Here is a 72,089-nt window from a genome sequence, read left to right on the forward strand (position 1 = left end):
ATACTGCTATGCCTGGAGTACTCTGCCAATAAGATGCCTAAAAAGAGGGAGAGAAACTCAGGGTGGGAGTGAAAGGAAGGGGAATTAGACCAAAAAGGAATGAAAGGGAATCCCACGGGGAGCTGGCAGAAAAGCTCCAGACATTCTGGCAGTTCTAACAGCTTGTTCCAGGTGGCAAAATAGACACTCACTCGAGGGGGACTTTTGATGAAAAAGGGCTGGGGCCTTCAGGGCACAGACCTTAGGAGACTCTCTGAATCTCTGCTGTATTGTCTGCCACGGCATATGATTAGCTTCCTGTGCTGTAGCGCATTGTAAAGCACTTTATAAAGCAATGAATTACACAGCTGAAGTGGAGTAACCACATGCAAGCAAATACAACCATTATGCTCTCAGCAACATCCCCCACACAGCCACGAACATTTGCATTAGTGCCAATTAATCTGAGGAGGTACAAACTCAGCGAGGCATAGGATTTGTTCTTCGGTGTGAAGGAGGAAGGGAGGGGAGAAAAATACCCTTTTGTCTTCAGAGAGGAAACATCTGTAGGAGTTTTCAAGGGCTTCGGTGACTTTGTTTAGGATGGCGCGGGGGAGCGTGCTATTGAGTACTTTGATCTCACCAGCAGGTGACACTGCAGCAAGTGGGAGCAGCTATAAAAAGTTTGCAGCGTTCGAGGGATAAGTCGCACAACCGGCACGCAAATGTGTTGTACGCGTGTGAGTCACAGTTGCCGAGAAGTGGGAACATGCAGCACAGGCTAGTCTTTTAGTTTCAGCCTCTCCTTGTGTACTAATGCCTCCCTCGTCCCCTCGCTGCCCACCACCACTGCTTTCAAACAGCAGAGTCAGGAAGGGCGCCGAGTCTTTTAACCCTGCCTCACGTGGAGATGCATATGACTAAAGCAACGCCAGGGGAAACTGTCTGAACAGCCCTACCTCTCGCTGAAGTCAGCAAGAAAGCCATATCCTTTCACGTCAGTGCTGAACACCAAGAGGAGCCTACCAAGCACTAAATGGGGGGGGGAGGGAGGGTTGTTTTTCCAGCTCCACTCCACGTTTCAAACAGACATTCTCCACAAGAAAATTATGATGGCATTTGTGAAGCATGAGTTCTCCTGTGATGTGTTTATTTAACTCTATGTTAATGCAAAAGAAAGCAGATTAAATACTTGAGGATTAATAACTAATTTAACTCTCTTACCTCCCTGTTGCGTCTGGAACTACCAAGAGGACTGACCCTACATAACCCTGAGCTCTAGGATATGTGTCACTGGGGACTCAGGAAGATCAACCTACTCCTACATGAAGCTCCAGTACCACTAAAGAAAAGTCTTCCTGCAGGTGAAGCACAAAAATTGTGCACACTATGCACAAAAATCCATATGTGCTTACTGACCGAGGCTTGCTCTGCACGTGCTGGTGAGGTCCACGGCTACTGTGTACTGCTATGGGCAGAGTGAAGGGGCTCTTATTTTTTTCACTCTGTAGTCCCTCAGGTGCAAAGAGGATATAGGCAGAGCTGCCAAGTTTTGTTCAGCTCCCTGTGTGACATATTGATTTTGTAAATGGGTTAATGGACCGATTTACCACTTTCTAGAAAATTTGCATGAAGCCTTCAGTTTTATTTCCCAGTCAAGACATCCTGCTCCAAACAGCAGCAAGGATTTGTTCCCAAATCCTTGCTGCTGCACATAAGAAAAAGGGAAGGCAGGAGTCCTTCTGAGAGAATCTCAGGAGAGTCTAAACACTGTTTGCAAGAGATGATGGGAGGCTGCAGGGCACTGGCAGGCACAGGCGGGTACCCATGTAGGGTTTAATGCCAGAAGCATTTGTAGCAGCTTGCACTGTCAGCCCTGCCGATGCATGGTGCTGTAATCCAGGTGTGTTTAGTACAGAGAGAGTGAGTACCTAGTGCTGGTACCTGGCACGGTGTGGCCAAAGTCAATACCTGTAATCTTCTTGAAGCTCATGTGAATGTGTTAAAAAACAGTTGGAACATGTCAGCTCGTGACAGAGGTGCCAAAAGCAGAGTGCTGGGCAAGAAGCATGGTCACAGGCAGGTCCAAATGGCTCCAACGGGCTGAAAGAAGCAGAAGAATTCAAGGCTCAAAAAGCGTTTATAAAATGTTTCAACTCTAAGCCAGCAAACCAAAGGATATGCATAGCCCTCCCATAATATTTTACACACATCTTTGTATGTATATTTTTTTTTTTCACTATTATCTGAACTAGAATACCGTAGAGCATCAAAACAATGCTCTCTTTGGAGAGCCAGAAACAGTTTTAAATCTCATCATATGAACAGAATAACAGAATATAGTTGCAGCACTACACTCCTTCCCATGTCCACTTCCCATGGTTTTACTTTCATGCCTTCCCATCTTTTCACTGACAGAGCAAAATGACAAGGATGAAGAAACTCAAAACTGAATTTGCAGTGAAAGCAGACACCTAAACATAAACTATTTGAGAAGCCACATTTTTTCATCTTTTTTTTTTTTGACTGGGAGCTCTTGGAGACATTATTTTTGAGGACCACATGTAAAAAGATGCATCTTGCCTAAAGTGTGACACTCCTGCTGAAGGTGTTCCCTCATCCACTATGAGATACAGTGATGGTTGATCTACTATGATCCCAGGTTGGACAGGGCCTTGGGAACATGATCTAGTGGGAGGTGTCCCTGCCCATGGTGGGGGGGTTGGAACCAGCTGATCTTAAGGTCCTTTCCAACACTAACCATTCTATGATTCTATGATACTATGGTGGACTGCAAACTGTTCAGCTTCCACAATGCAGATGTATCTTGCAATTCCTCATACGTACATGAAGTAGACAGGTGAGTTTATATATGCCTTATATGTTACTTAACATACATTAAACTACCAGCATTTCAAAACTGCAGTGGAGATTGTCTGCCTTTAAAGACCTAGAAAGAGAAAGAAAGCAGCAAACAGCAAAAGGGCCAAGCAGTTTTTCTCTTCATCATTCCCACTTCCTACGTGAAAGGCTCACTGGTAAAATTTGTTCCTAAATTGTGGGTTTTTTGGAACAACACTCTCTAGTCACACAAGCAACACTTTCTTTTTCCAAGTGTAGTTATTTAGTTTCTTCACATTTGAATTTTCGTGTCACTTCTCTTCCTCTCTGTATTTTTTTAAACAGTGTGAACACATTCTGTAATTATTGCTGACAGCCCAATGTTTAATGGTGCTGAGTGTCTTTTATGGCACAATCAGACATTCGTTTGGGAGACAGCTGTCTCTGCTTGAAGTCGCTGCCCCTTAACTATTTATCTCCGCCTCCACAACTCAGAAGTGGCAACTGTCCGTACCTGCAAATAGTTGAAGCAAAGCCTGTTTCCCTCCACGCTGCAACAGCCTTGGAAAGCCTGTGGATTTGGTTACTGTACCTCGGCTGAGGGGCACAGGGACAAATAGCTGATCAAGCAGTAACTTGTTAAACAACCACAGCTGTTTCTCAAGCAAACATCCGACCATGCCCTCAGAGGCAGCACAGCGCATGCGGTGCTGAAGTGAAGAGGTTTCTGAAGCCAGGAGATGCTGTGGGAACCATCCCACATTCCTCCCCTGCCCCAGCTGAAAGCCAACCACTGCACTGTGACCGCAGCTGCTCTGCACACTCCATCTCCTAGCCTCCTCCTGGCCTTCAGTCTTTTTTCCCTGGAAGCGCCAGAAGTACCATCATGTGCTTAAAGCACGGCTGAACTTTTCTAGCTGCCGTTTCACAGGAACGCAGTCAATATGGCACACTTCCCAGCTGTTTTCACAGAAGACTGGCCCAGGCAAGCACAGCTTTAGATAGCCTGGGTGTGACTGATTACCTGCTACACAAGTCAGGAGGTGATTTGATTGGCGCCAGTCCCAAGTAATGTGAAGTAACACAAAACTCATCTATCACCATGCGGTACTTACCAGGTGAACCTTCATGAAGAAAACTTGCCTGACCTGATAATACAGCATTACCCCCAATAATTACGTGATTTAATACAAGTGCCGATTTCCCACTGGTGAATGGGAGGGAGGAGGGCAATTGCATCCGTGTGTGTTTGCCTGCATGTTCCCACGAAAATGTTCTCAGCTACGTGTCCATAAGCAGCAGCCTTAAAAGGGTATCAGGAAACTATTTTGTGGGGCAGTGCTGTGCCAATCTGTGTGTTGTCCAACTATGGTGCTGACACTGCCAAATTGTTGTATCTTGAGATTCTTGAACTATAGCAAAAAAGATGTGGAGTGTGCGGGCAACACAGTCCCTTCCTTTGGTGAACAGAAAAAACTAATCCCTTGCCGCTCTTTTATATTGCAGCAAAAGGAACTAATACATTTCTGTGTTACCTGTTCCCTTGCTCTGCACTTCACTGAAGTTAGTTTAGAGCAATTAGTGACTTTCCTGCACTGTCTGAAAGAGGAGGCACTTTCTAGCCCTCATTCAGCTTACTTACCAGAATTATTTTTTTAATTAATTCCCCCATTGTATCAGCACAGCAGAAGACAGGCCTAATACTCTCACCATTTGTAAGTCAGCATATGGTTTTATACAATTTATACAATGCCCTGAGAAATGAAAGCATACCTGCCAAGAGTATCCTATGCAAATGCTTTGCAGGATTTTCCTTTATGACTAAGGCCAAAAAGGACCATTGTGATCATCTTACCAGTCTCACCTACCATACAGATGTGGATTGAGTAAAGCAAGTGTTGAGCTAACAGCTCTAATGATAGAATATCCACCACCTCCACTGCACTCTCTTAACATTTAAAAGGCATTTCTACCCCCAGCCTGCAAAAATGGAGAGAGTTCAGGAGCTATGTTTTATACCCTGGAAATGCTTTGTGCAAGATCATCTTTGTGCGTGATAGATACAACAGAGGAACACATCTTTGTAACGGATTCCCCACTTTCCCCCACCTCCCATCACACTTGCCTCCAACCTTGATCTGGGAAGTGTTAAATTCAAAAGTATTGTAATGGGTTTCCTTGACTCAAAACTGATAAAAGGTTCACAGTGAAGACAATATTCAGCTTTTAAGAAATTGCTCCTAAAATACAGAGATGTAAAATTATGCTGGTCTCTTTTCATCTGGCTTTGAATCATTCCAGAGGCTTGTGTAGTAGAGATGACATTTTGCTTTTCAATCTTGCGGGATTTTTCCATTATGTTCTATTTAAGTTTTTCATCAGTTTGCTATAGCTAGAACCAAACTGCAGACCTTTTCCCCTTCTGAAGCAGGAAATTAATACTTTCGTTTCATAAAGTTGCCAAAGGAGATGCTAGGAAGTCCTCTCAAATATGATGAAATGCCCTAATAATATATACATTTATAGCTGATGTTCCATTGTGAAAATTAACATTTGGAAACAAGACCATTTTAGAAATAAAATCCAGCAAGTAGAACTCTGCAACAAATCATCTTGAAAACCCTGACACCGTGAAGTGCTCAGGGCAGGGACCCCATGCTTCTGCTGTAGCAACTCTGTAGGTAGCATGTGGTGTATATTAGTACCACTCTCAGCTGTGCCTGGCCATTTAGGAGTATTATCACAATAAAAATCACCAGCACCATCACAAACCTTTTTAAAAGCCATAGGCTTCACAAAGGAAGGACTAAAAAGCTCCATGGGTATTCAGTTTATTCAGCAGAACAGCTGATAACTGATCCCGCAGTCCTTATTCAGGAAAGAATCTAAATCCTAAGGGGAATTCAAGTGAGCTCCATTAGCTCAAATGCTCTTCACCAAATAACCAGTAACCCCAGAAGACTGGAGACAGATAAAAATGTTCCTTCCTAAACCTAGTTGCCAAATGGAGCCAGCAGAAAATTTTCAAATGGAATTTCTATGAGGGCTTACAATCAAAGGTGTTTTCATCTGCATGGGACAACAAAATCAGATCTCCAACAAGGCAAAGAGGCACAGCAACTTTAAAAGCATTATTATTATCTTTGTCTAAAAATCTCAGTATTGTTCAAGCCATTCTGCTTCCAGAGTGTGGGAATGCATTTTCAGAACTTGTGTTTTGCCAGGCTTGGTGCCTGGTCCAGAAACTAAATACCACACCAGAAGCAAATAAGTTATAGACATTTCTTACTGTGTTATACACAATATATTTCTGCAATATATGGAAAGATGACAGCAACAGCACTGCAGAGCATTTAGATTCATCAGTTATGGTCAGCAAGGAGGCAAAAGAGGCTATAGTTCAAACACAAAGATACTGTGGTTAAAGTAGCATGCCTTCTGCTTTACTGCTGTACCCACTCCTGTAATTCCCAGTCATGCAAGCAAGCTGCTGATTTCACCAGCTCCGACTGAACAAGCGAAGCGCAGTCTTTCCCCAAAAGTTGCAGGATTTAGCTAGAAAGATGTTCTTCAGAGACTAAATGAACTTTTTTTTTTTTTTCCCAGTGCATCATCTTCAAAGTACAAATTAGTAGCAAATAGTCATGTAGGCCAGTTAGAGATGGGAGAATTTCTCCAGACCTTACAAGGGTGTCAAGTGCAGTTCACAGAGAGCAAAATTAATGCCACTAGAGACGGCCAGAGTTCACCTATGAGCAATTCTCTGATGGGTGATTGCTTCTTCCATTTTGCTTTTATAGGCTTTAAGGTGCACAGGTAAAATAAGATCACAGAGTGACTGAGATGTTTTTATAAGTGTGGACAAAGAAGGCAATTTTAAACCTTTTCTGAGGTGTGTATAATTACAAGTGCATTTCAGATGTTGTTAATATGCTTAGGTGCTTAAGGAAAGCAATCTTATATGAAAGATAACCTTTTAATAGATTGCTTTATTACAGCAGCACTCAGCTTCACCACTCTATTCAGGGTTGAGTTAGCTTCCCATGTTTTGTACACGTTTATAACTTAGCTGTAAAAAAGTCATTCAATTGAATATTCATGCCAGCTCATAAAATTTCTATGCTAATTGGCAAGAATACAAAACTGGTTAATCTTTTACAGATATGAACACCTACTGGCTAAGGAATTAAAGATTTTTTATATTTCTTTTTTTTCTTTCTTTTTTTTGGCACTCGCCTAACTCCATAACCATTCCTCTGTAAGAAATACATTTTGCAAATGATTAGCATGTATTGATTAGTTATTACACAGGAGAACTGTTATTGCAGAGATTTTTTTAAAACTTAATCAAAGCTTGCATTAGACAACAGATTGCAACAGCTCCAAAGGAACCATTAATAAAAGCTTTTTTAAAAGAATAAGTTAATTTAGTGCTTATGAAAACAAGAGATCTGTGGAGTTGGCCAGGGTCAGTGATGCACAGACTTCCTATGACATTTTGCCAATACATTGCCGTCCTGTACTAAGACTTTCTTACTATTTCAGTCATGAATCCTCTCTGAGCAGGCACTGCTGCTCACCACAAACTGCATGGCACACTAGTGACACAGGACAAACAGTTTCTAGAATTACATTTCTAGTATGGGAACCAACCCTCCTTACCTTAACTGTGCAGTTAGTCCTGCATGATGGCAGAAGACCAGCACATGTGACCACAACTTGGCTCTTAACTTTTAGCTATGACTTCAGCTGTAGCTTGGAGCCAGCTTCCCAGGACGGCTTGGCAAGCATGCATGCAGTACATCATGCAGATTTTCAGTGGTGCAGCTACAATACTTGATAATTCAGTTCTGCAGAAACACCCTGCTCACCTCCCTCTCCAAAGCAGTCTGTTTAAAATCAGTCAGGCTGCTGTCACAGGTAAAGTAAGCGGGATTTCTTTCTCAAGTTCTCTGCTTTCTGATGACACTGTCTTCTGCACTGTGTCAGGGAAACAAAGCTCACAGGACTTTTTTGTGAGCTCTTAAAAGCATTTTAGGTTTTTGCTTTCTCTTTTCTATTCACATTGTGCATCAACTATTTAAGAAAACATGTCCCTGCTGATGATCTCAATTTCTGCCCCTGTGTTTTGAAGAGTTCAGTGAAGACCACCAAAATGCTACTACTTAAACACTGGCTCCTGAACATACACATGCTTCCCCTGAGATAATATCTTAAATGTCCATAAAAACAGCAGCATTACCTGCCTACACTTAAGTAAATTACAGATGGTGATCTGCTTAATGGCAATAGTGCAGGATGGGATAGATCTTGATCCCTCTGTTGTATGCGTATGCCCTGAGAGTTCTGTATGGTCTGTCTCTTTTTTAATCCCCACTTCTGAGGTAAGGATGAGAGTAATGTTTCTCTGTCTTCCCGAGCCATTGCCATGACTGATGCTGTAAAACACTATGGTCTGATGCTCAGATACAATTACAAATACCAGATAAACATATAAGAACTTTACACAGACCTTTTTTCCCCCTACCTTTTCAGAAAGAAGTAATAAGGCAGGTACAGCCCCTTGGAGCTTATCCTTTAAACTCCTTGCAAATATCTAAAAGGATCACTACTTGGTAACTTCTTGGCTTCTTTACCTCAAGAAATGGATCACATGTGTCAATATACATACCTACCTTAGAACTTCCCACTAAGGCTTTTAACATATATCATTAGCGGCATCGTAAAGTTTTCATATGAGTAATGCAATATGTTAAATGGTACTCCAAAGGATCCATTACGTTTCACCAGTACAAATTCACTTTCTACACAAAGGGTTGGCATGATTAATGATCTGTTATGGTCTATTGATTAAATATTACCTATTATAAAATTGCTTAAATACATATTTACAAGATAAACTGGAACAGCTAACAGGCATTACAGTCTTTGTGGTAATTAATAGGAATGTTATGTAAATACACATTTAAGTGATTTATATAATAGGGATCCAAATAAACTGTTATCATCTATCATGCTGTAATGAATTAGCTCCTTTACTGTAGGTAGGTATCTGACCTCTACTGGAGTATGCAAGACATGCTTATAGTCTCATTGTTCTTGCCTAGCTTCAGTAGAAAACTATGCCTAAAACAATGTTTTGGAGAACAAAAAGAGGAAAAAAAAAGTGCATTAGATATGATGGTAGTAGTTAAACAGGCCCCAAAAGCTCTGTAGTCAGCTTGACTAGGGAATGAATGAACATCACATAGTGCCTCAACTGCACTAGCAATTATCACATGAAGGCTGCAAGAAAGATGCACAGCAGGTATATGGGACCACAGACAGAAGAATGAACTTGACCTACATCTTCTGAGGAGTGTGAAGACCATGAAGCTGGGCTGGACATGGGAACTGACCTGAGCCTGGAAACTCAAGTTGATCATACTTCGTGGGGCATGGCTACACTGCAGTCCTGATGCTTATAATGCCAAACATGGGGTAGTCTGCACTGTTCTCCCTCAGCTATACCAGATACAGGTAACTCACACAGTACTTCTCAGGAAGGGTAGGGGAGAAACTATCTTTGGACAGGGACTAAATACTGGGATTTTCAGTCCCCCTAAGAAAAAGGAAATTTGAGGAAACCATTAGACAGAATAGATGCAGGAGTTTGTTTTTAACTCTAGGACTTGCCTTCAACTTGTAACTGTTATAGCTAATTGTCGTTCTCCAGATTCTCAATCTGCAAATAAAATACTATGTTACTTCTGCTAGTTTTGGAGTGTCTTCTTCACTTTAGTTTGGGAAAAGTCTAACACGCAATGAGATAACTAAACCAGGCTCTCAGTTACAACTACAGCTCATTAGGACCACCTTTTTCATTGCTTTGTTCACAAAACGTATAAAGTCAGTTGCTTATTCTAAAATTTAATATTATGGCTTTTAAAGCTTTCCCCTTCAAAATGTTCTCTCAACACATACTCCAGGCAAAGCAGTCAAGCTTCCTCTGACCTCACAGAGTGTAGACAAAGACTCAATTCAGCTATTTAGCTTGATGAGACTACCTTTCATATGTTACTCAACATACTGAGCTGTGACTGCGCAAAATCATGAACATTATTTCCTAATGGAAATTGGACTTGGAGGGTCATTAGATATTCTTCGCAGCTACAGGTGTCACAGGCACAGGGGATGAAGCATAAGCATGTTTTGGCATAGCAGAGACACTCCTTCAGCCCCAAGAGAGTGAACCAAGGGCGTTTACCTGCATGATAATCTGGAAGAAGACACTGAGAAGGCCCACATGTCTTTGGGTGTGTGATGGAGCCCTGTTGCCATTTCTGCCTAATGAGAAGAAAGGAAAGATGAGTGGACATATGACTACGTGCATCCACTATCCGCTGCCCTCACTGAGTTGTGGATGCGGGAGAACAGAAGCCGCCTGCTTATTCTTAAGGCTCCAGATGCAGCTCTTGGAGCAGCTGTGACATAGATGAGGGTGGTCCTCCACACAGCCACATCTGAGCTCATCTGAGCTAACCCTGGTGGGGGCAGGTTTGAGCCCTCAGCCAGTAGGCAGGCACTAATGAAATCCATTAAACTGTCAACATTTAGGGAACACTGTTTTACAAAACCACTTAAACATACCATGCAACAGACAGCTGAATTAGGCCTGTCTGCCTGCGTGGAGTCAGAAAGAGCCATGTTACTCTTCAGGGGATTGAAAACTACTTTGCAAAGCAGAACCGTGTTTTTTTCATTTTATTTTTAGCAATTATCCAAATGTACTTAAAATGGACAAGTGAGTTTTTACTTCCTTCATAGTAGAAAATAAAAAAAAATCCTGCTATGAAAGACAACCATCACCTTCCAAAAAGAAACAAAAAACCCAAGCCACTGGTACCAAATGGACTTTGAAGAGGTGATTTGAAAGCAGGGGGAGAGACACCAGCGAACAAGGTGGAATGTCTGCATGCCATTGGAGCTACATGGCAGGGTGTTCTGAGATGTACAGAAAGATGTCAGAGCTGATCACAGGTGAAAAGACTGCAATGTAGGCAGCCAGTGTGCAGAAAAAGTGAGCTCAGAAAAGAAATGAGGATCCCAGGCCCTCCAGGCCACTGGCAGCCGCTGTGAATGTGTGTGTATGTGCCACAGACTGGCAGAAATGACAAACTGAGTCGTCAGAGAGAGGCCAGAGCAGCCTGAGTCACTCTTCAAGAAGATCTGCGGGGCGAGCAGTGGTGTGCTACCAGCATGGGCTGCTGAAGGAGCGATCCAGTCACCTCCTGCTTTGCTGGAGGTGAGGGGCTGCGACTTGACCAGTAGGTCACTTTCAGCAGGAGATATTCAAGGTGTGTGAAATGAGTTTGAGCATAAAGGAGAAAAAAGGGTGAAAAGAGTGCTCAATGACTTTACAGTTCCTGCCCAGCAACTGCTTATATGAGATCCACTGTCTGAGTATGTTAAAGGAAGTTGGTTTCCCAAAGGCTGTCTCTCTTGCAGTCCATCTTCTACTGGAGAACATATGGGGTGCTTTCAAGGAGCTTCCAACAGCTCCAGGAACATTTTGAAGCATTTGCTGTATTTAGATAGATCTTTTCTTCTTGTGCTGTGCTGTTTCTGTCACTTCTCATTCATACAGAACTATATACCAAAGGAAGATGTTTGTTTTCTTCCTGTTTGGTTAATCTCATTTTTGCTTATTCCTTGACCTGGAGCCATAGTTTCCCACCCTCTCCAAACTGGACTAGGGAAGTCTCATTTTCCTGAAAGGCTTCAAATTTGAATTGATAGAGACAGAGGTGACTATTTAGACAAAGAATAGATAAAATACAGAAAACACAAACAACAGTGGACTCCTCATCTCCAAATTAATCTGTGTCCTGAACAAGGACGACAAGGAAACATATTCTCCCATGATCAGGAACACTTAGTTTTCTGCAGTGAAGTTTTCAGAAGAGTGGCCATTTTGTGGCACATACACAAAGGTGCTGACCATTATACATTGGCTTTAGGCTCCACATGAGAATGACAGCCATCAACTAGCAACAGCTGATGGCCCAAGAGAAAGAAAGGTTTTATAGTCATTCCCAGTCACAAAAAGCATTCAGTCTTACAAACCCTAACTTCTGTGACATCACTGTCATCTCCCCAGCAGCGAGCAGTGATGTCACAAGTGCAGATATAAAATAAGCAGTCAAATCAGGTAAACATTGGGAAAAAACACACAACCAATTTTCATGCAAATTTCCTTGGTTATAAGAAATGAAGGAAGGGGGAAAGCAGAAAAATAAATGATACATCTGCACAATTGTTTCTAAATGGAATGCTTTTCAAAGCTCACCAACAGTCATCACCAACTCTTTAACGTTTTCCTTCCCACTAATTTGTATCCTGTCAATTTACAAGCTATTTCAAACACCACTTTCATTTAATAAAAATGCTTGGCACAATGGGGAATTTATGTAAACAAGGTTGGCAAAATATCTTTGTAGCACATGCTAACAGGAGTCAGGTAAAGAATGAATTAATGAATGAACACGTTAGTAGTTTGGTGTAACTGGGATATAGCCTAACTGAAACATTAGACCTGACGCTTTACCATATACATATCCATAGAAGTGGACTTTGACAGACTGAAACAGGCTAACATCAATTCTCTGGTGGGAAGCCACACACCTCCTAGACTTTTAAAAAATAGCTAGTTGTTATTATTATTCAACAGCAGCATCATAAAAGACTTTTCACTCAATAATCATTAACCGTTTAAAAAAAAAAAGAATGGATCATTATTCTTAGGATAAGAGTGGAAGATTACAGTCTGGGTTTTGAAAAGCATCTACTAATTCAAAATGTCTTAGCCAAGTTAACATTTAAAGCTAAAATGACCTAACTGGTCACAAGGCTTCTTGGAGTACAATAGAGAAAGAAATAAAATTGGATTTTCTCCATGATGGATGAGACTAGGAATATCCCATGGGAGACATTGCCTAGAGTTTTTCAAAAGATTTGCTTTTTGATTTCATGATGGTGGACAAAGGAAGGCTATTCAAAGAACCTGTTTCCGTTCTCTGCCTGGTTAAGCTGTCCACAAAACTACAGTGCCCCATTATTTGTGTCCCCAAACTGAGATTCTTGTGCTGGATTGAAGTCAGCCCCAGATGACTTCAGTTAGCAGCCATTTCAACCAAAGAATCCCTTCTATAAATGTATCACAGGCACTCATGATGTTCTGGAGATAAAAACTAACAAAGAAACTATACTTTTATATTACAGAGGTCAAAGGGCATTAAAAGTGCATGAAAGGGTATACTCCAGGCTATTTAAATGGTATTTAAAAACATAAAACTTGCGGGGCATTGTAGCAACTGATCAGTCATTTATAGAAATAGTTACTAGTAATTTACTAGCCCTTTCGTAACATTGTATGCATAGAGTCCTAATATAAGCTGTAGTGTACGCAGCTCCAAATTTAAAAAAATGAACATCATAAATTATGCTCCCAGCTCCATCTTTAATAAGCAAAAGGTCTTGTTTTCCAAACTGCTGAGTAGTCTGTAATTCTCTTCACTTCACTGGGAGCCATTGTAGACTCAGCATTTTCCAAAGCAGGCTAAGTATTTAGTTGCCCAAACATGATATAAGAAAACCAACTCACAGCTAACTACTCCAAAAGTGGCCAAATCCTGGTTCTTCACAGGAGAAGGGAAACAAAAAACCAAGGTCTCTGAGGGCAATAGGTATGTACTAGGGTATTATCAAGACACAGGAGCTGGCTCAGCAAATAAATTAGCTATTTTTATTGAGCTCTGTATTGCCACAGCCAGACTACTCCTTGTACCCGAACTGCTTACAAGTCATTTCAGGTGACTACATTCCGTTGCTGCCTGCCAGCATAGCACACTCAGTAAGGGAGTGCTAGCACGCTGAAGGGTTGCTCTTCTCAAAGAGAACTGAAACAGGAGATGACTTTTCTCCCTCCCACATCAGCTAGTGCTGTGCAAGGAGTACATGGCAGAACTTTTTAAAGACCAGAGGGGATATTAGTGGTTTGTTCATCCCATCACACCTGTAAGCTGCCTTTCTCCTTCAAAGACAAAATACCTTCATATATAACCTGTATTACACATTTGTCTGTAAATGTATTTGTCTCTGAATTGGAGAGACATTAATTTGATAAGTGGACCACTCGGTGGATAAAAAAGAACTGCCTGGATGGCCGCATGCAAAGAGTTGTGGTCAATGGCTCAATGTCAAGTTGGAGACCAGTAACGAGTGGTGTCCCTCAGGGATCGGTGTTGGGACCGGTCATGTTCAGCATCTCTGTCAGTGACATGGACAGTGGGAACGCAAGCGACCAGGAGCATGGCTAACAGAGCGGGTCGAGGCAGTTTGCATGGCAGTTTGAGCAGGATGGTGAGCACTCATTGTATGACCAGGGCCCCATCTGGGAGCTCTGCTCTGGCTGCCCCAGCGGTAGCTGGCGTAGGCACCTAGACAGATCCAATGAGAACGGAGGCTGCAGTGCAAAGCTCGGGGTGTAGAGAGTGCCTGCACTGGTCTGGTGAGGGGAGGGTGCACAATGGGCAGGGCTGCACTCGGTGCTCCCTGGTGGAGGTCCTCCTGCAGCAGGGGCTGAGCTGCGGGATGCTGTTAATAGACTGCGAGATGTCAGGGAAGCTGAGAGGAAGCAGGAATGCTTGCTCCTGGCCCAAACTGTGCAGGGGCCTCGAGCTTCACCTCTACCTCATGGAGGAAAGAAGGAGGCCGTTAGCCCAGGAAGCTGGGAATTAGTGACAAATAAAACCAACAAAAAAAGGAGGAAAAGGACAATAAAAAGCAAGGGGCTTCCTCATAAATCTGTTGTCCCCACGCAGAACCACTTTGCGTCCTGCAGGACGCCAATGAGGAAACTCACTCGCACCATAAACAGCCGGCTGATGCCCTGGTAAAGAAGATCTCTACTGGTGCCGCTAGGAAAAAGCGGCAGGTCATAGTAGTAGGGGACTCTACACTGAAAGGGACAGAAGCACTTGTCTGCCGGCCAGACCCCGTCTCAAGGGAGGTGTGTTGCCTACCAGGGGCACAGATCAGGGATGTTGCAGAGAGGCTGCCTGCTCTGGTAAGTCCCAAGGACTATTACCCACTCCTGGTGATACATGTGGGTGCTAGGGATATAGATAGTAGTAGACTGGGGAACATAAAGAAGGACTACAGAGCCCTGGGGCAGGTGGTTAGGGGGTCTGGAGCCCAGATAGTCTTTTCATCAATTCTCCAGGGTACAGGGGAGGACCTGAAAAAGGTTAGGAGGATTAGCCAGGTTAAAAAATGGTTAAAAGGGTGGTGTCATAGTCAGGGGTTTGGGTGCCTTGAACACAGTACCCAAGTTAGCAGGCCAGGTCTACTGGGTGCTGGTGGAGCTGGTCTGATAAAGAAGGGAAAGAGCAGTTTTGGTAGGAGGCTTGCCAGACTGGTCAAGGAGGCTTTAAACAAGATTTGTTGGGGGAGGGGGGCAACATTCCATCCCAACACACCCAGTCAGTTGCCAGAACCTATAAGAAATGCTCGGAGCAATGTAGACATATCCCAGCCACTCCAGCCAATAAGCTGGCTTCATTTGGAGCTCGGCTCAGATGCCTCTATACCAATGCCCGTAGCATGGGGAACAAACAAGAGGAATTAGAGATGTGTGCACGTCTACGGGGGTATGATATAATAGGCATCACAGAAACATGGTGGGGTGGCTCCTATGACTGGAGTGTTGGAATGGAAGGTTACAGGCTCAGGCCTGGCAGGCGGGGAGGGGGGATTGCCCTTTGTGTTAGGGATAGGCTGGAAAGTATGGAACTGTGTCTGGGGACAGGTGAGCAGTCCACAGAGAGTTTGTGGGTCAGGGTTAAAGGGAATATAGCTATGGGAGACATTGCAGTGGGGATCTGTTACAGACCGCCTGATCAAAGAGAACCTGCGGGTGAAGCACTCCATAGATAGATAGGAAAAGCCTCACGCTCACAGGCCCTTGTTCTCATGGGTGACTTCAAGCACCCTGACATCTGTTGGAAGGACGGTATGGCCCTGCACAAGCAATCCAGGAGGTTCCTCGATTGTGTGGAAGACAACTTCCTTCTGGGGAAGGGAAATATAACCCCCATTTTCAAGAAGGGGAGAATGGATGACCCGGGGAATTACAGATCAGTCAGTCTCACCTCTGTGCCTGGCAAAATCTTGGAGCAGATTCTCCTGGAAGGCATGCTAAGGCACATGAAAAACAACAAGGTGCTTGGTGACAGCCAGCATGGCTTCACTAAGGGGAAATCCTGCCTGACCAATTTGGTGGCCTTCTATGATGGGGCTACAGAACTGATGGACAGGGGTAGAGCAGTTGATGTCATCTACCTGGACTTGTGTAAAGCGTTTGACACTGTCCCACACAACATCCTTGTTTCTAAATTGGAGAGACATCAATTTGATGGATGGACCACTCGGTGGATAAAGAACTGGATGGATGGCTGCACACAAAGAGTTGTGGTCAATGGCTCAATGTCCGGCTGGAGACCAGTAACGAGTGGTGTCCCTCAGGGATCGGTGTTGGGATCAGTCTTGTTCAACATCTTCATCGCTGACATGGACAGTGGGATTGAGTGCGCCCTCAGTAAGTTTGCCGATGACACCAAGCTGTGTGGTTCGGTTGATACACTGGAGGGAAGGAATGCCATCCAGAGGGACCTTGACACACTTGTGAGGTGGGCTGATGCCAACCTCATGAAGTTTAACCATGCCAAGTGCAAGGTCCTACACCTGGGTTGGAGCAATCCCAGGCACAGCTACAGGTTGGGCAGAGAAGAGATTCAGAGCAGCCCTGCAGAGAAGGACTTGGGGGTGTTGGTCAATGAGAAACTTAACATGAGCCGGCTTCAGTGTGCACTCACAGCCCAGAAAGGCAACTGTATTCTGGGCTGCATCAAGAGGAGTGTGACCAGCAGATTGAAGGAGGTGATCCTGCCCCTCTACTCTGCTCTCATGAGACCTCACCTGGAGTATTGTGTACAGTTCTGGTGTCCTCAACATAAAAGGACATGGAACTGTTGGAACAAGTCCAGAGGAGGGCCACAAGGATGATCAGGGGACTGGAGCACCTCCCGTATGAAGACAGGCTGAGGAAGTTGGGGCTGTTCAGCCTGGAGAAGAGAAGGCTGCGTGGAGACCTCATAGCAGCCTTCCAGTATCTGAAGGGGTCCTATAGGGAGGCTGGGGAGAGACTCTTCATTAGGGACTGTAGTGATAGGACAAGGGGTAACGGGTTAAAACTTCAACAGGGGAAGTTTAGATTGGATATATGGAAGAAGTTCTTTCCTGTTAGGGTGGTGAGGCAGTGGAACAGGTTGTCCAAGGAAGTTGTGAATGCTCCATCCCTGGCAGTGTTCAAGGCCAGGTTGGACAGAGCCTTGGGTGCCATGGTTTAGTGTGAGATGTCCCTGCCCATGGCAGGGGGGTTGGAACCAAATGATCTTAAGGTCCTTTCCAATCCTAACTATTCTATGATTCTATGATTTGTATATGTCTGATATTAGGAGGCAGAATTTGGCTCCTAAGCAGGAAAGAAGGCGTCTCCAAGGGAAAGTTTTCATAGCAAAATTCTTTAAAGCGTCATGAAAGGACTGAAGAAGCCAAGTCTTAGTGGTCTTCAGATTAGTCTGAAACAGTCTCCAAAGAGCTCAAATCTCAGACAACAAAATAAGGGACAGGTTTCCAATAATGCTCAGTATGCTGAGCTAATTTTAAAAGTTCCTCATGTAATTTAGTGCCTGGATCAGAGTCCAGCTCCTACTGAGAGACAATACCTATCAACCAAATAATTCAGCTTGCTAACTGCTTTGCAAGATCTTCCACAAATCTAGTTCCCTTCCCTTGTGCTACAGTTACTTGTGGATATAATGACAGGCAGTTAATTTCTGGAGGAGGGAAATTCCTCAAAAGAATGGAAAGAGGTTTTTTTTCCATTAAAATTTAGTCCCATTCATAAAGGCAGAAGATATCCCAGCCTGTGTCACAAATTTACCATCTGCTCACACAGCACTGAAAAATATCCAGGACATGTTTAGTGGATGTGGGACATCCACTCTGCATTTGGGGGAAGGGAAGCAAGGAGAGCTGAGACTGAATTAAATAAATGATCACATTATATTGCTTGATATTACACCTAAAGTGTCTGCTGCCTAAGAAAATCCTGATAATTCTTACTGAAGCATACACAGGGTCAGCTTTAAAGCACCCTTTAAATTGGAAGCCATCCTTAATGGTCATAAGGAAAGCTCAGCACAGCAAAGCTCCAGATCTTTTTCAGAGACACAGATATTTTGTTTCCTCATTTAGTGTCTATTTTAACACTGAGAGGGCTGATTAAAGTGAGAAACAGTATACTTCCAGAAACAACTTCCATGATATCCAGTTTACTTTCAATATCTGAAACAGTGTGGAGTACTTAGTCTCCACTGTTACTCTCTCCCATGCTATCTCAGAAGACACAAAAGCAATGCATAGAATACAGCAGCTCAGATTACTGAGATTTTTAGATACCTGTCAAAGTGGAGTATGTCTGACAGACTGCTCAGGAGCATGGACAGCTGGCAAACAGCATGCCAGGCTTTTAATATAGATGCCCAGAAGAAGAGGGAGCCAGCACCACACAAGCCAAGTTCCACATTCATTTACCTGTTTGCCTGTAAATGCATGAGCCCTGGCACTACCACTGAATCAGGCCTCAGTGCCATCCTCGATTATAGTCAAGATCAACCTATAATCAACATCACCTACAACACAGGCATGCATTCTTCTATAGGCATTGGTTCCCAAGCAAATATTAATTTATTCTGCATTCTGTCTGGCTTTGTCTGACTTTTATTTTTATTAAAGCTAACTGCAGTAGCTCCACCACAGTTTAAGGTAATGGTTAACCAGACAGATGAAATCTCACTGAATGTTGTTGTTGAACTGGCTCACTGAGACATGAGCAACTTCAGTGAAAGTACTGAGCCTTGATAAAGACAGGGAAATGCCCTTCTACCTAACTCTGATGATGGGGAGCCTGCCTTCCACGCTTTCCTGCCGGTAGACTTATGCTTGCTTTGTGAAGTTGACAAGTGATGACCAACTATTAATAGAAAATCTCAGGAATCACTTTATGTGTTTCCAAAGCCATGATGTAAACTTAGCTCTTCATACAGGAAAAAACTAGCAAGCTCTGTATTCAGACCCAGACAAATGGTTAGCTAGGTGCATTAAGCAAACAAGTACTAACCTAGTCTTAGTATAATTATACCTTCACCTGTTTTCTCCTTGTTTAACTATTTGAAGTTATTTTTTTTCTTTCTCTTTGTGAGAGGGAACTACTCCAAGGAGGTCTTAAGCCTGATTGGTCACTGCTTTCCTGGCTTCAGTGGGGCCACTCCAGTATAAAACTGGAATAAATAAACAGGAAGTCAGATTTTGGGATACTTGCGTGTTTCTGAAAACGTTGTCTATTTGGAGAAGACTGCCCACGGATGACCTGGAGGAGGATTGCCATAATAAAGCCTTTTTCTTGACTATAACTTCACATATAGTATGAGCCCCTTCCATATTACATTTCATACCTGGCACAACCCATAAAATCAAACTTTGTAAAGAACCTTTCTGGAATCTGATCCACAATTAAAAGTGTGGCTACCATGTAGACACAACATCCCTGATTCTAAACTGGAGAGGCATGGATTTGACAGATGAATCACTCAGCGGATAAGTAATTGGCTGGATGGTCACACTGTAGGAGTTGCAGTCAATGGCTCAAAGTCTAGGTGGAGACCAGTGATGAGTGGTGTCCCTCAGGGGTCAGTACTGGGACCAGTGCTGTTTAACATCTTTGCTGGCAACATGGACAGTGGGATTGAGTGCACCCTCAACAAGTTTGCTGATGACACCAAGCTGTGTGGTTCAGTTGATACGCTGGAGGGAAGGAATGCCATCCAGAGGGACCTGGACACACTTGAGAGGTGGGCCAATGCCAACCTCAAGAATTTCAACCAAGCCAAGTGCAAGGTCCTACACCTGGGTCAGGGCAATCCTAAGCACAAATACTTGTCTGGGCAGAGACTCAAAGGAGAGAAGCCCTGAGAAGAAGGTATTGGGGTGCTGGCTAACAAGCTCAACATGAGCCAGCAGTGTGTGCTTGCAGCCCACAAAGCCAAATCTATCCTGGGCTGCATATAAAGAAGTGTGACCAGGAGGGTGAGGGAGGTGATTCTACCCCTCTACTTCACTCTTGTGAGACGCCACCAGCAGTACTGTGTTCAGCTCTGTGGCCCCCAGCATAAGTACGTGGAGATTTTGGAGTGAGTCTAGAAGAGGGCCACAAAGATGATCAAAGGCTGGAGCACCTCTTCTGTGAAAACAGGCTGAAAGTTGGGCTTGTTCAGCGTGGACAAGAGAAGGCTCTGGAGAGACCTTAGAGCAACTTCCAGTACCTAAAGAGGGCTTTCCAGAAAGCTAGAGAGGGACTTTTTACAAGGGCATACAGTGACAGGACAAGGAGGAATGGCTTTAAACTCAAAGAGTAAAGAATTTAGGTTACATACAAGGAAAAAATGCTTCCCTGTGAGGGTGGTGAAACACTGGCACAGGTTGTCCAGAGAAGTTGTGGCTGCTCCATCCCTGGCAGTGTTCAAGGCCAGGATGGATGGGGCTTTGAGCAACCTGATCTAATGGCAGGGGATTTGGAACAAGATGATCTTTAAGGTCTCTTCTAACCCAAAGCATTTTATGATTCTACAATTCTATGTGAAGATAAAATAAGCCTTAATCCCAATTAAAAATAAATTTCAGAAATATATCTGAGTACTTCAAAAAGTTCTTGGGTTAGTCAGGTATGTGGAAGAGAAGGGAAAAACAAGAAAGCCTCAATGGCAGACTAGTTCTGTAACAATGAATAAAAGAGGATGGAGGTCAGCTCATCCTCAGTCACTAACGCAGGGCTTGAATAAATGAGGAAGATGCCACACGGGAAAACAGGATGTCAACTGACTTCTGTTCTAGCTCCGCTGGCCTAACTGTATGTTCTGCTGTGGTTACTTTCTACCCACACACTTCACTTGGAGCTACATCATACAACATCATGCAACAGAGTAGGTTGGGCTTTGAAAGTTCACACCTTTTAGCACATGCCAGTCATTCTCCAGGAGAAGTGCACACTATGACGTTAGGTCACTTGGTCCATAAGACTTAGCTTTCCACCATAGAATTGGGATGAGGGTATCATTTTCTTCATCTGAAGAGTACGTTTTTATCTGCAAGCACTTTGGGGCAGAACCTGTTGCTTTCGCAATAGTTTAACATCTTCCCAAATTGGGGGCTCTACCAGCTACTGCCATACAAATGTCCACAAGACATGAGTTTGAAGGAACTCATTTATGTTGGCAATGACAGAACTGTCAGAATAGATACCTTGAGATGAATGTCCTTTGTGTCCATAACCATCAATTTGCAAAAACAATTCTAAATGATCCTACCTGTTGACAAACTCATTACTGTTGTTAACCTGAGTTTTTTGTATCTTCACTGTCTTACAAGGTTCCAAAAAAATTTTACGTTTTACTTAATTTTGCTGTCTTTTTTTTTTTCCCCTTAACAAACTTCACCGCTTTTCCATTGCTGCTGCTGCCACGCAACCATTTGCAACAAACTTGGGTGTCAAGAGAGCTGTGGGGCTGTTGGGTTCCAGTGTCCCTTGGGCTTTCACAGGCCAAAACATGCATACAGCCCTCAGACTGGTATCAAATGCAGACCTTGGCACGAAGGTTTTGGCAAGTTATCTGCCCTTACTCAAGCTCCATTACCTCTGTAAGTATGGAGTGCTGGAACTATGGAGGCTGTCACTTTCTTCCCATGGGCAATCACCTGTACAATCAGAAGGCACATTTGCCATTACTGCTACTGTACCTTCCAGAGTGCTGACACCCACCATGTAACTCTGGAGGAAAAGAGAAAGAAAGAAAGAAAGAAAAAAGAAAAGAAAAAATCCCACTCTACAGACAACACAAAGGCTCGAAAAGCTTGAAGCTGGAACCTCAGAACCCAGGAACTGCTGAGCTATTAATTTCTCTGAAATGTGTCTGCCTTACAAAAAAACCCATACTTCACACATATAGAAGCAAAATATTCTTTGCAAGCTTCCCAAAGGAAGGATTCTTTTTTACTCTACTTCAACATGGCTGCTTTTGTAAATCCCACATTACAGCCTGAATTAAAGAAAATTAAAAAGACAGAACAGCTTCTTTAGTTCAAAAAATACACAAGTTGTTGTTAGCAGGAGAAAAAAAAAAAGTTTGCATTCTTGACCTTTACAGAGGTAAGACAAAAAAACAACTACTTCTTTATACTAATAGAATTCTGTGCCTGTCCCTTGTATATTTTCTCTTAAACTTGCCATTTTGCTGTTGCAGCTGGGCTTGTCAGTTTTCAGCACTAATGGGTTTTGATATGGTGTCAGGGGAAGTCAACAATCAATGCTGGAAAAAAGGGCTATCACTGCTGACACAGCTAAGGATGGAAGCACAATGGCCTTCGTTTGGAGAGAAACAGAAGAAAAATCCTGAGTTATATCTTGCTTTGAAGATTAGGAGAGATTTAGCCCTCTCTGACCAAGCTATCACTTTCACCCCTTCCTGCCTCACCCTATCCTCCCACTGGCCTCTAACATTATTTTACATCTCACCCAAAAGATAGGTTTTCATTTTAATGAAAAAAGCAAAACATTTTATAACAAAGATTTTAAAGGACCATGGTTCACATTTTTGTTTTTAGCTGTTACAGTTATTAGCTTTCAAAAAGAGGAGTTAAAAAAAGGCTGGGCTGTGCAGTGAATGCTTGTGGAGCAGCATGGCAGAAAAACCCTTTTGGATGCCTTTACTACCGCCTAGGTGTGAATCAGACCAGTGCTGAGCCTGTCAGCTTCAGATGAACTCAACGCATGCAATGGACACTTGGTAGGTGTTAAATCAGGTGCCACAGACAGTTATGAAAGATAAACAGTGTTCAAAGGCATTAAAAAAAAAACAATGGCAATATTATTTATTTCCATAGCTTTGTGTCAGAAAATCTGACTAGCTCTAAGTCCCTCAGAGTCCTAGAGAGACAGGGAGAGGTTATGACTATTAAAGTTTCCAGATGGGGAAACTGTGACAAGTACATTCTTTAAGATCATACCAGGATCTTTCTTACACTCACAGGCAAGAATGGAAATCAGCAGACATCAGCACAAATGTTACCTTGCTCAAAACTTTAACTGTCCAGTATTACTACAGATCTTTTCATATCAGTGGATAAAAGGTCTATCATGGATTTTCCTCTCCCTCTAATGAAAGAGACTGAGATTGATGTCAGAAAATTCAACACCTCCAAAGTAAACAGGAATCTTTCTTCTTCCCAGCCAAGAAATCAGCTTCTCAGAGATATTTAGATATGCCTGATTCTACAGAAAGTCCCAGAATATCCTTTCCAAATATAATTTGTTCTTCTAGCAAGTCATGGCCCTAAATATGGACACACATTTACTCTTCTATTAATTAAAAAGATAATTCTGGTATCACAGTCTATCTTCACCAAAAGCCAGTTGCACGTAAGGGGTTCTTCAGGCAGGAGGACACTGCAGGGCCATGGCAATAAAAGCAAAGTGAGGGGAAAGAGTGGCTAAGAACAGAAAAGGAGGAAAGCCAGCAGCAATGAGACAGTGGAAGGAATGAGGTGAAACCTCATGAGACGCTGAGGTTTTTAAGGTGACTTGTCCCTGTGGGAGGCATTTTTTCTGCAGCTACTTTCTTTGTCACTCATCAGATAAAAAGTAGAGCCAGGGGAAAAAAACATGAATGAAAACATTTTTCACAGTGTTTCTCCTCATCCTTATGGGTCCCTTCCAACCCGAGATACTCTGTGATTCTGATTCCTACCTCTTGCACTTCTCTCTGAAAGCCTTGCTGCCAAAACCTGTCCAACCATTAAATGTTGTTTGCAGGCAATCACTAGGTGCTAAATTCACGATGGCATTAGTAAGCCATAAAGCTCTTAGAACATTCCTACTATAGCACAGTTTTGACACCAGTCTTTAAATAACAGCAAGAAGCTGCTTCTCCAAGCCACTTGTTGGCAACACGCATTTGTTTTGGCCAGCTGCTACAGTGAAATACGGAGCAGCACCTAGGAACATGGCTGCCATCGGAGATCCTACAGGATACAGCAGACATTAAAGCACCTCAGAAGTAATTGTGAAAACCTTCTCTCTTCTTGGGTGTTACACACTGCACCAGGAGAGTTGGGGCTTAAGGACCTGACCCCAAGCCCACTGAAGTGAATGAGTCTCTGCCCACTCCAATGGGCTTTCAGAACATACTGCTTGAAGGAGAGGTGAAAAGAAAGAGATGTTAGAGGCTGTTTCAAGAACACTCTGTACTGTGTGATTTTTCATCATTAAAAATAAGTAAATAAATAAATAAACACAAACTGATTCACAGAGTTTATTTTACCTATATAATGGGGACATGGTCAGTCTCTGATGTTCAAAGCTAGATGAAGTCTGCAAAGAAAAAAGAACATCATTGTAAACCAAAGTGCCTAACTGATAACCAAATAAGGGAAATTTGTGGTGTTTGCAAACATGAGCTTGAGAGAAACAACAAAGCTTCACCCATTACTATACAAAGGAAGGAAAATTATGAGAATTTTAAAGTGCATAAATAAAAAAAAATATGAAGACTAGAAGACAAGTTTGCATTCCAGGTTAATAAGGCAAAAGCAGTCATTTATCTCCCCATATCACTACCCAATTCATTATTGCTATCTATCAAAACACAGGGAAGGAGCATCAGTCCCGTCTGTTCTATGAAGGAAAAGGAAAAAAGGTCATGGAGTTAAATCCTATAATACACTTTAAAGAACTGAAATTAGTCTCTTACAAAAATCCAATTGAAATTGACTTAAAGCTGAGTCCTATGACCTGGATGGAAAAAGTGGTTGAAGGACTGTAAGCAGCTGGTAATCATAGGAAGTGATATACTGAGCCGGTTTGCTGCAGAGGTATGTTTTTGGTCTCTTCTTATTTAATATCTCAATTAATGATCTGGAAAAGGAAGTAAATAGCACATTAATGAAATTCACAAATGACAATAAACCAGGAGGCTTGCAAATGTCAGAGAGGACAGCAATAATATAAATGGATACTAACAAGGTTAAATATGTAGGCAGGCAATAAAATGAAATGCAACTTCGAAAAATGTAGACTAATACACTGAGGAAAAATAATCAGAAACATAGTCCATGAGAAAGCAAAACCTGGAAAGCATCTGTGCAGAAAGATATCTTCGGGTGACAGTGAACAACAAATTGAATACAAATTCTCAAGGAGATACATAATTTTTAAAAACGGATGCAATTTTGGGCTGTGCATGCAGGGGAATAATGTCAGAAGATGAAAATTATTGTCTATGCATCTGGGAAGACTTCTGGTGAATACTGCATCCACTTCTAGACACCTCTGTAACAGAAGAATGCCAGCATACTGGAAAGGACTTCCAAGAAGAGAAATAAACCTTGATTAGACAAGGAAGGTGACAGGGTATACATATATGTATGGTTTCAGCTGGGATAGAGGTAGATTTTCTTCTCAGTAGCTGGTACAGTGCTGTGTTTTGAATTTAGGATAAGAATAACGTTGATAACACACCAATGTTTTAGTTGTTGCTGAGCAGTGGTCAAGGACTTTACAGCATCTCATACTGCCCTGCCAGCAAGTAGGCTGGGGAGCAAAAGAAGCTGGGAGGGGACGCAGCCAGAACAGCTGATCCCAACTGACCAAAGGATATTCCATACTGTATGACATCATGCTCAGTATATAAACTGGGGGGAAAGCTGGGCGGGGGCTGCTGCTCGGGAACTGGCTGGGCATCAGTCGGCAAGTGGTGAGCATTGTGCATCTGTTATTTTTATTATTTCCCCTTCCTTTTCTGTCCTATTAAACTGCCTTTATCTCAACCCATGAATTTTACTTCTTTTTCCAATTCTCTTCCTCATGTCACTGGGGGAGGGGAGTGAGCAAATGGCTGTGTGCTGTCTACCTGCCACCAGGTTAAACCACAACACAAGGGAAAGCAACAACTGCCTAGAAACATATAAAAGATGAACAGAGAGAATGGACAGGAATTTCTCCGTTGCTAACATGCAGTGGTACAGCTAAATGTAATGAGATGGAACTCAACAACATTTGGACAAAGTATCACACAACTTCTCAGAAACCACATGATTCGGTCGAGCAGGTGATTTTCAAACGGAGAATGAAAAGTCCCGTCAAACAAAGCATATGAAACTTGAGAGGGTAAAACAATCAAAGGCAAACTGTAGTGACCAATTGTGCCTTTGCAGGAAGTTGAACTACTTGGCCTAAGAGGTAATTTCCATGTTTGAATTCCCTGATTCTGTCTGCCCCAATATTCAGCCCCATTAGTGGGTTTGATCTGTTACTGGGTTCCTACATACAGTGATATTTTTTCAAGGGAATGCATACCACATATACTTCAGTCCTGGTACAAAGTCTCCTGTAGAGTAAAAGCTGACTGCATACATTGACTATTTAAAGTACTCAAAACCAAGCAGATGTGTGACCTGCTTTCATTAAAAAAAAAAAAAAAAAGTACTTTTCCAGCAGACATGGGTTTTTAGCGACATGATCCTTCAGTGTAAAGTATTTTGGTTATTTGAAGGAAAATGTGATTATTTGTTTATTCATGTCTACTATCTTTCCATTTCCACATTTTCTGTACTTTAGCATCTTTATTTGTTCTCATGTAATACACTGGAACTTGCCTAGTTGCAGTAGAGGTCTACTCAAAGTGAAAAAGGAAGCTTTTAATACTGAAGTGTACTGTAATGCTCCAAGACCCTGGTGTTAAAAGTAAAACGGGAAAGAAAGACTGAAAGTAGTATGTAAGTTAAGAAATACATAGATATAATTTTCCTTTTATAGAAAAAAAAAATGTGATTTCATCAATACAGTGATATCTGTGTGTGCACCTGTATTTACATGTACATACCTTACCAAGTTTCCCATTTTTATGCCACCCAGATAAGTCCCTTTTTATGAATGTCTACCTTGGTCTTTACAAAAACTGTTTCCACATTCTTCCAAAGAGAACAAAGAGGTGAAAGGTTTTTCAAAGTTTTCCTGTCCTTCTCGCTTCCCCTAGGGGTTGTTGGAGAGCTGAGGAAGGAGGAAAGCTTACTGAGAAGAAAGCTCCTGGTTTTACTGTAATAAAAGGTGGCAATCTTATCATGTATAGATGCTCAAACGATGTATAGACAAAGGAGTCGGCAGTGAAGATTGCCATAGGCAAAACAGCAGATCTAATCAAAAGCTCTGTACGCATGGATGTAGGGAGCCAGTGGGAAAGGAAAGCACACCACAGAATCTGGACTTGCTCTTCTGTCTCTCCACGGCTACCTCACTGGAGCACAGGAGAAGCCAGAACCCTTGGTATTTTGGACAGAGAGGAGCCTAGCCATTGCCCTAACTCTGACTGTGTCACAGAAAGCTGTTAATGTAATAGCAGTTTTACTTCTTTGCTTTTTTTTTTTTTCCTGTTTTTGTTTTTGTCCTGAATGGGAGCACATGCGGGTAGCTACCTCTCATCAACAAAGTCAGTGGAATGAGGTGGTGTTTGTATGGCAAGCACTGTAAAAATAGTTCTATTGTACAAAACAAATTACAGACCAAACGCATATGTAAAAAAAAAAAACACAACCTTTAGAACACTGTCATTTTCAAAACTGTCAGATGTATGAATTGATATGTGTCCTCAGGCTCTCAAAGATTACTGAAAGTCAGGACACAAACCAAGAGAAGTAAAGCATTCTCAAGCCAAAGCTACTGCAGAGCTCCTCCTTCACCCCACTGTGAGTAATGTGCTAACCTAGGTGTCCCAGAATAGTCAGAGGTATTACACAATCTGTGTGCTCCATGCTCTGAGAACAATGACTGAGAACAATGAAGCACAGCTAAATGTGCTAAGGTACTGTGGCAGCCACACCTCGGCGTTTTTTCTGTTAGTTTTTGTTAATTTGCCTGGGGGAGGAGGGTGTTTTTATCTAGCAACACAGGCACTGTAAGCCATACTCTTTTCTGGAACTGTCAGAAAACAGACAGTCTGCAAGTCAAAGCACAGGGTTTTTTGTTTGGTGGTTGGTGTTTTTTTCTGTATGCTTCTGCCTCATGCCCTTGCCTGCCTTGTCTGTTTAGACTAAATTCTTTGGGTGGCAGGACACAGTACCGCAGTTTTCACGGTGCCAAGCACGGCGGGACCCAGTTTTTACTGGCCCATGTGAATTGCCATGAAGCAACAAGCAAATAATAATAATAATAATAACTTACCACACATCACTGTTGCAGAACCCTGCAGAAACCAAGGGCCAGACACTCCAAGCAGATAAGCTGAGAGGAGGAAACCTGCACTGCCGGGCTCTGCCTGAGTAGGTGATAGTATTTGATTGCAGACACCTCTCCTCCTCCCAGTGTCCTCATTCTTAATGTGCAACATAAAATGCATCCCTGGGCACAGACAGCAAAACTAACCCACCAGATCCACCTCAGTTCAGCACAGCAGTAACTCTCTGCTCCTCCAGCCCTTCCAGCCCCTCCAGGTGTCAGCATGAAGAGTTGTGCTGTCTGCCTGGTGCAAGACAGGCAACGGGATGTTTAATGGTCTATGCTCCTGTCTGAGCCAGACTTAAGCTGAAACTGTCTCTCCACATGCAACTTGGGTATCTGGCAAGCCTCAGCGAGACACGTTTTCCTCTTGGCCTCCTTTCCTTATTTCTAGGCCCAGTGTTCACATTCCAGAGACCAGAAGAGGGGAGGGGGGAAGGAGGAGGAACAATGGAAGGGCACACCAAACAAAGAGCTGTAGCCTGCAGAGGCCCAAGGAAACCATAGGAAAATGAAGATACATTCTCAGAAAATATAAAACCTGAAGAAATGTTCTTGTATGCAGCATAAAAACAGATTTGGAAGGGGTGACAGAGACTGACTAGCACTCAGTATCACATCATCAGAGGCAGGGAAGAGATATCAGGCAGGGGGCTGGGAAGCAGCAACCAGCTGCCCCATATGGTCAGCTCTTGGTAGGCAATTTGATTTTCATTTTCTCCACACATTGTGTTCATCCCTGTGGCATCTGGATGAAAAAACAGTGGTGGAAATAATAGGTCAGGCTTGCCCAGGGCATTTTTAAGGGCTTGAGAGCCATTCATTCATAGACCAAATCTAGACCAGGATGGAAGCAGGTAATCTGCTGAGTGTTTGTTGTCTTATATGAAATGTTCCAGTGGTACTTCACAAGTATCCACATAAAAATTGAATAATTCACAACTTTCTTAGCATTCTCAGCAGATAGCTCAGCCTCCGCAGCCACCCAGGACTCCACAGCTTCTTAGTACTAATGACTTAGCTCTACAAATATATTTAAGCACACAAGTCTATGCAGGTTCCGGGTGTAATTGTGGTCTATCCCAAAAATGGTTTGAGGCAGTGAAGAGTAAGGTAAGGTGTGGGAAAGATCCCTGTACCTGTTCTGAGAAAAAAAGGAGCTCTTCGTTCTCCTAGGCTATTAATCTGGTACCTTCCATGAGCACAAACCTGGAAGAGCTAATTTAGATACGTGACCTTCTGTTGTCTTCCATGTGTTTGCAGGATAGTGACAATGGCAGCTCAGTACATCCTGTATTCTATTGCAGTTTGTCTTGCAGAAACAAGAGAATTTATTATTGTTGTCATCATCATTTCAAAATAAATTACATCTAATAGAAGAAATCCTCATACAGTTACAAAACAGTCATCCTCAAGCTGTCCTGCTGTCTAACACTGCCTTTCCACCAGTTTTCTCCAAAGACTGCCAAAATAAAGATTAATTAATATATATGGACAAACAATTAAAAATCCAATGAAAAAAAAATTCAATCCCTAAAGCAGGGTTGTTAGGACCTTTTTGGTGTGTCCTGTCAGACACAAAAGAAAGGACATCATGCAAACTCATTGATACCATACACATATCTCTCAATGCCAAGCCTGGCTCTGGTACCCATGTTTCATTCCTCTAGAGAAAAAAACTATTTTAAAATGACCAGATCTCCCAGTGGTGTAAATAAATCATTAAAATGGAGGGAAATTATGATATTTGTCAGAACACACAAAGATGTGCCCCGAAACATTTTTGTTTAAATAAACATTGGACAAAAACTATAAAGCTAGAAAAAAAGTTATTCCTTTTTCTTATTCAGGATGGAAATCATCACTGCTACTGTAATTCAGCTGCTGATAAGGATGTTCAGACACCACATGGTGAGACAATATAGCCTACATTTACCTGGGAGTCAGGAGACCTCCACAGCCTTAAACAAACCATCCGTGCACCTTCCCACTCTGTCTCACCATTTGAAAAGCTGCCTGTCAATGAGTATCTGCACGAAGCTGGTACTGTGGTTCGTACTCTGCATGGGACCGTGTAGATGCTACTGTAACACAATTAACAGCAACGGTTCTGAATTAAGCTGGAGAAGTCTTTAGCAGCAGCTAGGGTGAGCCCTGCCAGAAGGCAACAACAGAAGAAATGATAACTCAATGAGAAACTTGAACTGATAGGAAGGTTTCCCATTTGGATAAAAACATGAGAACCCTGGACCAGCAATGCCCCCCTTCTATGATGCCAGCCAACAGATACTCCTCCCAGGAACGTTCAGCCTTACGGGTGGTGGCTCTCCTCCTTACTCTTCAACTGCAATCCCCACTTGTGCGTGTGCACGTGTACACGAGCACAAGCATAGAGGAGAGGCCAGATTTTATTGTGATGTGCAGGGCGGGTGATTCAAGTCTTTGTGTAGGCAGTTGAGTCACCTCCTTAGCAAAAAACTGTTCAACACTATTGTAATTCCCTCTTTCTCACCTAAAGTCCAGCAATGTATGCAGAACCTTCCAGCTCCGTATTTCTTAAACAGTGAAAACGTGCATGGAAAGTTTAGCTTTAAAAACGTGTGACTGCAACAAAACAGGTTTGCCCCTTCGTGTCGGGTATCATGAATCCCTGTGGCTCGGCGGCAAGGAAGGAAAAGCTGGGGGGCGGGGGGTAAATTTGCTTTTGCGGAGGGGGGCCAGTGTTTTGGGCTTATTTAGTAACGCGCGAGTAAACAGCGCAGGCCGAGAAATGCAGCGCAGTAAGAATCTGTGTCACCCTTTGGAGCCTACTGCTTTAAATTTGCGCGCTGTAGCTTGAAGCATTGCACAAACTCTTGGTCTGCTGACTGCCTCCCTGGAACACAAACACACCGGTGATTGGGAAAGCTGTTTTCCAGCTTGCCCGCCCTCGTTTCTGCCGGGCTGCTTTTGGTGTTCATTTATTTTTAAACAAGTCTTGTACATAAAAAAAAAAACAAAACAAAAAACAAACAAACAAAACAAACCGAACCCCAACCACACAGCATTTTTAATCAACACCTATCTCCTTCCAGGACCCTATGATCCTCTATTGATTCGCTTTAAAACGCTTTTCTTTTTCTTTGCCCCCTCTGCTGATCGAATTTCAGATCAGCCAGGATATGCAACTAACCTTCCGGCACAACTGAACCCAACTGACTCACGGAGATCAAAAGGCTCGATGCATTCATTAAAACGTAGCACAGCCCAAGCAGGATCTTTAACGCAAGCTCTCCCTTTGCATTGCAATTAACGTGGGGGAGAGGAATTCTTTTTATTTTTTGCAAATGTTCTTGCTTTTCATTTTCAGGCTGGGGGGGGCGGGGGAAGGAGCGGTGGGAGGGAATGAGAACAAAAGAGAGATCTTTTTACCCGAGGATGACGTCAGTTTGATTCTACTGACAACTACTGATGCACGTGGAGCAGTCGCGGGCAGATCCCCATACCCACCCCCTCCCTCCCTCCCTCCCGCATGGCACGTCTCTGGGATACAGTATACGCCGACAGCCCACGGGCCGAAACACACGACCCTTCCAACTCCGGGCGCCCTCGCCCGGGCCGGTCAGCTCCCCGCTGCCCCGCAGACGGCGAGCAGGGGAGGGAGGGGGCGGAACAGCCGGCGGGCAGGGAGAGGGGATAAGGCTCTAGCTCAAGAATGTTGCTCGTTACCGCGGCCTCCGCGGGGATGCGGCCACAGAAAATAGTCCCCGTGCCCCGGCTCCCGTGGGGCTCTCGCTGCCCCACTCAGGGCCCCGCCAGCCCCAAGGACTGGGGGTCGGCGCTGCCGCGGCCTGCCGTGAGGGGCAGGCTGTGACCGCTGGGCCCCCGCCTCCCGCGGCCGCGCTGCGGCCTGCAGCGGGGAGAGCGGCCCCGCCGGCGAGGGGCCTGGCTGCGCGCAAAGCCCGGCCTGGATCCTCACGGAGCGCGGCACCGCGCCGGGGCGCGGAGGAGGGCGCTCACCGCCAGCTTCCGCGGTGCCGTGGGGAGGAAGGAGGAGGTGTCCGGGGGAAAGCACGCTCCGCCGGTTAAAGGGAGGCACGCACCCTCCTGCGGCCCGCCTGCCACCTCGGAAAGTCACGGCTGAGTCAGGGCTGCATCTTCTCCCGCTCAGCCCCTCGTGGGGCTCCCTCACTGGCAGGAATCCTTCGCTCCCCTCACCTGTGTTCAGCACCCCCGAGTTAGGAACGCTTTCTAGGTTCAGAAGTAATTGCCAGGAAGTTTTAAAAGTGAACAGAGGAATCTCTATTTTGTGCTGTGTATAGAATCTGAACAGACTGCCCGTGGGCAGGCTGGGCATTGCTGGCTTGAGGACTGCTGAGTACCAAAGGACAGCAGTCCCCCATTGCACAGCCCCCTTCAGATACTATCCCACAGACCTTCTCTTGGGACAGGGGGGGTGAGGCAGTACGTGCCGTTTTAAGCCATGAGCTCCTTTCCGAAAATACATGCAAGTGTTCTCCTAAATGCTGTGAAACTGGCCTGAGCCTGTGAGGATTTGGGATTGTGCACAAACCAGCCTGTCTTGATGGAGCCAAGGAGATCTGTATACATTCTGCTTGCAGGGTTTCAGGTGAGCCAGCCAAAAGCTGTTCATCAGTAGTCACCACTACCACTCAAGTCCTTGTCTCTCCAGGTTAGAGACAAAGATGCCGTGCAGGACAGTGTCAAAGAGTTTGCATAAATCCACATATTACATCAGTCACTGTTCCTTTATCCACCAATGCCATAACCCTGTTGTAGAAGGCCATCAAATTTGTCAGGCACAATTTACCTTTAGTGAAGCCATGTTGGCTGTCAGCAATCATGTCCTTAATGTCCATGTGCCTTAGCATAGTCTCCACTTGGACCTAGTCCATGATCCTGCCAAGCACTGTGGTGAGACTGAGCAGCCTGTGGGTCCCCAGGTCTTCCTTTTTTCCCTTTTTAAAAATGGGTTTTCCTTTTCCAGTGAGTGGGAACTTCACCAGACTTCTAGGACTTCTCAAATATGATGGATAATGGCTTGACAACTTCATCTGCCAGTTCCCTCAGGACCTGCGCATGCATCTCAGCAGGTCCCATGGACTTGTGCACCTTCAGGTTCTTTAGAAGGTCTCAAACCTGATCTACTGCAGAAGGTGGCTCTTCATTCTCCCAGTCCTGCCTATGCTTTCTGTGATTCAGGCTTTGTGGTCAGAGCACTTGCTGGCAAAGATGAGGCAAGAAAGTCACTGAGTACCTCAGCCTTTTCCACATCCCAGGTAACCAGGTCACCCGTTTCCTTACGAAGGGCCCACATTTCCCCTAGGCTTCCTTTTATCCCCAGTGTACCTATAGAATCTTATCCATATGTCCTTGGTATCCCTGTCCAGATTTAATTGTCAGGGCTTTAGCATTCCTAGCCTGATCCCTGGCTGCTCGGATAGCTTCTCTGTATTTCTCCCAGGACACCTGCCCTTCGTTCCACCTTCTAGAGGCTTCCTTTTTGTGTTTGGCTTTGTCCAGGAGCTCTTCGTTCATCCACACAGGCCTCCTGGCCTTCTTGCCTGACTTCCTCTTTGTTGGGATGCATCACTCCTGATCTTGAAGGAAGTGATCCCTGAATATTAACCAGCTTTCTTGAGCCCCTCTTCCTTCCAGGGCTATATCCCATGGTACTCTACCAAGCAGATCCCTCAAGAGGCCAAAGTATGCTCTCCTGAAGTCCAGGGTAGTGAGTTTGCTGTGCTCTCTCCTCATGGTCCTAAGGATCTCAAACTCATTTTGTGGTCACTGCGGCCAAGGCTGCCCTTGAGCTTCATATTCCCCACTAGCCCCTCCTTGTTGGTAAGGATAGGGTCCAGCATGGCCCCTGTCCCCATTGGTTCCTCTATCACTTGGAGAATGAAGTTATTATCAATGCATTCCAGGAACCTCTTGGATTGCTTCTGCACTGCTGTGTTGTCCCTCCAACACATACAGGAGTGGTTGAAGTTCCCCATGAGGACCAGGGTCTGTGAACCTGTCTGTCTATAGAGAGCCTCATCCCTCAGTCTTCCATGTTCAATAGCCTGTCAGAGACCTCCACTGTAATATCCCTTGTCCTGACCCATAAGCTCTGGGTTGGCTCCTCATCCATCCCTAGGCAGAGTTGTGCATGCCCCAGCTGGCCACTGACATAAAGGGTGACACCCCTTCATTGTCTTCCTTGCCTGTCCTTCCTGAAGAGCCTATATCCTTCCATGTTACCCTTCCCTGAGCCATTTTCGCTTGTGTGCAATACGTCTTCCTTTACATACTAAATTTCATCCACTAATTGACAAGTACACATCTTACTTGGAGTTCTGCCCGAGTGTGTGGCTCTTTTTGAGAAAGGTGTAGCTGCAATTTGCACTGGTGTGCAATTTTTACTTATTTCATAAATGTACTTCTTGTAATACCATGTTGTCAGCTCTCATGTTTTTTTTGTGATGCTGATGTTCTGTGGTAGAAATTCTTTAAAGCTCCAGTTCCCCAAGTCAAGGAAGAATTTTGGCTTTCATCTGAAAGGAAAAAAAGTCTGTTTCTGGTCCTTTTATTTGCAGCAGAAACTTAATGTGCTGTAGCAGCTCTGGAACCAAAAAGAGAAGAAACATAAATGTATTATTATGACCATCATTGGTATTGTTTTATTTTAGCTCTCTCAATACTTGCATCCCTGATTCTTTATAGTCTGGCCTTACTTAATATGAGACAGGGATAAATGGATTTGTGCAGCTTACACAAGCCCTTACTTCTCTGCTTGGAGGTCTCAAATATATTTTAAGTTGAGATAAATAAGTGTTATTACTTACTGCTTACACTATTTACACTTACAACTGTGACACACTCGCACAGGCATTCAGAGTTTTTCTCTGCAAAATCAAGGTGTGTATCTATTCTTTGTTGCTTTGAGGGAGTGTAGTTCTGGTAGCTGAGTATATGATTCTGTCTGGATTATTACTTCTCTGTAAAAATAAGTCATTTCTGATTTTTACAGGTTAGTAATTCAGTAGAAAGCTGTGTTGTACTAGGACAAGGGCCATTTTCTCTAGCTGTGTATAGCTTTTCACAGTTTGGCATGGGAGAGAGCTTCCGGAGTTTTTTTCTCAATTTTTTTTCTCAGATATTTCCATGCGGAATCTACAAGTGGAACAGATGATTGTTTGCAGAGGTTTACTTTGTCTTATCTTAGTTCTCCATCACTGACAAGTAGCCTGTTACATCTTTCCATACCTAATAAGCAAAATTTCCCTCACGGTTTTTTTACGATGGCAACATTCATCCATGTCTTAACAGTTTTGACTCCTTACCTTGTCACAGGCAGGGTAACAATCCCCACCTGCACACACACACTCATGCACATGCTCTTCACCTTTCAGGAGATACTTGCCATGTGGTTTCAGAGGAATGGCCGTTCTTTCTCAAGAGGCTGCGTTGTCAGTGTCACAGTTTGGGGTACCCTTCCATTGACTGCCTGAATCTCTCTGCAGTTATATTCCTGTTTCTACTCCCTTGTGCCCCTAGTTTGGCTGGTTGAAACATACACCTCATCACCACTCCAAGTTTTATGGCAGAACCAGAGGCAGGGATAGGTTCACTCCATCGCAACCATGGCAACACTTTCCAAAGATGCAGCCTACAGTCCCTGTGAGTCTTCCAGTTTTCCATGGCAGCCTTGTTTCTCAGAAGCTTACGTCGACCCCAGGAATAAGCATGTTGCAAAATGCCTAAGTTGCTATTTGGTAAAATATATCCTTACCATGTACAAAAACAGGTGAGCTTTCAACTTCCTTTAAGAACTGAGCAAAAGGGAAAGGTGAAGAGGGTTCATGTAGCTTCTGTTTCAGAAAGGCTCTGTCCTATTAAATCAGCAGATTTTTTAAAAGCCAAATCTCAGTTGTGTTCTCACTCATTGTTAAAGCAGCACAGAAAAAGATCCTCCTTTGTCTTTATGCTGCCTGTTTCCTGAAGATAGATGATTCCTATGAGGCTTTACACTTGGACACCTATTGACCTAGGGAGTTCAGAGGCAAAATTTTAGTTTGCTGTCCTATTGTTCTAAGCCATTTCAAATTCAGGCAGCTCCCTAATTTTAGGAATGTTAAAGTTGTCTTTCCATGCTTTAATAAGGCTTATTAAGTCATGCATTAATACAAGAAATGCCAAGAGTTTGAAATAATGCATACAGAAGGGTGGACTAAAGCATCATAAGCCAGAAATTATTTTGTGGAAGGCAATGATGGAGAATGAAACCAAACTTTTCATGGAACCTTATAGCCTGTAGTATTAAGTCAAGAGAAGAGCTCCCACTGCCTGCAATAGCAGTGGATGTGGACACTGATATCTGCGATCAGCCTGTAACCTGAAATAACACTGGATTCAGCAGTAGTATGTTTTTTACAATGCCTGTATAGATGCTCATTTCCCAAATTTGAGGTCTTGACCCATATTTCTATTCTGAGTTCAAGCTGAGCAATGGAAAGACACTAAACAGCCTTTCTTCTAATACACATCATGCCTGTCTCATGCTGCACCAGCACTGTGCCACAGGTTTGTTCCACAGATACTACTGAGGTTTATCTGTCTTTTAACCAATTTGTATCCACTGGAGTATTTCTTAATGGAAACACTTCTATCACAGTTAAGTCGGTAACAAGGTATTTGACACAGAGCCTAAATTTTGAGCTAAACATAGCAGGAACTCTTTAAGCTTACTTTATCTCGCTTGTTACAAACTTCTGGAGAGATTTCATCTCACTCAGAATTTGTAGATCACCAGTTAGTTCAAGCAGGAGATGTCTTTCCAGCTGAAGAAGCCAATGCTGTTGCTGTCAAATTAACTGGGAGGACAGTTGTTCCGTGTGCTCACACTGATTGTATGTGGGATATCTCATTACATTGGGGGCAGTTTTGTTGTTTTAAATTATAAAGTAGCTTAGTTTTCTTACAGTGTCCAGATTCAACTCATTTGTCAACATGTTGCATTTCATTATGCTCATCAGCTCATTTGTTTTTCCTGAGGGGGAAAAAAGCTGAACCTCATTTTATTTTATAAAAGTCAGGATTCTTTCCAATTAGTAGAACTTGTGTCTAGCCAGTGCTGTGAAAGGTGCCCTTTCCACAGTACATGTATGTGCTGAGGAGCACATCTGCTACTCCTGTACTTTTTTCAGTAGCATCTTTTTGTCTAAGATGAAAAGGATCCACTCATAAGTCCTGGACAGACAGACATGCTCCTAAAGGAGGAATTATGCTTTCAAGATATCCCCAAGAGCTGTATCCAGCCACAGCATACTGTAGATGTTACATTTTTTGTACACTGCAGCTTTGCTAGTATTTGAATACATGCCATAATTCAGTGGGAGCATAAATAACTTCCACTCAGAAGATGGATGCTGTGGTAGCAGGCCAAATGGTAAACCTTGTCAGAGCCTGCTTTTTCACTGTATCAACCACACAGCATAATATTATGCTCCTTATTTAAATCCTCCTTGCAGATGTCATACTGGGTTAATTGACAAGCAACTGGATTTGATAATGTGTATAATAAGAGCATCTATTGATTCCTGTTATAGTGAGGATGTGCATGTAGTGATCGTGGGGTTACAACTCTCAGCAGTGGGAGATGAGTAAGTCTGTGGGTCACAATCTATATTTAAGCTGCCAAGGGGGTCAGCATTAACTTACATGCAAGTTTAGATTGGTAATTCTTTATAGGTATGGAGCATTATTGGCTGTAAAGAGCTGTCCTTGTACCTGAATTGTTTTAGAGCAGCAGAGCTTTATGCTGTATTAACAGCATGCTGTTAAGAATCAGTACCAATGTAAACACAGAGAATGATGGGTTTATGTTGGCTGTTATATCATACAGTATTTCACAGTTCCTGAAATCATTTCATTTTCAACTAAGTTGCTTTGGCTTTGCCAGTCTATCAGCAAAGACTGAGCAAAGTGCAGCACTGTAAATGAAATGAAACTCTGAGCTCTCCAGATAGTAAATGATGGCTCTTCTGTTGAGCTGGAATTCTGTAACAGCACTTACTAATTCCAGCTTATATAATACAAAGTCATTTGCCGTTTCACTTTTTTCTCTGAAGTTCATCATTATATTGCTAAGCTTTTATATGAACTTATGCCACTCTAAGCCAGAGGGAGCAAAAAAAGGAGGGAAAGAAACTGAGGGAAAGAGGAAAACAGGACAAAGACTATAATGAGATGAGAATTAGGAAGGAGAAATAGGGGGCATCAGGAGAGCAAAAGATTATGGAAGGAAAGGAACAGTATATCATAGGAGAGGCGGAAACAAAACCAAGGGAGGCATTACAAGTGTAGAATAAAACAGGGGAAATTAACACAGAAGATGAAAAAAAAAGTAACTTCTTTCATTTCTTTCACGAATATTTTAGACTCATCACTAGCAATCCTACTTGCTGCAATTCACTGTGTTTGCCTCTTACCTCAGAAATACACCTCTGTATAATGAGTTTCCCCTTTCATTTTGGCATCTGGCTTGCTCTTGCATAGGACTAGGCCTCCAGAGGTCACTGAGGAGAATTGGTTTCTAATAAAGCTCCTCCATACCAGAGTTTAAAAGCTCTCCCACAATGTAGTGCACAATGAAAATTGAGACCACCAAATAGCTTTAGTTTCCTTTTCTTTTTCTTTTTCTTTTTCTTTTTTTTTGATGTTATGCACTTTTTTTGGCATCTGCATATCTGAGTTAAATTTTTCTGCTGAATATTGAGCATATAGCATGAAGAAGTAAGCTATAACCAAATATATATGTGTGTATATATACATAAAAACTACGGTGACATCATAGGTTTTTGTAAGGTGTTTTTTTTCTAATCGTGAGAATAAGCAGATGTGAGAGGCTTCCTCTATTATGAGCATTTATATGAGCTGTGTGGTCAGAGGTACTTAGCAGTGAATTTGGCTCAGGGCAAGGGAACAACAGCAGTAATTTGAGGGGTGATTTACTCCTGTTAACACTTTTCAGAATTGGCAATAAAATCAGTTCAGTGCTCTTAAAATATGAAGGGCTGGATTTTAAGCAAAATATGGAAGATATATTATCAACCTGAAAAGCGGTCAAGTGAAAAACTGTTTAATACCTAAAAAAAAGCCTATATCTGTATTTCCAACAAGTGAACGATAATGAGAGGGCTGCTCTCTTTTCCTAGAAGTGATTAAGTTGTCTTTGCCTTTCTGGTTTGGCTGCTTTTAGGCTATTGCTTATGTAAAACAGAACACCTCCTAAGCCCTCGTTTACTAAACAGAATATCTGGCTTCTGATCTCATGCTACACAAGGAGGTAAATTGTATTCTGTGTGAGGAGCTTTACATATGAGCGTAATGGAAGGGGGACAAAGACACTCCTCCAGAAACAACAAAGACACTAGGTTTGAGATACTTAAAGTTGAATTTTCGTAGTTGAAAATACAATTCAAACATGGAAACAAGAAATCAGTTTTTGTTAGCCCCACAGGTATTTATTTTAGCAATTTTCATTTTGCTTTTCTCCTCTCTTAGCAAACCTGTATGGCAGAGTTTGTTGAACAGTGTAGGACAGTTCTGCTCTGAAGTGATGGAATGCTTTTCTGAGGGATCAGCTTCCAAAGGTGACAGTCAGAGGGCACAGCAAGGATGCTGACTGCTTGCTCAGTCCTGAGTGTTCTCAGACAAGAGGGGATTCTCATAGCTGTGAGCAGTCAGTGATGAAGTGATGACCACATCCAGCTGTGCTATCACTAAGACAGGTTGCTCAGCTGCGTTGCTGTACCTCTGATATGTGAGTGCATAGGGTGTATGGCGCAGGACTTGAGGGGTATCCAGTCTTTCATGCACACTGATAAATTTGTACTTTGTTCCAAGGTGCGAGAATCTCATCTTCAGTCTGCAGACCAACACCATGCAAAAAGAATATGGCTTATTAGATGGTGGTGGTATCCATTCAGTGATATGTCATGAAGCAGCAAATGCCAGTGTCTGTATACTTGTATATGGACAGAAGCAGTTCTTCTGCAATAGCCATCAGCTGAAAGGAGGAACCAGCCCAGTCCCAGGAAATACAGACAAAAATGTAAGTGCAATTTTTTCTTCTATAGACACAGATAGTTTATCTTGTCTGTCATATTAGAGCTGCTGAGAATAGCTCCAGGCAAAGTGTTGCAATACGGGAATGACTCCAAGGAGTTAGTGCAGTGGCATTTGACCCATGCTGATGCATTAGAGTGCATTAAAAGTGCAAGACCAAATGAGAGAAAATCCATGGACAGTAGCATATGAGACTGGACATACTGTTGAATTGTTGGACACAGTTATTTGAATTATGGTAAATTATTCTCTATATATGCATGCAGACATGGGATTAGGACAGGAATGTCCAAGAATGAATGGAGGTAGAGATAAAATGAGAGCATGAATAATGGGGTATTCTGTTTTAGATCCTGTGCTTTGGGGGTTTGCAAAGACCCCAACTCATTCCAGCCTAATACATACAGGGTCATCACCAAAACCATGTGCTAAGCACACTGAATTACTGTGTGTTTGGCCGGCTGCGAGATGTGCAGAGCTCTGCCTACTGACTGAGGGCACAGGGACAGCAATCGCTCTGGAGAAGCTGTAAGAGCCTCCCTTTGTTTACAGGTGGTAGAGGCTGTGTCATACACCTGGCATTTGCCTGGCAGCCATATAGAAAGTTTTAGGACTGTATGTCACAGCAGAGAACTACCTCCTTCAAGAAGGAGTGCCTTTTATGATATTAGCCATTGGGATGTGCCAGAAACATGCTCAGCTTAGTCAGGGGGACTGGGTGGAGCAAAAGGAAAATCAGTAACTTTTATCAGAAATTATGAGGTAATTGCCTTTTCTCTCTGGAACCAGGCACACAAGTCTCTGGCAGCAATACCTGAGAAAGCTTTATAGTGAAAAAGCATTTGTGTTTCTTCCTGAAAACAAAACAGCTGGGGAAAAAAAAAAAAATCAGCCAAAGATGCTTCTTCTGAAGAACTCTGTGCAATTTGCTTCACAATTAGACACTTGAAAGGCACCTAACAGGGTTGTCTGGAACCCATTTAAGAGAAGGACAGGGGGCTGCCTATTCTGTCCATGGCTGAGGAGGGAACTGGGGCTCTATCATGGGTGATTTGCAAACATCCAAAAGAGAGCCTTCATTGTACTCTGGGGGGGCTGGAGGCCCAGTTAGTATTTGGTGTGGTGCTGTGTCACCCAGAATATATTCTTTCTAGAGAGCCGTGCCTGGTACCTGCATTGTTTTCCTCATTCATTATATACTGGGCATGCATTAGTGACAGCACCATAGGAAATTGTATTCATCATGCTAAATTGCATATATCTACCTGTCAGAAGCCTGCATGTTACCCCAGTAAGGGCCAAGGCTTGACTGCTTCTTAGTAGTCTGGTGCAGAAGCGCACATTACACAACTACCCTGTGTTCAAATGAACCAATACCTCAGACAGTAGCTGGTGCAAACCAGGATGGCAGCTGTCTGTGGATATAATCACAACTGAAGACATACTGCCAGGGCTTCTGTGTCCTGGTTGCACAGCTAGGGGCAGAGCACTCAACTATTTCTAAAGCTAGATATGCAAATGCCTCTGGAATGGAGCCTTTTACAGTTCTGCTCTCATTAACCTGATTTGCATATGTAAATGACCTCTTGCCACATGATAATGAGGTCTGCTCATACAGAGATGTTCAGCATATAAGGAGAGGGTTTTCAGTGACAATCAGAGCATTTTGGCCAAAGCAGCTGGTACAAGGACAGGACCAAGAAAGAAGTAAAGGCAGGATCCAGGGACAACAGGGCAGGGAAGCAGAGGGAAGCAAAAGAAAATCAAACGCTGCAGATGTCTCCTCCAAATGCCAAGGGCATCTGCAGTTCTAGTGCCTTACTGGAGCAATTTCATAGTGGAGTCTGTGAAATGAGAGCAGCTGGAGGACACTGACAATTGGGAAGTGACCTGTGGCGTGGAGCTCCATGGAAGATAGCGGATGTCTGGCTATCGTAGAACAGCAAGCACGTGGCCTAGCATTCACTGGCTGGTTTAAAGCAGCCTCTTCCAGTTATTCCTATGAGCACCATCACAGAGAGCTGGACACATGGCAATGGGTCAGTCCTTCTTCAAGAGCAGTCTCCAGTTTAATCATTTCTCTGTGATTACCTCCTTACCACTGGCACACTCATCCAGAGGTGACACTTCTCATTTCTTATTCCTCATATGCTGCTTAGCTTCTCATCAGGGATATTTCATACCTATGCCTCACTTAGTGCATGTGGAGGCAAGACAAAATCCTTCCTAGGTTTTCCTCCTTGGATACCATGCCCCTTTTAGAGAAGAAATGACTGCTCATATCCTGAGATATTTGTCTTCCTGCTTGCCATGTTTAACTCTTGATTCCTGGTCCTGCTACAGAACATTCAGCCGCTGAGGATTTGCTGACTCAGAGCTCTTCAAAACCTACCTGATTGGGCACCATCTTTATCCAGTTCAGAAAGAGGGAATGATCAGTTCCACTCAGACTTGCCCAGCTGTCTCAGGTAGGAATACAACCCTTCTTTCTTTGAAAAGAGGAAAAGGCTGTAGAAGATGGTAGTTAATACCTGTTACTGGGGAAAAAGAAATAAAATAATTGTGGGCTAACTCAGGATTTGCCTGCATAAAACCTTGTACTGGTACATGGGAAGTGGTCGGTCTCTTTTTGTCACTGGAAAAATAATAGTAGCCAGTATCAAATATCAAGAGCCCTATTTATAGCTGGTAAGCCACCAAACTGAGGTTAAAAAAAAAAATGGTAGGGATGCACATCACAGTCAATAAATAAGAATCTGTGTTGGTATCTTTGTGAGCTAGCCAGAGTTAAGCTAAATTAAGTTAAAAAAGTAGTGAAGACAAAGCAACTTGTGTATTAGATTAATTTAGGAAGTTGAATTCAAGCCTGTAAAGGAAATTAGTTCATCTCATGACTACTTTTGGTTCACTCCCACTCATACCAAAGGGAAGATAATGCATATGGGAGACAGAGAAACTTGACACACTTGTATTTCTTTACCTGTCCACTGCTGACAGAGCCATGCAGTGTGACTACAAGTAATGGTTAACTTCAAAGCACTAAAAACTGATTGTCGAACATGCCCCATCCTTTCTGCACATCAGTAGGCAGTTCCTGGAGCATCCACTGGCCCAAGCCCAACTCATCTGTGTTCCACCCTTCACAATGTCATTACATGAAGGAATGATGGTGTAATCCCTCCCCATCATGTCCACCAGCATAAACATGAGATTCAATTTTACTGTAGTCACGCTGTCAGTATAGTATTTCCCAGTCAATAATATCATCCAGGCCCATGACTGTCCCTTCCTAAAAAGCCTTCAGGTCTGGACCCTAATTTTCTAAGCTTACATCCCAAAGCCCTCTCAACACTGGGTGCTTTTAACAAAAGCAACAGTCTTGCATATCTATGCTAATATTAATTTGTTTGGTGGTCGTAAGGGAAGTGTTGTAATGTGCAGAATGACCTAGAAATGAGTAGTGTCTGAAGAGCATAGTCTGGGTCTTGTGGTTTATTCATATAAATAAATCAGAAGGATCAAGCAGAGCATGCAGGGTCTTTTGAGTGTTTCTGTGTAGCCTGTCTGAGCAGCAAGCCCTTAACCACACACTCAAGCAACCTCTGGGAGTATTAAGTCAATTTGGGCAACTAACAACCTGTCCTAAAACTGAGCCTGCAAGCATTTGCCATTCCGAAAAGGCTGTCAGTTAACTAAGCCAAAAGCTTATGGAAATTCTCTCACTTGTAAGGTGCCATCTTTAGAACACCTTTTGTTTAACTTTATTTTTAGTTGTTTAGTAGGCAGGCATTTTTGTAGGGGCTTTAATCAGACAAGGGGTTTATGAGGCTATTCTGAGAGAAGGCATTTAATTAATTCCAGACTTTTCCTCCCTCTTTTGTTCAGCTTAGGTATACCATCTACATACCTATCTATAACAACTGAGGTAAAAATCCTATGAGATTTCTAAGAAGTTTGGTTCATCTTTCATTAGATTGCAGCAGAACTGAACCATATCCTCTCACTGCTAGACATTTTTTGAACTAGGTTTTTCCCAGTCTCACTGGGGTATGTATGTGAGCTGGAAAGCTTCACAATGCATTAAGATTTCATGAGGGCCTAATTCTGTTTTCTCTTACACTGCCCTGAATCTTCAGCACACAGTGCTTCCACTTCAATGTAACATAACTGAGAATACAGCAAGTCTCTGAGTAGCCAAGCTCCACTGCATGTACCATCTAAAAAAATGGTGTTCTAACCATGCAACTTGTGATTTTTATCTTGAAGAGATAAAAGTTTAGTGTCATTACTTCATTCCTATTAGATAAGTGTTTTGGAGACAGGAAAGACATTTTGGCTTATAGTAAAAACTTTTATTCCAAATGTGCTCTTTTCTTTAACAAAAAAACAAAACAAAACAAAACAAAACCCAACCATGAAGAAGGCATTTTGAGAGATCTTATTTTGTACTAAATGGTCAATGTCCCTTCATTATTTTGGCAGGGCTAGGTTGCATCTGCTGTTTCTGTATGAAGTCATGTAAGCAGGCACAGAATTCTCATCTTGTTCTGCTGTATGTCAGGATCTAATTGTAGATTTTGTGCTTTCACGGGAGGTACAAGCTCAGAACAGGACCTAGACATCTTGTAGACCTGGGACCAGCAAGCACTTTTGCTCAACATACCATTAGTAGAAGAGTACACAAGACAAAACATCATAGAATCAGTTCCCTGCCCCCGCAAATAGCTGTGAGCACCTCAGTTTTTCCTATTCCTGTCTGTAGCATACAATTTAGTCACCAGGAAAATAAGTGCTGTGGTTTTAAGTAAAGTAGCTGATGAGAAACTGAGTAAATGGATGAGTTCTTAATTAAGTAATTAGACAAATAAGAAGGGAGAGGATTATATGATACAAAATTGTGAATAGAATAGAAAAAGTAGGTCAGGAATTTCTGTTCTCCCTATATCGTGATGTAAGAACAAAATGACATGCAATGAAGTTCAGAAGTGAGAAATTCAAAGCTAATGAGGGAATGGTTTCATGTAACCCATAATTATCTAGTGGAAGCCTTTCACTCCTGGAAGTCCTTGATGCCAAGGATTTATCAAGTTTAGCACTGAGACTAAACTATCCAGAATTATCAGAGATAACAACAGCTTTACAAAACAAATTCAACCTTGCTTCTGGTTTTAATCCAGTCTTAACTCTGAAAGTGAACTCCTTCAGCTTTGACACCTTCCTTTGAGCTATTTGGTTACGGCCACCACCTGAGATAGGTCATTGGAGCACAGAAATCTGAGTCAGCCTGGTGATTCTTGCACTTTTATACCCATAGTAAAGTCTCCTTTATATTTGATCTGGGGTGTGGGACAAAGTCCCATCCCAAGGACATTTACATGCTAGGCTTGCTCAAAGAGCTACAGCTCCCTGCAAATGAACATAGCAATGAACACAGTTTCTCTGCAGCCATAGGAGATACCCAGCTGAAAGAGGATTCATCCCCTGCAACAACTATCAGCATTCTCGATGAGATTTTCAGAGGCATCCATGTTACCTGTCTTGGAAAATGGGCCATGTGTCTGCGGATCTTTAAGCCCCTGGGATCCTTCTCATGTCACCAGGAGCTCAAAGATCTGAGGCCTCATTATTACTGCTGTTCCATCAGAGCAGATCTGCTGCGAACGCACATTTTTTCTGCACCTTACATATTATTCCAGATATTCAAAGCCAACTCTCTCAACCTGACCCAAGTGTATTATGGTGCATTTAAATCTGATGTAAATCATAAATTTGCTGAGGACAAGCTGCTTTATATTTTCAATCAACTTTTGGCTCATGTGTTTTAAGTGTGCTTAAGAGTTTTACACACTTTCATCAAAACCAGATGATTCGATTATTTTCTGTATTCATAGTACACCATTGCTTTGCCTGCATATTTACAGCAGCTATTAAAACATATGAAAGTCATCATGTGCTTCAGAAGGATCAGGGTAATCACATCCACCAGTGAAACACATTAATTTTCAGCCTATTCCAGCAAGATATGGAAGAAGAAAATCATCAAGAACCAAAACTATTGGATATTGTTGGTTTACTTGGAGCATGGGGTTGGAGGTCCCCTAGAGCCTGGTGGCATTTCTGTTGACCGAGGTGATGACAGAGACTCCTGTCATATTTCAATGAGAGCTACCTGATGAAACTGACAGTGCCGATGACAGTTCAACTGGCACATAAACCCAGAGATTTTTTCTGTTCCTAAATAAACATATTGTCTTTGCTCCAGGAGAGAGCCTTCAAGGCTGTGCAGCTCTGGAATTTACTTACATGCACCTTCCTGACATGGGATGCTGAAATGTTACACAGTAAATCTGCATTCTGTATTAATATGAAACCATATTGTAGTAGCTTAATAGAGGATAAAGCAGAAAAAAAAGCTTGAATGAAAACAACTCAAGAGAAATCACGTCCTGGTAAAATACTTATGTGTGTTAAAAGACAATGCCAGGCCAGGAAACAAACAGCAGCATAAAATTAGAATGGCTACAGCAGTTTAAGTAGAGACTCTCACAAGAATAGCAACTGTTGGAGCTCTTCAAACTGATACAGGCATCTACAGACACATCTGTAAAGATGCTAGTTTAGCCTGCAGGGTGTCAGGCCCTGGTCTTACAGTGAAACAAATGTATGCACTGACTTCTTGATACTTCAGCAACCAGTTATCTTAATTAAGTTTGTTCCTCCTGTGAAGCAAAAATAACAACTTTGGTTACCGTCTTCTGCAATATCACAGACTTTCACTGGAAAAAGCTATAGTTACAGATTCAGTTGCGAAAGTGTGTGGCTAAGCACAACTAGTATACATGGTGTGTCCCTGAATCCCACTTGGAAGATGCTAAATTCACGAGGCCAGATTTTATGTGCCTTATAGCAATAAGATTTCAGTCACTGCATATGCATATGTAAGTTTTGCATTCCACAGTGACTTTGTTTCCAAACTTTGACCACACATGCAGTTCATGTAAGATGCTTTCATGTAAGATGGTTCATCTAAGAATTGGTTCCAGCAATTCATTTCATTAGCAAAGTTAAATATAACTTTGTCAGTGTAAAGTGATATCTTCAGTAAAATTCAGCCTGCTCTAGAAAAAAATACATAAAGGAAACCTGCTGTAGAACAATAATCTGTGCTTTCTGGCAACAAAGAGACAACAGAGTGGTAAATAAAGAGACAACAGAGTGGTAAATAGAGCGCCATGACCATCTTCTATAACCCTAAGGTGAATTTCTGCCTTTCTGTATCCTCCTGAGTACATATTTGGTGATAACAGCTCTGTAAAATATTTGTAGTGTCTTTGCTTTGGGCATCACTGATGTTATGTGCATAGACAACCATCTGTACCTTTTATTTCGCAGAAGGCTCAAAAAAGGTAGTGCCTCTGTTGTGAGCTGTATTACTGGTGAACAGAAGACTCTCCCAGCATTTCATTTATGATTTCTAGTCCACATAGGATTCATTCATGTTTCCAGGATACCTTGGGACTATGTCTAGCCCCAGAAAATACTTTGGCTTATCAAAATACAGTTTCACAAAATAGCTGCTTATGTCTGTTTCTGCCAAGGAATAGGAAGCAATTAGCACACATGGAAAAGCTACTCTAACCTTCAAATTGTGGCTCTTGAAAGATGCCTTGGAAAGAGGATGCTTGGCAGTGAGGAAAGTGTGTATGCATCTAGAAAAAAACTGTTAACAATAAATTGAAAGACTTCACTAAAACATCCTTTTACAGAGGCTTTCTGTTGCTGTCTGTCTATGCAAAAATGCAAACACCCATGTGCATACAGGGAAAGGCAGAAATCCCACAGCAGTTTGGGGAGTTCAATTACTCATTCCAGTGCATTGCATTCACAGTTTTTACATGAAGTAATACGGTTTTGTAGAATTGCATTCCTCACCGGAGTTTCAATGTCTTCAAATGAGAGTCATCTACAAGAATATATTTCTAGTTTCTAGACATGTTTAAGGAAGATTTTTGGAGTGAAGTAAAAAGGCAAGAACTTATTTTCTCTTGTTCACATGTAAGTGAAATCAGCTTTTCTCTCAAGTGCTACAGATAATCATGAACAGCTCAAAATCTCATCGATGGGCATGGGTTGTCCATTTCAAGAAAAGATGAAACAATGGAGAGAGAGATGAGTTGGGCACAAACATTTTATGTTGGTTTTGTTTTTTATTTTATTGCTGGAAACTGCTGTCTCTTTACATTTTCTTCTCCTGAAAAAGAGGTTGAGTTCAGTGGCTAAATCTGTCCTCTCAAGGGAGCACGCATTACTACTGCAGCAGCAGAGGTGGAGGCAGCCCAAGCCCACAGTCAGTCTCAGGTAGTAATCAGCCCTTTTCTTAAGAACTCAGTTCCAACTTCTTGTTTTATGGCTATCTCCTAACAAGAAAATATAAATGAAGTTACAAGAACTTAATGACAAATTATGATTACTCATATAAAGCCAAGACAGAAACAATTAATTACTTATTTAAAGATTTGCCTAGCTCTGTGCAGCACTGTTTATGCTAACTTCTTACACTGTTTTAATCTTCTTTGCTGTGATTCCAGGTCTGTAGCTTTGGAGTTCCCATAGGGTTTTGTTTTTTCATCTGGATGTGGTGACAACACCCATTTTTTCCTAGCACAGAAACTTCCATCAGTCTTTGTCCTTTAGCTTTGCCCTATTGTCTTTTTATTCTGCTCATCTTTTGTACCACTGTACAAGCTTGGCAGGGTACTGCTTATATGATTTAGAGACAGCTCTGGATTCTTCCATGCTTCCTTTATAAAATGGAGCAGGATATTGAATTAGTTCATCGTAACTGGCCTGGATGCAGCCTTCATTGTTAGGTCTGTCAGCTGTTCACATCTGGAGGAGTACTCCAGTGGCATTGCTTCCAGGGTCTACCAGCCCACAGGCCATGTCCTTTATTATTCAGAGGCCTCATGTCTCTATGCCAGTTCCCCACTTTCTGTTCCCTGGAAGCTGTTATGTAAATGCAGAGTCTGAGCAGGTGCCCCGAAATGGAAAAGAAAATTTTAGGTAAGTTTCAGAGACGGTCTCTCCTGGAACAAGGCATGAAATCAAACAATATAAGGAACCGGTAAGCAAATGCAGCCCACCTCCCAGTGCATAAGCATTTCATTTAGCTACAAATGCTATGGCACCCCAGTAAAATGATATGAGACAAATAAAAGCCTGACTTTTGTCCAGTATTGAATAAATGTTAGCATTAGCTTAGTGTCCTGTGTGCTTAGTGACATGCAGTACACATGCATGAACATAGTCCCAGCTCTGGAGACCTAGAAATCTAGCAAAGTTTCAGACTTTTGGTTTAGACATTTATGTGGCTGAGTTTGATTTAAAAGTCTTTCAGGTCTTTTTGGGGGGAGAGGGAAGGGGTGTTCTTTTGTGGTGCTGGAGGGATCAGAAATATCTTGCAGTTTACTATTCTCACTGTGTTTTAGTAGTTGAACTTGCATTATTAGGAAGAACATGTAATTGGGAGAGTGGCTGAGGTAACAATACAAAATCTCGATTAAAAAAAAAGCCCACTAATGACAGTGGGTGGAACGAGCGGGCAGGTCTAACAACACTGACAGTCAGAACTCTGTATGCTGTCTCTCCTACCATCTATATTCATCACTCTCATAAAATGAGTCTAGCTAGCTGTGATGATAGTTGGGCAGCCCATCCTACAAGTACAGAAGTTGCAGGTCTTTAACAAGTGCATTTTCCAAGAGTCAGCACAGGGCTTGCATGGGTAAGGTGCAATCTGTGTTACCCATTCCTGCTAATGACCTTAAGGACTGTGCTTTCCCAGCAGAAGAAGGGAAAATTAATCTTCACCACAATTGTTCCATTTCTCAAACTTCTTTTCAGCAAAGATATAAATTGTGCCAAATATCTATCAGTTTTATGATGACAAGACCATCAAACTTGTTTCATTAAACACCCTCCCCCCTCTTACAACTGTCTAAACAAGATTTTTCCATTTAGTACCCTATCAATCCAGAGTTATGATTATTCAGTAACTGAGGGGATCTCTTGTATTTAAATATTAATGTTTGTGTAGTTATTAAAGTATTTGATGATTTGTCCAGGGGCACTGTAAAATTAAATATAGCATGTCATTTATGGTAATTCAGAGGAGAATAATAAAAAATCTTTTTCAGTCTAGTTTTGTGTCTGGCTCTGCATGTTACTTTTACTGCTTATTTGATGGTTTGGGGAATTGTGTGGTTTTAAACCATTTTAAATGTAGGATTTCAGAGCATATTGTTAGGATCATATAAAATATTATCTTCCAAGTTATGACTTTGTATTGCTGTGTATGAACTGTTGTCTGACAGTTACACTGCTAAAGGGGAAGGCAGTTTTCCAGCAAATATTTATCATCTATTGGGTGTAGCAGTACAGTAAGCCCATAAATATTTTGGGAAGCTCACTTTTGTCCATGCTGCATTTGCTTTCAGAAATCACCTCAGCCTACCAGAGCAGAAATGTGTATATGTAATTAGGCTTTTCAAGTTATGTATATTTAAAGAACATTATTTAGGCACTCCACTGTGAATCCCTCGTGCTATAAAGAACAAGAGAGAGAACAGAGAGGAGAGAGGCAGAGCAGATTATTTGAGGCAAGCACTTGACTGGCATTTGTATGTGTACAGGTGTGCAGCTTCCTCATGGACAGGTTTCTGAGGTGGGATAATGGAAACATGTGCCTACGTTTGGCCCATTCTGCAAGGAAAAATCTTTCTGCCCATTTGAAAACAACAGGTGATTAAAATGGCTTTCATAAGGTTACTCAGAGACAGAGCCAGGAACAAAAAGCAGGCCACATAAATCCAAGTCAGAGCACTTTCTATGAGAACAGACTGGTATTTCGTGCTGAAAAAAAAAATAAAAATGAGTTAAAATCTTGAATGACTGCTTTTGCTGTACAACAGAAGGGATTTGACTGAGGTCTCCTTCGGCTTTTTCATACAGGTCAGTGTAAAATGATTCTGTGGCTAGTGATGGGCAGCTGTCACAGGATGCATTTCTTCTTGGTAAAAAGGTGTAGCAATCTATTGTATTATTAAAAAATATTCCTAGCAAACTGAGTTAATATAATTACAGTAGAAGCACTTGCTATATTATTCACATATATATATTCATTCTAAGCCTGTTTTTAAAGCTGATCATAACTTTCTGAGTATATAAGTGTGTCATGTGGCAAAATTACAGTAAAGCAGCTTTGTTTGCAAACTGCAAGCATACAAAAGTCAGGACATTATGTAGTCTTTTCAGTGTACCAATAATTCACCTGTCTTCTGAATACTCAGTACAGAAAATTGCTGTAATCCATGCTACCTGTGATGGTAAGATATTAAGTACATTTTTTTTCCACTGGCTTAACTGGAAACCCTTCACAGGAGGTTTGGGATCCTCCTCATGTCACAGCAATTTAGAAAATTTTAATTAAGGATGTATATGCATGCGAGACACCTAGATTACGGTTCCAATCCAGAGCCCACTGCAGACATTGGGGAGAGTCCCTTCAAGTACATGAATTGCTTGATCAAAACCCAAATGCTTGCACTGGAAATAACACACAAACTAGGGTTACTACCTCTTTCAGAGGACAGATTAATCTGCACAGACCTCAGTGCTACCACAATGAGACTGCTTTCCATTTAAAATGGGCTTGTATATGTTTACATTATACCTTGGTACTCAGTGTGGATATGCGCAACTCTCATGCACATGCTGTCTGAAAGGGCTGAAATGGCGATACGGCAAAGTACCTGTAGCCTCAGGAGTGGTGTGTGGAGAGGGCTTTACCGTGAGCAGTGAAGAATGGAGACCACATCAATCAGAGACAAATGTGGTATGTAAGTCTTTGATTTTTTTTTTGTGTTTCAACTGCGTCTTAAGGCACATAGACAAACACAGTGGGTGTTTTACCTGATCATGAAGCCAGAGTGAAGCTACTCATGCACAAGACTAAAACAGCTGCAAAGCACAGAATTGGGGTCCATGTATGGAGACCACAGAAAGTTAGTGTCAGGAGACCATCCTCACAATCTCCTGTAAAATAGCCAAGAGACACAGGGCTTTCATCAGAGAGTTTGAAAAACAGATGCTCTTACAGACTTAGCACTGCAACATCTTCTACCAAACAGCTCTATCAAAACACACCTGTCATCTTCTGTCTTGGCACTTCACTCCTGTCACCTCACTTCACTGTCACCACATGCATTTCTCTTCAGAACCAAACTGACTTCAGTTTCTCTCTGCAGGGCTTATCCCTGTCTCGTCCATCATGATTTCATATGGCAAATTAGAATCCTTAGCTCTAACCTCATTTTTACCAAAGGTGAAATGCTTTTCATCCTATTTTCTTATGAAGGTATTTTCCCTGTGCTTCTACAGCCATATATGAAGAAGACCTTAAAAAAGTCTGCCTAGTTATTTTCTCATCCTCCTTCAAATCACTCTTGTTGTGATGACTAAAAAGTATATGAGAATGGTTAAACAGCTGGTGTGCTATGACCACCACTTCTTATAGTAATTGTAATCCTCTCACTGTAACCTCATGATGCCTCTGTCTCTTTGTTACATCCATCTGTTGTCTCTTATCATATACTTGGACTGCAAAACACCTGGGATAGGAACCAGCCTTTTTCACTCACACACACACAAATGAGCTCAGTGCCTTGCACCCCAGTATCCCAACCACCATCACTGATGGGATCCTTGACAGTTACTTCAAGCACAGCTAAATGATGATAATTGTTTTAGAAAATGGATTGGAAGAGAATTATACAGACTTAAGTGATGTATCTACTCTGTTTTCACATAAGAAATTACTGATTTTAGATGCATTTATGTCACTGTATAATATTCCAGATATATAGAGATACAGGTCATGTATCAGACCTCAGTGTATTGTTAAAAACTTACTGGAAAGTGGTGCACCATTCTATACTTTTAATATTTGGATAAGAATTCTCAAGGATGGTGCAAGAATTAGTTAACAAACTGGTATTTATAAAGTGCTTTGAAGATTAAAAGAAAAAGAGCTACCTAATTGTGCATTTTTATTATTAATAATAATAAACCGTATTTATTAAAACTTGTCAGAATCACTAAATATGCAAAATCCATGCCTTTTTTTTTTATGTAGCAGTAGAATCCTATGCATGCCAAGAAGGACTCTGTGATGTTTATTTTGGCAGAACTGTTTCCCCATCAGCGTGCACCCCTCCTCCTGCTACTTACATATATACAAAATGATCAGGTGTTACTCAAACTTTACATCATTCTCTTTGTAGCCTCTAGAAATGTCACCACAACCAAAGGTTATCAAAGAAGTACCGTCTTCTCTGTTGTAATTAGAGCTATATTAACCCCAAGCTGTGATTCAACAGGTACAGAAGAGATCTGCTGTTTCAAGAACTCCTAGGAACAGGCAAGCAAACAATCATCATTCCAATGACATAATTTCAAGTTTAACAATGGGGGGGGAATGATGGCATTGCAGCATGTGTCATTCTCAGTGGAGGGTAGGTGATATAAAGTTAAATGGTACAAAAAAAAAACAAAGCAAAACAATTTATAGCAAAGTATGCACTCCAGAGGGTATTGCCCCCTTTGAGCCCTTCCCAGCTTCTGCCTCCTGCAACCTCTGCAGCCGTGGCCTTGCAGCTCAAACTCCCAGGACAGCTGTTACTCTCAGATGGACATGTCCCCAAAGGGCAGTGACCCAAATGAGTTGTCCCTCTGTCTCTTCCATTCTGAAGTCTGGTGTACAGGCACATTCTTTGTGGAGGATGTGCTTTTCCTTATCATCTGCATTTAAGCTCTAAACCTGGTTAAGCATCCTTGGTACTTCCAAAAAAGTGCATATGACTGTGGTATGCTGCTATGTAACTGGGTAGCGGTTGGCATTAGCAAACATAAGTTGTCTAGACTAAAGCTCAGTGATGAAAGAAGCTAATGGAAATAAAATATATTGATTAAAATGACATGGGTTTGCCCTACCACCATATTATCATGACAAGAGCACTGTAGTAATTTCCATTCACAGACAGGACAAACACATCTAAATAGCTATAGAGGAAGTTACAACACACATATTGGGTATGAAGAAATGAGTTGATCAAAACAAATATTGGAGTGAGGACAGATAAAATGATGCCACATGGAAAATTACAGTTTGGAATGAAGAAGTGGTCCATTTAACAGTACATAAAGTCTCTGTAATATGCATAAAATCAGCAGCTAGCAGATGTTTTCTGATACAGTGCATCTGCATGAAGCTGGGGTGTATTCAGTTCCATTGTAATGGCGATACACAGAGCAGATATAAGAGCAGACCCTCCGGACAGATGAAGGCAGCCCTGCCCTTATTTAATAATAACAGTAAGTAATAACTTGTATTAATTAGCAATCAGGAATTAATGATGGACTCAGACACAGTTGTTGGAGGTATCATTCAAAGAAAGGAAAACCTCTCATCCATTGGTAACAGCTAAGATGAGGAAAACAATTTTATGACAGCTCCCTGTTTGATAAGATCTTGCTGAAAATACCACCTTGGGGTTGTTACAACTCTCTATTCACACTCTGTGGCCAAAAACAATTTCTTTTAAATCTTGGGAAAAATTTCTTTAGCCATTTTAAGTTTGCAGAAATGCAAATGAAAATATTTTTTCTTCATTTAAAAATAATACTGTGCATTTTATTTCATAGAAGTGAGTTTTGAGAAAGCACCTGTCCCGAGTGTGGTGGTTGATTTAAAGAATCAATACATCACAGACATTTTTCTTTCCTGAGTTTACTTGTAAGGTTGGGTCTAGTGGAGGAAAATACCAGCCTTCTGGGGTATCCTAAATAGCCGTTCATGCCTATCCATGACACAATATAGGCCACACATAGTAGGCAGTGCAGGTCTTCACAATTTGATCTTTGTTCTTCAGTGGGTTTACCAGAAGTAATATTTAATAACTGAGAGACTTAAAATGTCAGAATTAATGCTTAAGTGGTCATGATTACCGTAACTGATGAAAATATGGAAATTCTCAATATTCTGAATTATTTTAGGTCATCTGCACACTCAGGCAGAGGCCAACATACCAGCATGATGGAGGTTATCTTAAAGTCCACCAGGACTTGTGACAAATAATTTATTTCAATTCAACATGTGAAGACTGAAGCCAGTTGAACAAAGTACTGCAGTAAGAGCCTGACTTGACCAAATCCAGTCAAGAAGCAGCTGGTCTTGGACACAGTCAGGCCATGTGTCTGTGGCTTCCAAGGATTGTCTGCATTAGGGAAGGAGACTTTAAAACCTTCTGTCATGCAAAATACAGTTCTTTCACTGCAGACTAGAGATTGTGTGTCTTCTTAAGTCACTGTATGTAATGATTTTTAAGATTCTCAGCTATTTTCAAAGTCCTTTGTGGGACAGTTCATAGTTAGGAATCTCTTCAGTCTACTCTAACATGACTTCTCAAAGCACCTTTCTGAAACAATTGTCTGCGACAAGAATGAGAGGTGTCTGTACAGGAAGGAAGCAGAAAGCTGAATATGCAACTATGTCTCTTGAAAACACTGGAACATTCACAGATCGTCCTGCCATGGGTCCATTTTTTGTCCAAGAGGCACAATGGAATACAGTACGATAAACAAATACAATGCTGAAAGATATAAATTAAAACAAAAATAAAATTATGTACCTCTGTGCATAATTGTTAAAGTATATTAGATATCATGGAGGTAAGTTGGATGTAGCTGCCTTAACAGAGACCATGGATTAAGTTTTACCTGACAGTTTCAGAGCAACAAAGAAAAAGCAGCTTTAAAATGGGGGATACGCCCCAGAAAAGGTTGTCAGAGCTAGCAGTGAGAAATGAGTATATGTAGAAAACTCTGTTAAACCCAGCTTCTTACTAACTTTCTCTGTTTTGGACAACAATCCCTCACTTCTCCAGCCGTGTCTGCAGTGTTGCCATTGTTGCACTGGCTGCCAATTGTCAAGGACTTCTTTGTTAATAGAAAATGGAATTATTTTTTCTCAGGACTCTTTATTCTTATTGAGTGTGATTTACTGTAGTGTTATTGAGGAGGTCTCACTGTCACCTGATCCTACCTTTTCACAACCAGTGAGATTACTGTCAGGGAGAAAGCTGTTCATTCCAAGTAACATTTGGTAATAAATTGATTACTGGCTGAATGCTGATACTTTACAAAAAGAGCAATCAATGAAATATCTGCCATTGCTCAGAGTCTTACATTAGAAGGGCACACAAAATAACCAATAAATGATTGCACATGGTGACTGGGCTGGACTGTGAAATAAGCTTGGACACACATAGGACGCACAACTTAGACACACACAGTGTTTTTCACACACTTTGAAAGTCACAGTCTAAACCACAGTGATTGTGTGATGACCATGTATAAGTGGGTTGTTAAGAAGCATCTTGCTCAATCTCATTTTAAGCGCAGCACACTCAGTACTGTTTGCACTCACCGTGTAATAGTTATTTTTAACAATTGTTAATGAGCTGAAACATCCCACCCCCCTATTTCCATTTAGTATTCCTTTTCAGACCTACGTTTCACTGCCTTCACAAATTCAGGAAGCCCCTGGGAAATCTCTTCCTTGCCCTGCAACAGTGCCAGCAGGACATGCTGCTGCTCTTCTCCTGGCACTAATTTCACTAACATCAAGGGACATGCACATGGAAATGCACCAGGATACGAACTCCGTATCAAGAGAAATAAAGATGGTGTGAAAGATCTTGTCTTACTCCTGCCTCTCTAAGTCATTGAATGCTTTGTTCAAACAGCACCTTCACTCCTGAATGACAAAACAGGCTGTGAGACCATCTGCCACCCCCCAGACCAAGAAGAGTTCCCTGGTGAACATCCCAGGCATGGATCCAACTGCTGTACCAGGGCACAAGAGGAAAGACACAATCTCTACCTGCTGCTGTGAGGCTTCACTTGTTTACACTTCCCTTCCTGGAAGAAAGACTGCAGAAAAATTCCTGCTTCTTCTTCCTCCCCTTTTTACTCTGGAAGTTGTAAGTCAATGGCTCAGTGTCCAAGCAGAGACCAGTAACAAGTGTTATCCCTCAGGGGTCGGTGTTGCGACCAATCCTGCTCAACATCTTTGTCGGCAACACAGACAAGTGGGATTAAGTGCACCCTCAGGAAGTCTCCTGACAACACTAGTTATGTGGTTCAGGTGACACTCTGGAGGGAAGGGATGCCATCAAGAGGGACCTGATGCCAACCTCATGAAGTTTAACCATGCCAAGTGCAAGGCCCTGCACCTGGGTCAGAGCAATCCCAGGCACAGCTACAGGTTGGGCAGGGAAGAGATTCAGAGCAGCCCTGCGGAGAAGGACTTGGGGGTGTTGGTCGATGAAGAAAATGAACATGAGCCAGCTTCGGTGTGCGCTCACAGCCCAGAAAGCCAACCGTATCCTGGGCTGCATCAAAAGGAGAGTGACCAGCAGGTCAAAGAAAGTGATCCTGCCCCTTTACTCTGTTCTCGTTGAGACCTCACTTGGAGTATTGTGTGCAGTTCTGGTGTCCTCAACATAGAAGGACATGGAACTGTTGGAGCAAGTCCAGAGGAGGGCCACAAGGATGATAGGGGCCTGGAGCACCTTCCGTATGAAGGCAGGCTGAGAAAGTTGGGGCTGTTCACCCTGGAGAAGGCTGCATGGAGACCTCATAGCAGCCTTCCAGTATCTGAAGGGGGCCTATAGGGATGCTGGGGAGGGACTCTTCATCAGGGACTGTAGTGATGTGTAATGGGTTTAAACAGGGAAAGTTTAAGGAAGAAGTTCTTTACTGTGGGGTGGTGAGACACTGGAACAGACTGCCCAGACAAGTGGTAAATGCTCCATCCCTGGCAGCATTCAAGGCCAGATTGGACAGAGCCTTGGGCAACATGGTCTAGAATAAAGCATCCCTGCACATGGCAGGCAGTTTGGTGCTATGATGATCTTAATGTGCTTTCCAACCCAAACCATTCTATGGGTCTATGAAGTAAGTTAAGAATCTAGGTCTGGCTGGTGCAACGTGAGGCCTCCTAGTCCTCTCTTGCTTCACAAACACCAGTTATCCAGGAACAAGAAAAATCCCAGTCATCATGTGCTGCCAGAAGAGGTGATTGCTGAATGAGCCATTTTTACCACTGCTACTGCGGCCACAAAACAGGTTCCATTCTGCATTATTATCTTCAATTTATTTCAGTTAATTTCCTTCCTTTTGTTCCCCACAACAAAAAATGAAGGATGTTTACTTTTTTAAAAAGTGACATTGCCTACTACTTGTGAGAAATGAAGCCCACAAATTGCCCTCCTCCATAGAAATGGCAAAATCCATGCTGACTTGAGCTCTGGTTCATCATTGTTCAATGTTTAATTCCCCAATTTCAATACAACAGTGTAATTACCTCAGTTTTGTTTTTGTTTTATTTTCTAACTCAGGAAAAATCAGCTGGCTAACAGCAATTCAACTGAGCAGGGGAAGTTTCAGAAGGTCGGAGGGCTCAGCAGTGAAAGCAGTAATACAGAAATCAGTCTGGGGAGTGACCTGCAGGGAGTACCTGCAGACTGTAATGGTAATGGCTGCAGGAGAGGCAGGAAACTGAGGAAGGAAAGCTGAGAAGTTAGTTTCAGGGTTAGCAGGAGAGGATGGATTTGAACAGTCCTAGAACAGCAAGGAGCACTCAGATTCTAGTATGGGTCCTAGTAAAGGGTTTGAAGATAGAGAGTACATTCAATTTGTATACACAGCTGTTCCTAACATGCCTCTGAAATAGGCAAGAGCAGGGTCAAAAGGTTGATGCAGCTTTTCATAGAGTATAACCGTTTATTTTAGGCCCAGTTACCAGAAGTGATTTAACACTCAACTTAAGTGCAAGCTTTTAAACTTTAAACGGAGACACACCATTCTCCAGGAAAAGAAAAATATCAACAAGCAAGGGACTCTAGCACAAGCTCTGATTCGCAAGAACAAACACAAAGACAAGGACTATGAGTCCAGTCAAAAGTTACCTGTAACAACACTAATGACAGAGCTGTATACAGCTTCACAGTGAAGATGGAAGTAGAGAGGAAGAATGAGGGCTATTCCAAGGGATATTCTTGAAGAAATCTGGAATAATCTTTAAATGAGTGATATATTGATTTTGAGTTCTGAAAGCTCAACTGCAACAGTAATAGTATAGTTTCTTTCTTCCAAGTTTTTCTTCCAAATGTCCGTATTGTATATTGTCCTGATACACTAGTAGAAATGGGGCACTAAGCCAAGTGATTAACCTGGTATCATGTACATCACTGATGGACACAGACTTTGATCCCTGTACATAGGACTCCTGGTGTCCTCTTCTGTCTGTCTATCTATGGTGCTGCAACATGATGAGAGGCACTGCCTCTAAAGCTGTTGAATATATTGCCACTCGAAGCTGTGTATTTAAAATTCTGTGTATTTTGAGTTTCTTCTATTTTGAAGAAAAGCTACCCAGCAAGGCTTTACTTCCGTTAGTTAAGGATTTCTTTAAAGTATCTGCCCTGGATCCAGGAAGTGCTGAAGCAGTAGATGGTATTTTTCTGAGAAGGACCTGAAGGTGCTGCACAAGTCTCCGTGGCTCCAGCTGAAGCGCAGTGATACAAAAACCATGTGGCACTTCCAGCTACTTGATGACGGATATTCTCTTGTGTTTGACCATACACTTACAATATATTTATTCTTAGGATTATGTCATTGAGCATGAGCTGCTTTCAGGCATTAGATCATACATCTGGTCCTTCCTTGAATGCTGTTTTAACCATTTGCTGAAAGCACCAGTTGAAAGGATGATTTGACCAAGTGACTAATTTGATTGAATGCCTGTAACACTTCCAAACTATTTTTAAGCCACTTAAAGAGCTTCATCTGATAGATCCGGGCAAAAACTGCATAAATTGTGGGTCAGCACAAAGCAGCAATTCACAGATGGGCCTCTGTAAAAAAAAAAAAAAACAAACAAAAAAAACCATTCTTTTTGGAGGCATTTTTTCCTGTATCAGCTCAAACTAGTACTATGTCCTTTCTTTGCTCTCATGGATAAAATAGGCAAGAACTTCAAAAGCAAATACATGAAAAAATACAGCTAAGAATGGGAGGTTTTCAAAGGCACAAACTGGAGTTAGGTGCCAATGTGGCCTTTATCAGGAATTTAATACTTGCATTCTCTGCATTTAACCATTATGCAAATAACATAAAGAAGCACCTGGATGAAAACCTTTGAGCAGTTCTAAGAAACAGCAGTCTATGTACTCCCTCACTACTGCTTTCCTTCACCTGAAATAAATTTCAGCCCATTTTTAGCTTGAGGTAGTCACATCCTGCTCTGCGAGGCGATATAAGCTGCCATCAGTTCAGCATCTGCACTGATTTACATAGATGTTAATATCCAACAGCTATTTTCCATTGGCTCTCTTTGGTTTACATAACTGGAGGCCATACAGAGTAACAAAGAACCAGGCACTCGGTTTAAAAACAGGCACTCCATTTCTGGCAGCGGGCAGGATAGAAAGTCTTTAATTTGAGCCTTTGAGTGTATCCATGCAACATAAACTACAAGTGTGAGAGGAACATGCTGATAGTTCTGCATTACCCCTAATGGCACTGAGATGCAACAAGAAGGAAAATCTAGTGCACGCTTATTTTATTAGAGAACATTCCCATTACAGCCAACTACAGGTGCCATTTTGGATAAGTTGGTCCAGCGAGCCCTTCCTGGATGGCCAGTTTCCATAGCAAGTGAGCAAATTTGTTGCTTGTATTGTGTATTATACCACAGTTGTGCACAAAGGAATTCAGAATGGTTTTTACATGCTTGTATATGTAGTAATACCAAGTGTCTGAAATGCAGGAATTTATTGTTTCACAGAAATATCAGTGAGTAAAATTTAAGAAATGTCTATGTTTAGGGGCTAGATATGGAACAAGTTACAGATGGTTTTAGACAATATGGATTTTGAAGTGATTGCAGAAAATTTCTATAAATATATTAATGTCATCTGCAGAAATTAACTTCCCTGTCCAAACTGTGCAGAAAAGAATAAACAGATGTATTTAGTTGAGAGTGATATTTATTCTTTCTGAGGAGTCCTATGTATTCAAAAGGTAGGGATATCTCTTATATACCTCAAAAGCAGCTGTGGGGCAATTGCAGCTCTTATGTTTTTGTTTCATTGAATGCAAGATAGAAGGAGCCTTTATTTTTCTATTATTTCTCATCTTCTGAAACAATATAGAGTGAAAACAGTAGATTTTGTTCTTTGTGCAAGGGAAACATGATAAAATCCGGGGCTAAGTAGACAGCTTAAAAAGCAGTGTTAGTTTTTGAAGTGACTGTTCCTCCGAAGCAAGAGACAGAAGAGAAAAAAAATGGGTCTTGACAATACAGTAAGTAGATTTCTAAAAGGTTTTTCCTTCCAGCTCAAATATTTTATGGAACTGGAGAAACACCAGGCTCCACTTGTAAAAAGAATAAAATAAGAGGATAATGGATACAACAGTAACAAAGATTACTTTGAGACAGTGTCAGAAGAAAGACTCAAAACAAGGAGTAGTATCCCAGGTTAACCCATCCATTATTTTCAAGATTCCACGAGCCCCCAGGTTAGGCAGTTATCTTGAACCAAAAGTGAGTAGCAATGTTAATTTACCAGTTTTATTGCTCATTCAAACCATTAATCACTACCAACAACCTTAAAAAATATGGAGGATATAAAGAAACAGGACAGGACAGAGATCGTGTCTACACAGATGACTGCTTGCTGTTTACCTGGCACCCCAGGTCCTTGTTGTATCAGCTGCCTCAGAGAGTAAGTGGGATTAGATTCTTGATGCAGTTGTACAAATCAGATTTTGTTTTGGTATTGTTTCCAGCTGAAAGCCTTTTCTTTATTCTAGTGGTAGGAGACTTTCTTCCTATTAAATGCTTCAGTGGTGGATTTAAATATTTAGAGGATCCACATTACAGGAGAACTCTCTGAAAGCATCACAAAGCAAGCATTAGTTAAATCCATTAAGGATCTACTTAAGTGGAATTCCCTGCTGTTATCTACACGATAGCCGCATAAAATGACACTATGCAAAGAAAATGCTGGGGGAAATATTCCTCCTCACATACTGTATCTGTGAAAAATCCAGTCTTACTGAAGGATCCCTTTTTGATTGTCTTGATTTCAGCTCAGAATTTATATTCTTCAGCTGAATTAGAGTACAGGGAACAATATGGCTTGGTTTCAGTTGTGCTTTTGCCCCTCTCCTTTTTAAGTACACTCAGTTCAGATAAAATCTTTTCTTAGAGCAGAAAGTACGGAAACTCTTTTTGTTTTGGACACAGCACAAACCATCAAAGTTGTATTCATTGTGCAAGACACAACAGGAATATACAGAACCTTTGTGTTGTATATTTTTAAATACAGGTAAGTGGTAGCGGTATGAATAAGATGTTCTTTCTTCCAGCTCCTAGAAAAAGGCACCTGAACCATATGAATTATAAAACTTACACCATCTTTCAGCTTGCTCTTGTTTTTACATAGGAGGAAAAGCTTGAACTCCATGAACTTGTTTTTCCATTCTCTGCAATCATGGGTTTGACACACGCCCAAGAAGGCAGTTATATTCCTCAGAATATTTCTATTCTTTATCAGTTATGTAACATTTCCTATTTTTGAATGCTCAGGAATCTCTGATACGATTTAGGCTTATGGATAAGATAAAGACACTACAGAGAGTATATACAATGCATAAACATCCATACTGGTTGTAATATTTATATCCCTAATCTATCTGTAAATCAGTCTACAGCATCTCCCATCACTGATTTTCTCTCTGGCCCCCATTCTGAGTACATTTTATACAACCCAAGAGAGTAAGCTCTGTTCTCTAGTCAGAGAAGTATAGAGTTATTCTATAGAGGCAGAGATTTTTTCTTTCTAAGACATTAAACAAAATATTTCTTTTCTATCGGAGGGTGAGATACTAAGAAGTCTTGGTTCATCCGTACATGTAAGATGTACATACAGAGGACCACACAAAGCCAGTAAGCCCACTTTGTCTTCCCGATTAGACTGTACCTTAGAGGTCCAACGCAGAAGAGAAAAAACACCTCAGCAAATCTGTTATTTCAGGGGTTAGCAGCTTACAGAAGGGAAGGAATAGCACATGGGAAGTTTACCAGTGGCACAAAGCAGACACAGAAGTGTGAGCCCTGGTGATTTGAGAGAGGTGTCCTTGTTAAGCAGTGGCTCCTGGATTCAGAAGACTGGACACTGGAGAAGCTGCCACATCCTGGGAGGGAAGATACTATAATCAGGTGTCCAGAAACCACAAGACACTGTGAGCAACAGTATGCTCTCACATGTCTGACACTCCTGTCCACACACAGAGCTACTACACTAGGATAAAATCTGGTGTCAGGTAGTATGGCAAACCCAAGGAATTAGAATTAGAAAATCAGAAGTCAGACCCTTTCCTCAGACCAGTATTATCCTAACCATGGGACTGAAAAACAATGCCTGTCTGGGTCTTCTGGCACTCCAGCCATTGAGGGATATAGTTCAGTAGCATTTCTAACCTTGTCTCCACACACATGGAAACTTACTTTAAAAAAAAAAAAAAACAAACAAAAAATTCAATTTATCAAAAGGGTGCAGAACATCGGATTGCTACAAAAGCATCACCTGTCAAGACTGCGATCATAACTTTACAACTAACTTCATACGACACTGGCAACACAGGACAACACTGCCCTGTGGTGCAGCAGTATCATGACGTACTTCTTAGCCTTCTCCAGAGACATGCATCAGGAAACAAGCAAGGCCACCAAACTGGGAATGGAACAAAGATACACCACAGTCCTTCCACACCTTGGGGGAAAAAGACTGCATTTTTGCAGAGCCACACAATATTCTGAGAACCCTTACTATAGATTAATAAAAGGGTCTTGCTGTATATCTACAAATTGAGCATTCAAGGTGTGATAAAACCTCTAATGACTTTCCACTGGTATTTGTAACCCTTTGAAAATGTAACTTCTGTGCTCTTTGTGCCCCAAATAAAAAATTGTCTTTTGCCGTTTTCTCCATTTATAGTCCTTTCAGAGTAACTGCATGATTTATAATAATTCCTACTCCTACAAGCACTTCTCCGCAGACAATAGGTTTGCCAAGGCCCACGATGTGGAACTTAAATGGCCTATCTTTCAGAAAAACACTTCTGAGTAGAACAAAGAGGTGTATGTGCATGTATGAGGGAAAACATTGCCCAAAAAAAAAGACCTGACCCTGGAAGCCAGTGTTACCAGATCAGCAGGGGGCATTAGGCACCACACCTCCCTGCCGCTCCAGTGGCACAGGCTGCCGGGCAATGGCAGATGATCTGGCACAACACATACAAACTGTGAAAAGAAGACAAACATCTATCACCCGTTAAGTGCTTTAGCTTTTATTTAGCATAACGACAGTGGGACAGGTATCCGTCAGACAAGGGCAGTGCGACGCACAGGGGCAAAGGCGTAGGTCCGATATGGAAGCCCCTCCTCCCTCTTCCCACAGCCTGTGGTGCGCGACATGGCTGCCGCTCCCGGCAGGCACTGCGGCCGGTCCCTCCGCCGGGCACTGGGCGCTACAGGGCCCGTCAGGCGGGCGGCCACAAGATGGCGCTGGCCCGAGCGGCGCCGCGGGGCGGTCGCGTTCCCGGTCAGCTCCTGTATCTGGCACGGCAGTTGTTTCGGGTAATTTATTGGTTTTATAAAGTGTTCTGGGCTCATTATAAATAGCACCACATTAGGAGCAGTTCTGCTGCGCTGGACTGAATTAAAGATACATGCTTATTTACCCACTGAACTTAGGATCTCATACAAATACTTGTTCACATATTAAGTGTATTATGACAGTCTGGGATCTACATTGTTCACACTCCCCAAATCTTTGTGTTAAAACGGCATTTTTTGCGCAGCAAATTTGCAACACATGAGTAGAAGTGATACTTGAATTTCACTATTTCAGCCATTGTGGCTTTTTCTTTTCTTTTTAGTCTCCCTCTCATATGCCAGCAAAAGCAAACACGGCACTAGCCGAGCAGCACTTTTCGTCTCTAAGAGGCTTGTGAATGTCCCAAAACCCACACCCAGCCCCGCTGCCTCAGCGAGGGGCTGTGTTGTGCTTTCAGCCCATGCCGAAGTGGGCTGGATCTGTGGTGCTCCTGGCTGGCAGCCGTGCCTTTATCCCCTGCCTGCGTGAGCCCAAACCCCCCACACACGGCAAGCCAGAACGTGCAGTGGCTTAAGTGAGGACAGCGGTTCGCTGTTCCCCAGGCTCCTGCTCCCGCGTGTGTTCATCATCTTGAGTGGTCGTGCAGTTTTGAACACTTCATGGAAAGAAATTGACCGCTTAAGTCTTCTCCAGGCTTCCCGTGTGCCAGTGCCGTCCTTTCTGAGGAGCAAAGCACAAACTCGGAGCAGGGGTTGTAATCATTTTACCATTCCTCTGGTAATGGTTTCCCAAATCGTTGTTCGCGAAGTCAAACCATGAGGTGAGGTAACGGTGTGCCTCAGGGCACACCTGCCCTGAGGTGTGCCTGCACCCCTCAGCTTTCGCGCCTTCTGCCCCACTGCCAGTCCTCCATGTGTTCCCAGAGGAGTGAAACGAAGCACCACACAGTCCTGTGTGGGATGCCGGCGGTGCAGGTGAGACTAGGAGCTACGGCCATGGGGGTCAGACACCGGGGGTGACAGTGGGATGGGTGAAGGAAAACTCAGAGCTGCGATGCTGGAAATAAGGAGAACAAAAGCCTTGTGGAGGGCGAACAGCACCGTGAGGCATGAATGGTACAACAGTGCAAAAGGGAGAGAGACAAGAAGCAGCCAGAGCACTTTGCTTCCCAAAACCCCACATCTGTAGCTCCCCACATACACTCCCTTGCTTGAAAACTACAGTCACCTCCAAATTGTTTCTGAATGCCCTGAAATTCAGCTTGCATGTTCCTTAGTGAGGGGAAGGTCTGAGGTGGGAGTGGTGCAGATGTAGTGGGAGCTTTAGCATGCAGCCACTCGCCATTTTGACCAGGCGAATCACTGCTAAAGCTGTAGAAGCAGTGAATGAGAAAAGCTGTGTCAGAGTACTTGAAGGCTTCAAGAAGTTTATTGGGAGATGGGGGAAAACACATGGAATATTGCAAAACTTTATAAAGGTGGAGTAAAGACTGAACAGTGGTCATGCCCTTCCAGCATAGGCAGCACCTAGACATAAACTGTGAAAAGCATTTTTTGCACTTTTGAGCACCATCTAAGTACTGAATCTGCATCTGCCAAGCTGATACTAAAGCATGCCCATGTTCTAGGAACTCCCTGGAAATGGAAGCTGGGAGCACTGCTGAATCAACAGTAACACCCATACTTTGCACAGGCAAAGCTTGAGAGTGGGTTACACAGTCTGATCACGGATGGTGCATCTGGCCTATGCTTACAGACCAAAGTAGTGATGTTCCCTCCTCATTCCCTACTCCTGGATGGAGTGCTAACTGTTATCACCCTTCACCCTTTCCCCTAGGGTCTTTTTTGAGAGCTAGTTTACACCACAAAGAATTTTTCCAGTATAGCTGTAATTACTGAAACCATGGGGTAAGTGCAATTCATTCCAGTGCCATTTTTGCCAGTATTGTTAAACCTTTGCTTCAAATGACAGAAACTATTTCTGAAAAATAACTTTTTTTGTTACTTATTGTTTATTCTGACTTCATTCAGCCTCATCTTTTCACACTCCTCCCTGACAAAACTATTTGGCCAACAGATTTAGCCTGAACTTCTGAAACTGTTTCTGCTCTCTCCCCTTATTAAATGCTGTCATGTATGGTACCCCAAAGCTGACAGTTGCCAAGGCCAGTTGCGTGCCCTTTTTCTGGCAGCACCAACAAAATTGATTGGTTTAGGAATCACTGAGGAGAGTGCTTCACTGCGAATACTAAAATCTGAAGCAGTTTAGTGTGGATACATCTGTACTAGCAAACCAGTGTTTTCTTCTAGCAGAATAAAACCATCTCCCACCAATGACATAAAATATTATTGGTAAAAATACAGTTTTACTGGTACAACTGTGTCTCTACCAGAGGCTTCTGTTGACACAGCTATGCCTGTCAGAGCTGGCATCTCTTTACAGCTATGCTAGTAGATATCAATCCTGTAAACATGATCTTGGTCTCTCAGAACACACGTTCACTGCTTTTCAGCTCACAGTGACAACTCCATCCCACAACTGTATTCCGTACAGTTACTCTTAAGACAGTAAATGCAAATGAAGATGCAAATACATGTTGTAATTCAAATCAGTGAAACAGCATCCTATTCTGCCGTTCCTTCCTTACAGCTACTTAATGCAGATTCATAAAATTTAAGGTCAGAAGATACCTTTAGGTAATACAACTTGAGGTATAACACAGGTCAAGCAATTATATGTAATTAACCCTCATGATTCATAGATGAGCAGGCATCTTCTAGAAACCATCTTTAAGTCAAAGATACCAAGTGAAGAAATCACCATTTTCCTTAGTGGCTTGTAACATCTGCTTCACATTACTGAATACAGAGCCATAATAAGATGTTTTGACCCCTGTGATGTCCCATTCTGTGTGGGTTTCTCTCCTTGAAGTTCCTCTTCTCTATGATCCTTTTCCTTGATCATTCTTCTACTCCTTCTAGCTGCATTATTCTAGGTAACACTTCTCCAGCAGCAAACCTGCCATCACCCTTCCAGAGCAGCATAAGCCATTGCACTAAGACAACCTACCAACCTTCTGGTGTCCTCTGCAGGGAGCAGGCGAACACCCTTGTGACAGAATCATGCTCAGTGGGTACTGTCATCTCTGTGAGCAGGGTTGAAATACTGTCAGCTGGGTAGTGTATATTTTTCTTTTACATTTTCTGGCGACCAAGTGTTTATACTGCACTGATCTCCATGCTCTGCAAAGGTGAAAAGCATGCCTGGGCAATAACAACTCTACATTTGTTAGGTCTGTGGATAATTCACATATATAAATCTTAGTAAATTTATTCCAAAATACAGAGAGTAAGACTTTTGACTGATGTATATTCGTAGGTACAAAGATACACATCATACTAAATTCATATTATTAAAGCCTTTACAAGAGAATCAGCCAAGCAGAAGATGACAAGCTTAAAGAGATTGTGATTACAGAAAGACAAGGAAAACAAACAAAATTCTTCCTTGTTTTCATTTTTTTCTACCCCATAAAGTGTTTATGAGTAGCTGGGTTTAACTATTCCTGTCTTCACTGAAGTAATCAATAGAGGAATACCTTCATAGAGAAGCATGCATTTTCTACAGTTATAGCTAAACAGGACAGATTTGAACAAATTCCTAAGGATCCACTTCCATTATTAGGGAAGAATCTGAATTTTTAGCTCTGCAAATAACCAGCTGAATAGCTTGTAACTCGATTTTTATTAACATCCAGTTGTCTGTCACATACCTCAAAGTCCAAGTGTCCCTATGTATAGTATTCCTGAGTACTTGACATCAGACAGCTGGCAATATTCTCAATATGATGTATAACAAGTGACTTTATTGGGGTAATTTAGGACAGACCCTGCAGAACATGTAAAAGAGTTTTTGTCTGGGAGCTGTTTCTCCAAATCTATCTGAGAAATGGCTTGCAATCTTACTCATCTTCACAGGTGCTTGATGCCATTGATTTACAATTTTATATTGCAATTCTAAGAGGTTAGCTGAAATAGAGCATACACGTATGAAGGACATTATTGAGTCCGATATCTCCAGTTCAAGAGAATGAGATAGTTCCCTTTCCCATTTAATCATAAATGTTTCTTTAGTGGGCAATAAAGAAAAAGCAATGGCTTTATGCAATCATCCCACAATGTTCTGAGATTCATTGCTAAGGAATAAGATTTGCTCAGAGAAAAAGGATTCTCTAATACAAGTAGATTTAACATCAGACTGAATAAAGGAACTCCTGAACTGGAAGAAGCAAAAAGGGAAGTCTAGCATGTTCCACCTTTATTGTATTTCTAGGTGAAACATGAATTTGTTTTACTGAAGAGTGAAGATAAATATTCCAAATAATTGAGATCAGTTTTTTTCCTGCAGTCTTTCAAGAAAGTAGGAAAGCAAAATACACAATATACTTAAAACAAAGAGTCAGATTACTTTTAAAGTTGGTACAGACATCACCCCAGGAACAGAGAACATGGGTTCAGGTCTGGTCCATAAAAACTGCAGTTTTCACACCTGCCAACTCATGATCCCTCTCTTTCCAAAACATACCTAGAAAGCCAGTTCCCCTTAGCTGAGTAATGAGCTGGATTTATACATCTGTAACAGAACTCACCATACTCAAGAGGCTTGCATAGTACTTTTAATGATTCCCATTCCTGCCTAAGTAAAGTTAGTAAGAAGTGTTTTAAACAGGATGAAACACTGAATGGGGTGAAGTTCACAATAGTGAACTTCAGTACAGACATAAAATAGAGATCACCTAATTCATCCATACTGAAGCAACCTAATTAATCAGCAGGTCTCTTCAAATACATGGCTTCATTGAGCTGCGCAAATAAGGTCCCTGTATAAAAATGATATGTGTTAAAACTAAATCAGCAGAATGTTTAGTACTGGCCTTAGTTTGCTCCTGCTGAACTTTAATTCTTCTGTTATTGGTACTTTGAAAATTCACATTCAGTGGGACCAGCCCTTCAAGAAGAGCAAAAAATGCAAGATGATTTTGATGCTTTTACTTTATGTGGCCTTTCCCAGAATGAGTGCAGTCCCTGGTTTCTAGCTGGTGAGAATCACCATGGATAGTGGTTCCCAAATTAGGCTCCTTTCTTCTTGGACATATGCATAGGAAGTTTACACCCAACACAGAATGGTGTGGCAATTTAAATTTAAATGTGGTTAAATGAAAATCACATTTGTCCAGTCCTGTAGATGAGAAGAAAACAGCTGTAACATGTCAAAAAGATATGCACACAGTTGATATTTTTTATGAAGTCCACTGAAAACACAAAATCAAGATTAGAAAAATTTTAATAGTATTTGTATATTACTTTTTTAAAAAGAGAGAGAACCTGGCATTTTTCTGTCCACTTACAATTTTCCCAAAATCCACCAAGAGAGATAAAATATTAGGGGTGGTCTGTTTGGAATGAAAAACAAATAGGAATAGATTAATTAGCGTACAAAGCGAGCCTATTGTCGGTCTCTGAGTCTTTGCTGCCTCTGACTGTAGCATCTGGATTTGTTAATGCAGATGACTCACATTGTTAAGTCTTTGTTAAATAACTAGATTATATTTTGGATTAATAAAATGGTGGTTCTAATTTTAATAAAATTTCTTTTTAAATTTAAGAAGAAACATGTTTTAAACAGACCACATGGTAGCTGCTCAGGTCTGTCACTAAGTTTCATGGCTTAAGAGGAACAAGGACTACATGTTTGTAAGCATTTCCAGGATCAGGTCCTCAACTAGTAACACACAGAGATTTTTTTTAGAGCTGTGTATTTTGAAGTAGTTCACATCCAGGATGTTTAAACCCTCTTCTCTTAGGTTAGTTTAGCTCTTAGATTAGCTGAAGCAGGGAGCAAGTCACAGGGGATGTTTTTCTTGATAAATACTTTGCCTTCATAATGAAGATTTGATTGTGGCTTTGACAATCAGAAGTGTTGTGGCAGGGAGGATGTGAAAGTGAAGTACCCAAATTGCACTTGGTGATGATGTCCTGTTTGCTGAGGACAGGAGCAAGCTCAATGAGTCCATGGGGACCATGTGCTTAACTGACAGCTACTGCACCACTCCAGTGCGCAGCCTTCTGCACTGGCTCCCTGGGAACAAAGCTGTGGCTGCCCCTCTCCAGCTGGTGTGTGGAGCATCTTCATCCAAGTTAACCTCTCCCTGTGAATCTAGACATCGCGGACATTTCAGCTGCCTCCTGCGCAAGGAGCATTGCCACCTCACAGTCCTGAGGCAAGGACTGCCAGCTCACTTTTGCAATTTAGAAGCTCCAGTGAGCCACTGTATGAGACCAGCAGCCATAAACAAGCCTGAGACTCTGGAGATATACATACAGTTCAGCATATGCTTCACAAGTATACATCCCCATGATGCTGTCATAGTAAAATAAATAAAAGATGGTAAACCCCACACTCTGGTGCTTTTACTACATTAAGCCAGACACCCAAAAAGTGGATAAACTCTCTTCACTGACATGTAACTGTCTCTACATCACCATGACCAATGTTTAGGACCTAAACAGATGGACTCCCTCAGTATATAAGAATTTGTGCTTATCAAAAGAGGTGACTGCCACCTACCAGCTATTTATTGTCCCTCTGCTGGAGTCCACTGTCTCCTTAGATCTGTTGGCTCACTTTATCCTAATCTTATTTGGGCAAATGGGTCTGAGCTAATGCAGATAGTTTAAATAGTAGTGTCTAGTAACCTGGTTCATTTAATCTGAAAAGGGCTGAGGAACACACACCAGAAGATGTGAGAAGCATTAATATGTTTTAGGGGTGATGCTGACAAAAAATGAGGATGGTAACTTTTTTCACTG

General features: G+C 42.2%; 1 long non-coding RNA gene across 2 annotated transcripts; it reads left to right on the forward strand.

The window, feature by feature from the left end:
• The first annotated feature begins 32,696 nt into the window (after window positions 1–32,696).
• LOC133278603 (uncharacterized) lies at window positions 32,697–57,040 on the forward strand. Of its 2 annotated transcripts, XR_009746610.1 has the most exons (4): window positions 32,697–32,909; window positions 40,193–40,400; window positions 41,204–42,882; window positions 53,851–57,040. It is a non-coding gene; the product is annotated as an uncharacterized LOC133278603 (long non-coding RNA). The 2 variants fall into 2 exon arrangements; XR_009746609.1 differs by lacking the exon at window positions 53,851–57,040 and having other exon boundaries at window positions 41,204–47,618.
• The last annotated feature ends 15,049 nt before the right edge of the window (window positions 57,041–72,089 follow it).

Source organism: Pezoporus flaviventris, unplaced genomic scaffold (genome assembly GCF_033815535.1).
Source record: "Pezoporus flaviventris isolate CSIRO_AGI_PZ_B2104156 unplaced genomic scaffold, CSIRO_AGI_Pfla_v1 ptg000066l, whole genome shotgun sequence".
Taxonomy (NCBI): Eukaryota; Metazoa; Chordata; class Aves; order Psittaciformes; family Psittacidae; genus Pezoporus; species Pezoporus flaviventris.